Here is a 72,089-nt window from a genome sequence, read left to right as displayed (position 1 = left end):
CAGGGCATGCCTTGTCAAGTCTCACCAAACAATAGCATCAACAGGAACCAAATCCATGCCTGACAAAGTAGCCACCCGAAGCAGCTGATCTAACTACATATTGGCCCTCCTGACACAGCTGTTCAAATGGGGCCAATCATACCACACGAAAGCAGGAACCAAGTCTACACTTGTATTATTCGTTGCAGATGCTATTTTTACCATGTCATAATTGCAACTGCATTTGAACGTATCACACAAGTAAGAAACAGAATAATGTTCTCAGTGTGCAAATTCTGGGACACAAAGACAGCAGTAGATCTCCTAGAATTGAGCGAGCCTAACTCACACCGTGCTTAGACAAAAAACGCTGGAACAAGGCATAGCGCAGATCACCCAGTGAAAATATGTGAACGTGCAAGACCAGGAAAGACTTGTTGAAAACAACTGCAGTGTCTAGTGAATCACGTAACACTGGGTGACAAACTATGGAATAAGCTTTTTGGTTTTGGGTGGTTGGTAGAGACTATCTAAGACTATCTACTACAGGATACACGTTTCACATCACTGGGTCCTCATATACATTAAAAGTAACCTTGGTTTACACTACTCGGTTACAGACCATAGTAAAATATACCTTGAAGGTGTATTTGAAGTAGCTGGTATAATACTGCACAAACTACAAATGTTATTATCTCAGTCTATCGAACTCCCATCACTGATGAGATAGTATGTATAAAAATAATACATTCATATTGTACTTTCTAAACACAAGCAGTATAAAATTAAAGGTGTAGGTGGTATTAACATAGATATAAGGGTAAGGAGAAAACAATGTAATTGACGTAATAAATTTCTGAAGTCAGTGAACTACCACTGTTTTAGTAAAAAGCCTGCTAGACTTCATAACAAGTCTTGATGATGTAATTAGTGATGTACACTGTCTGGAATATGTTATTATAGAATTAGCAGCATCAGATCATACAGAACTGTGTCATAAAATAGAAAGTTCAGCTGTCAATACTACAGAAACAATATGAAAAACTAGTTAAGGAAAACAGATTTGTAACATACAGTGGATGATAATAAAACACTAGATAAATGCTTTGCATTTTCCTAACTGAGATTAAATGCACAGTAGAAATGTGTTGTCCTGTTATACTCAAAAGATGTCATACCAATATTACACAGGAGCAACATCAACAGATGGTATACTCCACAGCAAAGAAAATTTGCGATACTGCTAATCATTGTGAAAAGACAGATCTCAAAAGAGTGATAAGGATATGGAAAAGTACATAAATATGAAAAACCCCCAGCAAATCAAAATCAACACTGCAATGTGCAATTCAAAAGATGACTATATTTTTAATGTTAGAAATAACTGGAAATTAACCTGGAAAGACATCATAAGGGAAATTAATGATTCCCATAGAAAAATCAACGATCCTATTGACTGTGATGCTCTCAATGAACATTTTGTAAACAGTAACTGTCTACCTTGCCATTCAATAATTATACCTTAGAAACAAAAGAGCTACTCACTCATGCAAAACCGAAGAGAAATGAGTAACTTACTAGGTCGCAAATCATTTTAAATGACCAAATCGATGAGCAAACTCTGAAATTCTACAGTAGAAGACTATTTTGGACTCAGTAACGTCATCATAAGATGTATAGCATTTATTCTTCCACTGTAAAACAGAATACTCTACAAAGGTATTTTCCTTAAATGTCACATATTACATTTACATTGCTGTGGTTTAAAAAAGTTGAAAAAACTTCCAAATGACTACAGACCCATTTCAGTCCATGTCATATCCAAATTAATAGAAAAATACACACATAAACAGATACCAGATACGTAGATGCTTCAAAAGCAAGAATATTTTAAACAAAAAACAGTTAAGAGTCTGGACTCTCATATCAAATATAAAAGCAACTGAAGCTTCAATGAGTTATGGTTATCGAGGTTATGAAAGAAAACTGACAGTGTAGCCACTCACTGATTTAAGTAAAGCACTTAACACGATGTCACATGACATAACGATCAAAAAGTCAGAAAACTGTGGCACTGAAGATGAATCACTCCATTTATTCAAATCTTACTGAAGTTGTGCGTTAGAGCTCGTATATGCAATAGGCAGAAATAAGTTATATCTAATAGAAAGAGGATTAACGCCAGGTTATGTTTTGGGACCTCTGCTGTCTATTGTCTGCCTTACTGATTTTCCGAATTATGTACCGTGTAAGAATTTAAAACAAATGATCATATACATCTACACTATACTCCGCAAGCCAAATAACAGCGTGTGTCGGAGGGTACTTATAGTACCTCTGACTGATCCCCTCTTCCCTGTCCCACTCGCGAATGGTATGTGGGAAGAATAATTGTCGTTAAGCTCTAATGTCTCAAATTTTCTTGTCATGATCATTTCACGAGATGTATCTGAGAGGAAGTAATATGTTGTCCGACTCTTCCCGGAAAGCTTCCACTTGTAATTTCAATAGCAAACTTCTCCGTGATGCGCAACCCCTCTCTTGTAATGTCTGCCAGTGGAATCTGTTGATCATTTCGGTAACGCTCTCGCACCGACTAAACGACGTCGTGGGGAAATGCGCCGCTCTTGTTGGATCTTCTATATCTTTTCTATCAGTCCTACCTTGTAAGGATACCGTATGGATGGACAGCACTAAAGAATCTGTCGCACTATCACTTCCTTCGAGGATAACTTACATTTCCTTAAGATTCTTCCTATGATTCTCAGTCTGGCGTCTACTTTTCCTACTGTTTGTCTTACGTCGTCATTCCATTTAATGTCACTCTCTATAGTTACTCCTAGATGTCTGACGGTGTACACTGTTTCCAGCAATTTGTCATCAGTAGTTGTACAGTGGTGAATTTTTTTTCCTGCGTTTGCTCAAAATGTTACATTTATTCACGCTCAGGGTCAACTGCCAGAGCTTGCACCATTCATTAATCCTCTGAAGGTCATCTTGCAAAACGATACTCCCTTCTGGCGTTTCTACTTTCTTATTGACAACCGTATCGTCTGCGAAATGTCTTAAAGTGCTTCCGACGCTTTCTACTACCCCGTTTATATACATTGTAAACGACAACGGTCCTATGACACTTCCTTCCGGCATTACCGAAATTATCTTTACAGCAGTCGATTTTGTTCCGTTAAGGGCGAGGTGTTGACTTCTGTCTGCAACGAAGTCTTCAATCTGGTCGAAAATCTGGTCCGAAACTCGATAAGCTCTTATTTCGTTCACTAACCGGTAGAGCGGGACGGTGTCAAATGTCTACTTGAAGGAACACGCATCAGCCTAAGTGCCGTCGTCTACAGCGCTATGGCTCTCATGGAGGAAGGGAGACAGCTGGGTTTCGCAAGATCTCTGTTTGCAGAATTCATGTTTATTTTTATAGAGAAGATTTTAGTTCTCCTAAAAGTCATAATACTTGACCATAAAACATGTTCCATAAGTCCACAACAGATTTATGTCAATGATAAAGGCCTATAATTATGTGCATCTGCCCTTGAAAACGAGAATAACCTGCGCTTTTTTCCAGTCGCTAGGCACCCCTTGTTGCTCCAGCGATCTACAATAAACTACTGCAAGAAGGGGGAAAGTTCTTTCACATAATCTTTGTAGAATCGTATAGGTATCTCATATGGTCTTGAGGTCTACTAAGCGATTGTAGTTGCTTTTCTACTGCGCGATCGGTTATCTCAATATCTATAATTTCGACGTTCGTACGATGATTGAAAACTGGTACCGTGTTTCGATCTTCTGTGGTGAAACAGTTACGGAAAACTGAATTGAGTAATTCGGCCTTTCTTCTGTTATCTTCCGTTTCTGTGCCATTATGGTCAATGAGTGAATGAACACAGTATTTTGAACCGCTTGCTGATTTTACACAAGACCAAAATCTCTTAGCGTTTTTACTAAGATGGGTTCACAAAATTTTTCTTTCAGACCATTGAAAACTTCTCTCAGCGCTCTCCTTACGCTCATTTTCGCTTCGTTCAGCATTTGTTTATTGACGTCTATTGAATCTGCGATGACGCTTTCTTTGGTTAGATGACACTTTTCGAACACGGATAATAAATCACAGTGGGTCTTTCCCATCCCTCAAGAATTTGATAGGCACATACTTGTCTAAGGCATACGAAGCGAGGTTTTGTATTTTTTCTATTTATGATTTACATATTCGTCCTTAGCTCTGAATATTTGGTGCTGACTACTCAGATGCTCTAAAATTTGTAACCTGTCACTCTTTCTAAGCAAAAATACCTTCCTGCCATTCTTAAATGTCTTTCCGTAGTCATAGTTGCTATTACAGCCTTATGAACAGTGATACCTTCCTCTGCGTTAGCTGATTCGATAAATTCATGCCTGTTTGTTGATAGGAAGTCGAATAGGTTGCATTCACGAGTTGGTTCTGTTCGAAGTAATTTTCGGGCAAGACATTTAGAATAATGTCACACAATGTCTCTGGAACCGGTTTTGATAGCGTGACTCTCCCAATCTACATCCGGCAAGTTGAAGTTAACCTCCATTACAACAACATGACGGGGCAAATTACTAACGATATTCTTCAAGTACCTCTGAAGTGTTCTACACTACAACTCCTGACGCAGGAGGTCTATAAAAGCACGTGATTACCATTTTTGACCGACATTTCATACTTAACTTCAAGCAGATCAGTTCACATTCGAAATCCGTTAGAACCTTACTAGATATTGTCGAGTTGTTTAATGTAATAAATACCCCGGCAGCACTGACGACTAACGTATCTTTACAATAAATATTCCAGTCTCAGCTTAGGATTTCGTGCTACTGATGACATGACCCTAATCGCTCCACAACAAAATTTACAAGGTGTACTAGATATAACACTACACGATGCAATTGGTTATTCATTGGCGTAGGACCAACCAGCTGCGCATTAACCAGACAAAACAGAGAAAATAATTTTCAGTCTACATGAAATAAAAATCAAAATAAAACAGTGAAATTAGTTTGACTGATCTTTGACCAAAAATACTCTTGGAAAGGATACAAGAATTATATAACGATCAAACAAGCTCCAATACTTATTTACTGTATAAATTAAGAAAATGTTCAAATGTGTGGTAAATCTTATGGGGCTTAACTGCTAAGGTCATCAGTCCATAAGCTTATACCCTACTTAACCTAAATTATCCTAAGGACAAACACACACACCCACGCCCGAGGGAGGACTCGAATCTTCGCTGGGACCAGCCGCACAGTCAAATGACTGAACCCCCTCGGCTAATCCCGCGCGTCTATAAATTAAGAGATAGTGTCAGTAAATAGTTGCCTCTACTCATACTCCGTTTTCTTTCACTTCCGCCTGCAGTATGGAATACTGCTATGGGTGATTCCTCAAGATATTATTGTATTTACAGGTAACAGAAGAAATTAATGAAATGTTTATTAGGATTAGCAACCAAAGTGACTGGCAGAAACTCCTTTCAGTGTCTCAGTATAATGACAGCGCCTAGCTTGTTTATATACAGGGTGAGCCAGGAGGAACGGTGCATGCTTTGAGGGGTGTAGTGGTGATTCTGAACAAAAAGCTCCTATAAACATACGCCCTTTTCTTAACCGTTTCCGTGTAAACCAATGAAAACATCTACAAACGGGAAACGTGTATCGACGTCCTTACTAACAGTGTCAGTACGCAGTTCACTTGCGCATGGTGCACTTGTTTACCTCAAACCTCAGTCCGACACTGCTTGTCGTAGTGCGCGGTAGTACAGCGTTGTTACGTGAACAACGAATACAGTTTTGTGTTGTGAAAATGCCACGGATCTTCACACATACAGAGTATGCTGACATGGTGTTTCAAAAATGGCTCTGAGCACTATGGGACTCAACTGCTGTGGTCATCAGTCCCCTAGAACTTAGAACTACTTAAACCTAACTAACCTAAGGACATCACACACATCCATGCCCCAGGCAGGATTCCAAACTGCGACCGTAGCAGTCGCACGGTTCCGGACTGCACGCCTAGAACCGCGAGACCACCGCGGCCGGCTGACATGGTGTTTGTCTATGATTTGTCCAATGGGAATTCCAGAGCCGCTGTGCGAGAATACCAACAACGATTTCCGAGTGGCAGAGTGTCAGATAGCAGGGTGTTTAGCAGGGCGTTTCACGGATTGCGTGAGCGTGGTACGCTTCCCAGCGTAAATGTTGTCTCTGAACGTCCCGTACAACAAACTCTTAATGAAGTTGAGAACATTCTTCAAGTAGTGGAACGCAACCCTACTACTAGCTCTAGAAGAATTGCTACCCACGCGAGTGATACGCACAGTATACGAGCACGGTCTATATCCCTTTCATCGGCAGAGCGTACAACTTCTGCATGGAGATGCTGCCGCCTGGCAAGAATTCTGTCAATGGATCATTGCCAAGGAGAGCTTAATTATACGTATTCTGTTCACTGATGAGTCAACATTTACCCGCAACGGAATCAACAACATGCGCAACTCTTATGCACGGGCAAATAAAATTGTGCACGCCACTGTGGAAACGAATTTTCAACGACGTTTTCTCAGTCAACGTGTGGTGCGGTATTATTGATGATCAACTCATCGGACCAGTTGTTTTAGATAACCGTCTTAAGGGGACTCGGTATCTTGAGATTCTCCCAAATGTGTTACCAGAATACGTGAAGGATATCCCTTTGGCAACACGAGCTCCTATGTACTTTCAGCATGACGGACCTCCTACACATTCCGTTCGGCCAGTGACACAGTATCTCAACACAACGTATTCTGATCGTTTGATCGATCGCCGTGGAATCACTCTAAAGAGCTTGACCATGAAAAATTTAACTATTTCCCTAGAACGGATAAAGCTTTATCCGTCAGATTTATCGCAGAATGTGGAGGTACAGTATTAGACTCCGAGCCATGGAAACGTTCAAATGCCGAGCAGTTACTAAATGAAATTCCCAGTCACACTGAGACCATCAAGCGCCGCCCAGGTAATCCGAAGAAAAAGCTGAAATTTGTGAAGCAGTCATTAAATGAAACCGTATAATTCATTGTAAACAAAATCCAACTGTCGACGAGTGAAATGTATCCTTTAACGAACAGGAGCTAGGCCAGCGCGTTGCTTGATGGGATTGATGAGAGGAGCTAACATGTGTTGGAGGAGACTATCAAGAATCTTAATTTTTATTGTGCTGTTCCCCCTAGGTTCTAATGGACTTCCGAAGGTCCATAAGGAAGGGATGCCTCTTAAGCCAGTAGTGAGTAGGTGCTTCGACATGTACTGTAGCAAAACACCTTGTTACACTGGTGAGCCCACCAGTAGGTCGCTGTAAGCATCGCTTTAAGAACTCGGCGTATTTCATACGTCGATTAGGGGGAACGTGTTTGAATGAGTATGACAGTCTAGTAAATTCTACTGTGACCTCTCTCCTCACAGACGTTCCCCTGACTGGTTGGTTATGGTTAATTGAGGTTAGATTTGGCGTTGAATTAACAAATCTATTTCGACATGCGTTGACCACTACTTATATTTTATTCAGTGACCAGTACTAATTGCAGACAAATGGAGTTGTGGTTGCAAGCCCATTATCAACTATTATTGCTTATCAAAACTTCCACACCAGTATCTTCGCTGATTTTAACCTTCTGGAAGACACTATTGTAATTCCGTGGAAATTCTTTTGCCACTTGATTGACAGAAAATCTCTAAGAATGAAAGGTGACGTAATAGACAAGCACAAAACAGACTCAGAATCGGATAAAGCCAAGCAGCGATCCACGGTTAAACTTCAACAGTAATTACAGAATGTCGTTTATGACCATATTTAGGACGTTACATGCCCATATATGAACAACGGAATTAAAGACGCCTGCCCAGTGGCGTGTGGTATTCTCTATCACTTCCAATGTCTCGTGTCGCGTATTCCGCAGAAAGTCTTGTTGTGAGATCCTGATCAATGACGGATTTACTGTCGCCAACAATTAGAGGAGATTTCTCAATACAGGCTAAAGACTTACGCGTCTCTCTCGAATGGAATGCCAGATGACCTGGGCCACCACACGAGCTCATCATGACCGTGTAGTATTTCTCAAACTATTTCGAGCCAACTTGGGAGCGGTGGTTTGGTGCGTCAGCTCACTGGTGGTTCAGGTGGATACGGTGTTCCAGTGCACCAGTGCTTCCATGGGCGTGGACGTTGACACTTGCGTGTATTAATGTACAGCTTATCAGTCCAGGTAACGTGTTTTCATACTTCTAGTATGCAAACGCGGTGTTTCTGTATCAGCTGTCATTTCTGTGCCGTGTGATGCGGGGTGAGTAAAAGTACTGTGGGCTATGAACTCCATAACAAGAAGCATGTTCCGGGTGGTCTAGTCACTTACCAGTAGCTATACAGCACTGAACTGATGAACGTTTTTTGCATTGCGTCGCATCTGTTCACAATTAAATTCCACGGCAGTCGACGCCAACACCTTTAATAGATGGAAATTGACTCTGGCAGCGGCTATTAAGCCACGAGTTGAGTTAATCACTGTACAGCACTGACATGACCTCAGAGATGGTCTGGCGACAGTCCGTTTTAGTGACACGTTTAACTACTCCATTCGGCGTGGAGACTGTGACGCTGTCTCTAGGAAACAGCTGCTACCTCTAATTCAAAAAACGTAATATTATATTTAACCGTCATTTTAACATTTATTTGCATGACTGGATACCGCACTGGCATTTTTGGTAATGCGACATTATGAATCTAGCAATAGACGTAATTAACTAAAGAGTTACAGTTTTCCTGCAGTTGTATCACAGCTAGGCTAAAACTACTGAATTCGTTCTCCTACTGTATGAGTCTGGTACTCGACCCACAAATAAAAAGGCCGATGTCAGTTAGTTTGAATTCAGCGGTTGGAGATATGCTGATCAGCCAATGCGTGGTTATACGATAATTTCGTTCACCGCTCTAGCTCACTATTTGCTGATTCCCAACCGAAGGGTCTAATTTGCCTTACAGAAACGTTTACATGTCACTCGCTCAGAGGCTGCGGTAATTTGTTATACGAAAGAAAAGACAGTTAGTCTCTAATAACTTCTATCTACATAATGCAAAACTCAACCAGCACAAGACAAAAGAAAGAGTAAACTCAGCTTTCTTGAGCCGATTGTTATCGCAGGGCGTGATTTTGGACTTCCTTGGATTTCATAAACTAAATTGCATGTGAAGGTAGAAATTAATGGAGAGCCAAACAAAGCTAAAATCAGATTCGGTGTATGATGTGACTACTCTATCTACCTCTTTTTTTTTAATTTATCTTGAAATGCAATGAAGAGTGCCAAAATAATAAATATGATATTAAAGTAAATTGAAGCCTCATCCACCATATAAAAAAGCATTCTTGCGTATAGGCAGACCCCCATCTTAATTGTTATTTATCATACAAACACAATAATATGAGGATTTATGTTAGGTCCGATCTTGCGGTATTAGGCCATTTATTACCTATTTCCTTCTACACGTTTTCCTTCATCTGCTGGGATCACTTTTCCTTCCTGGCTAGATTTTTTTTCTAATTTATTGATCGTTGTTCTGGATCCATTCTCTTTACGTGCGCATTCCAACTTCTTCTATTTACTTGTAACATTTTTTTGTGAATTACCTAACTGAAGGTTTTCCCTATTTCCTCATTTATGATTCCGTCCCTAGTTTACAGACTCTTGCAGCTCTTAAAAATTTCATTTTTGATGTATGTCTTTCTTGCTCTTTCATTATAACTTATCACTCACTTCCGTATAGCATTTCGGGAGAGAAAACAACTTAAAACTTTTTAATCCTATTTTAGTTTTTAGTGTCTGTTTATTGTACTTCATATCACGGTAAAGGTTTTCACAATGTCGAATATCGTTATCACAGGTCCATTCCCAGGGGAAACTGCGGTAATCAAGAACAGCGACAGTGTTCGGTACGACGTCTGCAGTCCGTTAGGGCCGCGTCAACCAACCGGCGCCCTCGTTGACCCAGACTCAAGTATTCATCGCCCTCGTGACCTTTTGAAAGGGCGACACCATCCTCAATGCGATGTTGCTAGTTTAGCGCCAACACCTACTTATTCTGATTCTCCATTACTCATGGAACCGAGCTACGTCACTGATCTAAAGTCTTTAGTTGACTCATTTGAACTTTTCTCGCCGTGCCAGCATATATCCTTAAGACGAACTTGCGGCCTATTTCCGTTTTCTTGTGACGGCTAATGAGTTTATGACTTTTGATTATCGTGCTGGTATGCTACATTTCCTTGTGACATACACGTGCCCAATTCGGAATATTACTATTTTTATTTGACTCTTCCAAGGACGGTAGTGGCCTACACTGTGCTGGCGCTACAATCGCTGCCTTGCCTACACAGCATATTGTTTTAGTCAGCGTGAGTTTTGTGCAGCTTTAGAACAACAATATTAACTGCCTGTTGGTTTGGAACGGTCGACTATCATTGCCTTGGTTAGGCATATTATTTTGTCTAAATTGTGTTTTTTGCCGTTTCCGAACAATAATAGAATGAATTTAGATGTGGAATTATTTAATTTGGGACTTCGTTATGCCTTTCACAAAGTGTGGTACAAAGATATAAGTTCTAGCATTGCCAAAAGTAACTTAACCTGTACGTTAGATCATTAGCATCACGTGTATCGTGATAAATAATACAGACATTTTAGACGTGGAAATAAAATTGTGAGACTTTTGTGCATGTCTTTCACAAATGAAGCTTAGATATTTTACACGAAGAATAGACATTTCAGATGTGGAAATACTATACGTTACACCTGTCTTGTCAACAAATAAATTAGGTGATTAATATACTATGAGCATGATGCCAGTTTACACAATTCGGGTGGTTCAAATACTTTAGAACATGTAATTTTTGGACTGTAACATGAGAGGCATTTCAAAGAACAACTGGGATAGTTCCAGTGTCTTGAATTATGACATCAGAGATTGCAAAGCATAGGTTGGTTAGTTCTGCCGTTTGGATTTTTTAATTTCCCACTATCACAACTGTGCTAGTTCAACTATCTTGCGTTTTTTAATTACCAGGCACCGCATGTTGGATTCCGCCACCTTCTACTGTGGCGTCATGATCCTATCCCCTGCGTGAAGGCAACTCCCACATGTTCACAATCTGCACATGTGGTAAAGAGTGGGCCGGGTAGTAGGTAGTTACACTACTTATATTGTATCAATCACGTGCGATGAGATAGAGGAGGCAGTATGCACAATTTTTCGTTCTGCGAGAGGGAATTCAGTCCATATAATGAAGAATATGCTAGAGGCTAATCAGCTGCAGCGAGACATACCAGGGCTCAAGATAAGAAAAATGAATGTAATAGATGTAGAAGGTGCAGTGATGAACAATAACAGCGGGGAAGCACAGCAGCAGATTTGTGTGTTAATACACTCCTGGAAATGGAAAAAAGAACACATTAACACCGGTGTGTCAGACCCACCATACTTGCTCCGGACACTGCGAGAGGGCTGTACAAGCAATGATCACACGCACAGCACAGCGGGCACACCAGGAACCGCGGTGTTGGCCGTCGAATGGCGCTAGCTGCGCAGCATTTGTGCACCGCCGCCGTCAGTGTCAGCCAGTTTGCCGTGGCATACGGAGCTCCATCGCAGTCTTTAACACTGGTAGCATGCCGCGACAGCGTGGACGTGAACCGTATGTGCAGTTGACGGACTTTGAGCGAGGGCGTATAGTGGGCATGAGGGAGGCCGGGTGGACGTACCGCCGAATTGCTCAACACGTGGGGCGTGAGGTCTCCACAGTACATCGATGTTGTCGCCAGTGGTCGGCGGAAGGTGTACGTGCCCGTCGCCCTGGGACCGGACCGCAGTGAGGCACGGATGCACGCCAAGACCGTAGGATCCTACGCAGTGCCGTAGGGGACCGCACCGCCACTTCCCAGCAAATTAGGGACACTGTTGATCCTGGGGTGTCGGCGAGGACCATTCGCAACCGTCTCCATGAAGCTGGGCTACGGTCCCGCACACCGTTAGGCCGTCTTCCGCTCACGCCCCAACATCGTGCAGCCCGCCTCCAGTGGTGTCGCGACAGGCGTGAATGGAGGGACGAATGGAGACGTGTCGTCTTCAGCGATGAGAGTCGCTTCTGCCTTGGTGCCAATGATGGTCGTATGCGTGTTTCGCGCCGTGCAGGTGAGCGCCACAATCAGGACTGCATACGACCGAGGCACACAGGGCCAACACCCGGCATCATGGTGTGGGGAGCGATCTCCTACACTGGCCGTACACCTCTGGTGATCGTCGAGGGGACACTGAATAGTGCACGGTACATCCAAACCGTCATCGAACCCATCGTTCTACCATTCCTAGACCGGCAAGGGAACTTGCTGTTCCAACAGGACAATGCACGTCCGCATGTATCCCGTGCCACCCAACGTGCTCTAGAAGGTGTAAGTCAACTATCCTGGCCAGCAAGATCTCCGGATCTGTCCCCCATTGAGCATGTTTGGGACTGGATGAAGCGTCGTCTCACGCGGTCTGCACGTCCAGCACGAACGCTGGTCCAACTGAGGCGCCAGGTGGAAATGGCATGGCAAGCCGTTCCACAGGACTACATCCAGCATCTCTACGATCGTCTCCATGGGAGAATAGCAGCCTGCATTGCAGCGAAAGGTGGATATACACTGTACTAGTGCCGACATTGTGCATGCTCTGTTGCCTGTGTCTATGTGCCTGTGGTTCTGTCAGTGTGATCATGTGATGTATCTGACCCCAGGAATGTGTCAATAAAGTTTCCCCTTCCTGGGACAATGAATTCAGGGTGTTCGTATTTCAATTTCCAGGAGTGTATGTTTGTTAGACAGAGGTATAACGTTATCTGTGGGAGCGCTGAGCATAAACAAGTCATAGGAGTGTTAAAAGAGAAAAATGTATCAGGGTATTAGCACTCCAGAGGTAAAATTGAATAATAATAATGGGAATGGGCTGACAGAAATCCAAAATTGTGTAAAGCAAGTTAGTAACATGCATCAAGTGCTAAGGCAATGCGAACGTATAGGAACACAGAAAGAAATGATGGGCGGATAAAGAGCAAGGAGGTTAAACATGAGAGAGATCCAAAAACGATGTCACTTAGCCCAGAATAAACTTTGTGTAGAAGAGTCGAAAGCTCAGTGCAAATTATGCTGGCAGCAATTAATGAAGCCGTTAAGTGTAATGGTACAAAGAACGCTGCACAGAGCATGCTAGCAGCCAATGAATATAAAATTATTGGTTACGAAGTGGGGGTGCTGCGGACAATGCATAAGTTGTTGATGATAAGAATACCATTATGAATAATGCAGTCCTGTTCATTAAAGAAAAAGTGGAAGAACTCAAGGCAGAAGAGCACGTGAGGTAAAGAATTTAGTTGAAGGAGACCATTTAGTCTTGACAGAAGCTAAAGAAAATTGTTAAAAGTTCGAAATCAGAGTCCATGTCTTAAGAGACGACTCTAACGGCAACGCGCATAAAAATATTAAAATACCAACAGGAGATAATGTAGTAGAGACACCTGGGTTATTGTCAACACAGAAACCGCAAGCTGTAACTAAACCAAAGCAAAAGAGGCGACTGCATAAAGCAGTTCTAGTTCAGCACCAAATAGAGGTTGCTCAAAGCAGAGAGACCGTAAAATGAAGAAAGTCCTCACACAATCCGAAACTGATGCTCTGTAAGAGTTGTTATAGTGATCTAATTGTTCACTAGGACTTTTTGTGGAACGGTCTTGCGAATATATAGACCCAAAAACTAAAAGACACATACCGATTGAGATATGGAATATAAAATTACAAGAGTTATTGGACGGTGGCTCTCAAATCAATGACCTTCCGCAAATATACACACACCAAAAAAAGTTTTACATCACCTCGGTTCCGAGATTTCCGGAACCTTTACCAGAAAATTCGAATAGAGATGAACATAAACATCATTTCCACCCTTTTTATTGCTCATGAAAACCACACACTGCATGTTGTACCACCACACAGCGAGACCTTCAGAAATGTTGGTCCAGATTGCTGTACATGCATGTACCTCTTATACACAGTAGCACGTCGTCTTGAATTGATGCATGGCTGTATTCGTCGTGGCACACTATCCACAAGTTCATCAAGGCACTGTTGGTCCAGATAGCCCCATTCCTCAAAGGAGATTCGGCGTAGATTCCTCAGAGTGGTTGGTGGGTCACGTCGTCCATAAACAGCCCTTTTCAATCTATCCCAGGCATGTTCGATAAGGTTAATATCTGGAGAACATGCTGGACACTCTAGTCGAATGATGTCTTTATCCTTAAGGAAGTCATTCAGAAGATGTGCGCGATGGAGACGTGAATTGTTGTCCATGAAGACGAATGCCTTGCCAATATGCTGCCGATGTGGTTGCACTATGGGTCTGAGGATGGAATTCACTTACTGTACAGCCATTACGGCACCATCCATGATCACCAGTGGCTTACGTCGGCTCCTCATAATGCCACCCCAAAACAGCAAGGAACCTCCTCCTTGCTGCTCTCGCTGGGTGTCTAAGGCGTTCAGCTCACTGGGTTGCCTCCAAACATGTCTCTTACTATTGTCTGGTTGAAGGCATATGCAACACTCATCGTTGAAGAGAACGTGATGCCCATCCTGACCGGTCCATTCGGCATGTTGTTGGGCCTATCTGTACCGCTCTGCGTTGTGTCGTGGTTGCAAAGATGGACCTCACTATGTACGTCGGGAGTGAAGTTGCGCATCATGCAGCCTATTGCGCACAGTTCGAGTCGTAACACGACGTCCTGTGGCTGGACGAAAAGCATTATTCAACATGGTGGCGGTGCTGTCAGGATTTCTCCGTGTCATAATCCGTAGCTAGCTATCATCCACTGCAGCAGTAGCCGTTTTTGTGGCCTGAGCGAGGCATGTCATCGACAGTTCCAGTATCTCTGTATCTCCTTCATGTCCGAACAACATCGCTTTGGTTCACTCCGAGACGCCTGGACATTTCCCTTGTTGAGAGCCCTTCCTGGCATGAAGTAACAATGCGGACGCAATCAAACTGTGGTATTGACCGTCTAGGCATGGTTGAACTACAGACAACACGAGCCGTGTACGTCTTTCCTGGTGGAATGACTGGAAATGATCGGCTGTTGGACCCCCTACGTCTAATAGGCGCTGCTCATGTATGGTTGTTTATATCTTGGGGCGAGTGTAGTGACATCTCTTAACAGTCAATGAGACTGTGTCTGTGATAAAATATCCACAGTCAACGTCTATCTTCAGGAGGTCTGTGAACTGGGGTGATGCAAATCTTTTGTGATGTGTGTATTTTGAATATTTTAAAGGCAAAACTGGACTATTTACTCCGCTGGTATCACGAATGTCATGAGCGAGTGCAGCAGGAAAACCTAGCACTTTTATAAACAGGAAGTTGTCGAATTCAAAATAAAAGCAAGCGTCTTAGAATATGCCTATTTTTCAGTGCTGCAAATTACTGCAGAGGTTATTCTTGGGATTGATTGGTTAATGAAATAGTAGTTATTACTGATTGTAAGAAGAAAATTTTCAAATCTGAAACAACTCAATGTGGGTTTGAAGCTGCATGTGGAGAATTAAGTAACAAATGTAAATTACAGTATAAGTCTATATAAATTCTATGTGTATGTCTACACCTGTACTGTGCAAACCCCTCACCATTGGGGGCAGAGGGTAATTTATGCACCACTGTCATCTCCATCCTTTCCTGTTTGAACCACGAATGGTTCGCGGGAAAAATGTTTGTTGGTAAGCCTCCATGTAAGCCCAAACGTGTCTAATTTTGACTAAATCGTCGTTTCTAGAGATATAAGTAGGAGGAGGTACTGTATTGGTCGTCTCTTCTAGCAATTTTAATAGTGAACCACGCCACGAAGCACAACACCTCTCTTCCAGCATCTATCACTGGAGTTGGCTGAATGTCACCGTGGTACTTCCGTGCATACTAAATGATCCATTCTCGACACACGCTGCTCTTCTCAATCCTATCTGATACGGAAAGGAGACAAACGAAAAATATTTAAGTATTGGTCAAACGAGGTCGTAAGCTACCTCGTTTTGGATGGAAAGCTCTTCCTGAGGATTCTTCCAATGAATGTAAGTGTAACATATGGTAAGTAGTTTTATGTATCGTTGCACTTTAAACTGCTCTGTAAGCATAGTATTAGATTTTTATGGACGAATCTATTTCTAGTAATTGTTATGCAGTAGTGCAATAATAACGTAATGGGCCTATGTGCTCAACTTTACCATTTTAAATGTTGACGGTCAATTAACAATCACTGCACGAATCGTATACCCTATGCAGTTGTTCCTACATTTCGGAACAATTTTCCAGCTTTGTGACTTCCCCGTATCCAACAGCATCAGCAACAAAATGCCTGGTGGAGCTTTCGACGCTAGCCACTGGAACATGTACAGAAATTGACAAGTGATGGTCCTATGACAATCTATTGTAGTACGCCCAACGCCATTTTTACGTCTGAAGATTTTTCACTGTTGAAAATGACATGTTGTTTTCTGTTAGTCAGAAACTCTTTAGTTCAGTCACATTGTTCGTCTGATACTCTGTATACTCATATTTTGTTCATAAGGTGCCAGTGCTGAATTGTTTAGAAGGCCTTCAGGAAGTCACGTAACGCACCAACCTTGGCACCACTATTTTCTGCTGTCTGGGTGTAGTGAGTTGTATGCGCCCACCATTTCTCAGACATCACAACCAGGCCTAATTTTTTTTGTTTTTAGTCCTCTTTCCATTTTGTCCTATTTTCTCTTGGGACGTCACAAGATGGCGTCGATGCCGAGAATTTTAAATTGGATGGAAATTTTAAAAATTTAATGGATATTCAAAGACACTTGTGCTTTTGGCGTGGCAGGAAATTCAATCTATAACCAACCCACAGATGCATAATATATGTATTTCCCTTTATTGGCTGGCAGCAGCGTAACATGCCACTCTGCAGCCTGCAGAAAAGTTAAAAACATAATTAAGAGATATGACAACAATAAAACACAGGTAACTGTTTAAAACTGGAAAGTGGCGAGAAGTTGCGAAGAAAATATAAAAACAAAGAGTCGATTATGCCGATTAAAACACGTAGTAAATAGAGAGGCACAATTAAAAAAACACGGCGACAGTCTGGTTTCTGTTCGCAACAGTTAACAACACACCTAACGACAGCTTGGGGTCTCTTTGCAACACTTAAAAAGGGGACACACAACACTGAACACTCACGAAACACTGCACTATACAGTAAGAAGGCATATCAGAGGGTGAGGACCTGGACAGATGAGGAGGAAAGAAGGGAAGGAGGAGAGGAGAAGCAAAAAAGGAGGGGAGCCGATGGAGGGTGAGGAACAGAAAAAGGTAGGGCAGTGAAAATGAGAGAAGAAGTGGGGAAGGTAGTGGAGGGGAAAGAAAAAGGGCTCAGGGGAGGGGAAGGATAAAAGAGAGGGTAGGTGGAGAAAAACAGGATGGAAGGGCGGAGAGGGAGCCCAGGAAAAGGACAGAGGGAGGGAGGAGGAGGTGAGGATCAGAGTTGATGGGAGGGATAAATGGAGGGAGAGTGAGCATCCTCTGGGAGGGGGAGTTCAAATTCAAATGGCTCTGAGCACTATGGGACTCAACTGCTGTGGTTATCAGTCCCCTAGAACTTAGAACTACTTAAACCTAACTAACCTAAGGACATCACACACATCCATGCCCGAGGCAGGATTCGAACCTGCGACCGTAGCAGTCGCGCGGTGAGGGGGAGTTGATGGAAGCCACCTTGGGAAAGGAGTTGAAGGGTGTAGAGGATGAGGGTAGGGGGGCCACAATGGTGAAGGCACAGCAGGGGGTTGGAGTGGAGAGAAGCAACCAGGGGATGGGGGTTATCAATTTGGCAGGAGCTGTAGAGGACTCAGATATATTTGAGGAAAAAGAGCACATGGGGGAAAGGAATAAGGTCATAGAGTATCCATGTGGGGGATGGGAGGCATATACAGAAGGCGAGGCAGAGTGCATGGTGCATGAGGATCTGGAGGGACTTATAGAATTTGGGGGGGGGGATTTCCAGGCAGGACTGGCGTAACAGAGGATGGGATGGATTAAGGATTTGTATTTGTGTGGAGGATGGTGGAGGGGTTCAACGTCCATGTCCGGCCAGAGAGGAGTTTAAGGAGCCAGAGGTGGTTGTGGGCTTTGGATTGGATAGACTGAAGATGAGGGGTCCAGGTGAGGTGACAGTCAATGGTGAGTCCAAGGTAGGTGAAGGTGGGGGAGGGGCGTACAGGATGGGTGCAGATGGTAAGGGAAAAATTAAGTAGCCAGAAGGAGCGAGTGGTACAATCTAAGATGATTGCCTGGGTCTTGGAAGGATTAATTCTGAGGAGCCACCGGTTACATCATGTGGCAAAAAGGTCAAGGTGATTCTGGAGAAGGTGTTGGGACCATTGAAGGGTAGGAGTGAGGGCAAGGAAGACGGTGTCGTCAGCATACTGCAGGAGGTGGACTGGAAGGGGGTATTGGGGCATATCTGCTGTGGACAGGAGATAGAGGACAGGGGAGAGGACAGAGCCCTGGGGTACATCTGTGGAGGGGTAGAAGTTGTGGGAATTGGCTTTATAAATTGTAATGTAGGAGGGGCGGCAAGAGAGGAAGGAGGCAATCAGATGGACATAGTTGATAGGAAGGGCGTAGTTCTGGAGTTAAAGCAGGAGACAGGGATACCATACTCGGTCGTAGGCCTTTTCGTGGTCTAGGGAGACAAAAATTGCGAGGCAAAGGGAGTTAAGCTGGAGGGAGATGAGATGAGTGAGGCACAGGAGTTGGTCGTCGTTTTTAATACACACTATGGCAACAATGCACATTAATAATATTTTTTTATTTAACTTAGGCATTTGATTGTGTTTATCACAAAATATGGCTCCAGAAGTTGGACCATTACGGAATACGGGGAGTAGCTCACAATTGGCTCACCTCTTACGTTAGCAACAGACAGCAAAATGTCATTATTCACAATGTTGAGAATGGCTGTGATGTGGGGTCTGAGTGGGTTACGGTCAAGTGGGGGGTGCCCCTGGGATAGTGTTGGGGCCACTCCTGTTACTTATTTATATAAATATACACCCTCTAGTATTAAGGGTAACTCTAAAATATTTCTTTTTGCTGATGACACTAGCTTGGTAGTAAAGGATGTTGTCTGAAACATTGGCTCGGTTTCAAATAGTGCTGTTCATGGCCTAAGTTCATGGTTTGTAGAAAATACACTAATGCTAAATCACAGTAAGACTCAGTTTTTACAGTTTCTAACACACAATTCAACAAAACCTGACGTTTTAGTTTCACAGAATGGGCATATGATTAGTAAAACTGAATAGTTCAGATTTCTAGGTGTTCAGATAGATAGTAGATTGTCGTGGAAAGCTATCGTTCAGGATTTTGTTCAAAGACTTAATGCTGCTATTTTTACTATCCGAACGATATGTGAAGTGAGTGATCGTTCAACACGAAAATTAGTCTACGTTGCAAATTTTTTCCGGTTCATAAATATTTTATTTTCCTCACTTATTACTTTTTTGTTGTAATTTCATGTACGGACACGTTCCATGACCTTGGAGATTTGCTCCTCAATTTAATCCACGGAACTTGATATATAAGTAAAAATAAAATAGTAATTCTCTCTATAGGACAACACGCTCGTCTTTTTAACACACTCTGCGGAGTCTCACACACGCTAATAATGAAGGGGTGATGTAGATAGAGATTTGACAGGGTGTCTCAGATCACGGTAGCTTCCTGTCAGCCATCCATGACACCAGTAAAAAATAATGGAATTGATGTGATCATTCGTCAGTGCATTTGCAGAAGTTAATAGGCAGGGCTGCATCGGTCGTTAAAATTTATCTTACATTCCTGTTGCTGATACAGTATGGTCCATATGTAGCGGGAATATGGCAGTATCGACTATCTAGGATTGCACTGCGGCACTGTTGCTCACGTCTGAAGGAAACTGCCCCGGTGCTTTCTCCAGGCCAGCCTTACCAAGGTGATGGACACAGAAAAGAATTCTGGGAATGTGTTTTCTCATAGTATAGTTTATTTACTGTACGGTCACATAATTAGAGTAGTGGCCATTTTCAACCATTTTGAAAGTAATATTGGCAACCATTTTTAAGAAGGATAGCCCCCTGTCACTCACAGTTCACCCAGAGGAGCGGATAAACTAACAGTTTCCGCCATTTTATACAGTTTAAAATGCAAAAAACCTCTAATTACTAGTATTCTCAAGAGTCAAATTTAGAGACAATGTCATGCTTTGCAACGAATATTTTGGAATCATCCTCCGGAACTGACAAATTTTCCGCTATTTATCAGAATATGCCATGGATACGCAAGCGCGTCTAAATATCGTGGTTTTGTAGGTTAATTGTACTTACGTCTCTTCTAGCTATTTTTTTTTTTAATTTTACTTCAGAGCTGGCTGACTTACTGCATGCAGTGTGATAGGACAATGGTATTGATGTACTTAGCGTTTACTGGTTTACACACAGCTGTAGACGAACCTCAGATTGATGTCCAACTGCAGATTCATATAGACAATTTCTAACCAGTACTTATTCAGTAATCACTGACTCTGTAGAAATGCATGTGTGCTTTGTCTCAGAAAGGACTGAGAGTTGCAGAAATGCCTAGTCTAAAAAATGGCTCTAAGGACTATGGGACTTAACTTCTGAGGTCATCAGTCCCCTAGACTTAGAACTATGTAAACCTAACTAACCTAAGGATATCACACACATCCATGCCCGAGGCAGGATTCGAACCTGCGACCGTAGCAGCAGCACGGTTGCGGACTGAAGCGCCTAGAACCGCTCGGCCACAGCAGTTCATCGTATCTTACCTCGTAAATTTTTGCAGCCATTTTTTAATTAGGACAACTATGAAGGCGATGTTCTCATCACTACAGCCTACAAACCTCGAATGACGAAACACACATAAATAGAATAATAATAAAATTAATTTGTTATGACAAAAATATCCACATATAGGTTTTCTCACTGCAGAAGACAGGACTAGAATGGACAGCAAATTGCCTGAGCGCAGTGGAGCATTGCAGTTATTGGCTAAGAGTAACAGTACATGATTGATAAATAATTCAGATAGTTCAGATACTTTTGAGTTCAGGCTACAGTGTGATTGGCTCTTGCTCGAGACTGGTGGCGTCTCCTCAGCGATTGGTTGAGAGCGTGAAGGTAAGGTCAACGTAATGTGATGTTGCCATAATACGGCTGAAATAAAATGATGTTTACATCGGAATTTCGTTGCCGCAACATGAATTTGACCTCGGAGTGACGTTGATATAACGCGAGCATCATGACGTCGGCTGTGAGAAGACAATGTCATGCAACTAATTATTTACAATGTGCAATTACATCTGCATTGCATGCGTCTTTTTCTGCAAGAATGCACCATGTACACATCATTTAACAGAAGGCAGATACGTAGCAGCATAAGGTGTTCAGTTTTTGCTGAGCCACATCTGCATTTTTGGCATATCTGGCCACTTTTTCAAACAATTTGCAAAATTAATTATGGTTCTATCACTGAAGACCATAGAAATAGAAGGGAGAACAAAACTGCGCAAATTCAGTGAGGACTCGTAATTACTGGTCGAGAATAACTGTGCATGATGACACTGATGTTTCAGAATTGCGCGAGGGAAAAACGGAGTAGTGGAAGAGATGTCTGTGACGTTGAACAGCAAGCACTATTCCCTCAGCACTGGACACATTGACATCGTAATCTTCTGACATCGCCAGTCCCTGAAACTAAAAGACACTGACATCAAATTAATTCCTGGAACGCTGAGACCAGAAAGTGCTGACAACAGCGATTTGCTGCCCAGAATGCCCAGTGCTATGCTGTTCACGTCAGCAGAACAGCAGTCACCAGTACATGTTCGTAATATACACTCCTAATGAGTGGCGATCTACGGCACCTAGCTATTGTATGAGTCCTTCCATACGTGAGCCTATGACTGATCCTTTCAAAACACTGTCCATTCCGTTTAACAGCACTTCCAGATCCTTTGCTGTCTCTAACACAACTACCGTGTCATCGGCAAGCTGCACAGTTTGTATTTCTTCTCTCTGAATGTTAATTCCTTCTCCAAATTTTTCTTTGACTTCCTTCACAGCTTGCTCATTGTACAGATTGAATAAGATGGGATAGGCTACAACCCTGCCTCACTTCCTTCTGAATCACTAATTTTCTTTCATGACCCTCAGTTCTTATAACTGCCATCTGGTTCCTGTAAAAGTTGTAAATAGACTTTCTATATCTGTATTTCACACCTGCCAGCTGCGGAAATTTACAGTGTATTCAATTCAACGTCGTTAAAAGCTTTCCTTTCCTTAACCTATCTTTAACGATAAGCCATAGGATCAGCATTGCCTCACATGTTGGAACATTTCTCCGGAACCCAAAATGATCTTCCACGAGATCGGCTTTTATCAGTTTTTCCGTTCTTTTGTTAACAGCCCGTATCACTATTTTGCAGACATGACTTATTAAACTGATATTTCAGTAATATTCACAATTATCAGCACGGAACTGGAATTATTACGTTCTTTTTGACGTCTGAGGGTATTTCCTTTGTCTCACATCTCCCGCACGCCTTGTGGAATAATTTAGTCATGGCTGCATCTCCCTAGGATATCAGCAGTTCTGAGGGAATGTCGTCTATTACAGAAGGCTCGTTTCTTTCAGTAGCCTGTTCATATTTTCTCGCAGTATCATATTTTCCATCGAATCACCATCTCCTATCTCAAACCTGGCGTAGTGCAGCAACTAACTCGATGTGGCATAGCGTCAATAGGTCGTTAGAAGTGCCCTGCAGCAATATTGAGCCATGCTGCCACTGTAGCCATCAATAACGGCGTACGTTTTGCTGGTGCCGCATTTTGTGCATGAACTGATCTCTCGATTATGTCCCATAAAGTTCAATGGAATACACTTCGTGCGATCTAGGTGGCCAAATCGTTCGCCCGAATTGTCCAGAATATTCTTCAAACCAGTCATGAACAACTGTAGTCTAGTGATATGTTTGAGAATATGAAGTCCATTGATAGCTGCAAATGCTCTCCAAGTGTCCGCACAATTCCAGTCAATGATCGGTCCAGCTGGACCAGAGGAGTCCAGTCCATTCCATGTAAACAAAGCCTACACCTTCATAAGAGCTACCACCAGCTTGCACATTGCCTTGTCGACGACTTAGCTCCATGGCTACATGGGGTCTGCGTCACACTCGAGCCCAACCATCAGCTCTTACCAGCTGAAATCGGGACCAGACCACTGTTTTCCAGTTGTCTAGGGTCCAACCAATATGACCACAAGTCCAGCAGAGGCGCTGCAGGCAATGCCGGGCTGTTGGCAAAGGCACTCGCGTTCGTCGTCTGCTGCCATAACCCACTAACGCCACATTTCGCCACACTGTCCTAACAGATACTTTCGTCGTATGTTCCACATTGATCTCTGCGGTTATTTCAGTCGTTGTTGCTTGTCCGTTACCACTGACAGCTCTACGCAAACGCCACTGTTTTTGGTCGGCAAGTGAAGACCGTCAACCACTGCGTTGTCCGTGGTGAGAGTTAATGCCTGGAATTTGGTCTTCTCGGCACACTCTTGACACCGTGGATCTCGGGATATTGAATTCCCTAACGGTTTCTGAAATGAAATGTCTCATGTATCTAGCTCCAGCTGCCATTCAGCGTTCAGAGTGCGTTAATTCCCTTCCTCGGGCCTTAATCACGTCGGAAACATTTTGACACGAATTACCTGAATACAAATGTACTTCAATGCACTGCACCTTTATTCCCTGTGTACCTGATACTACCGCCATCTGTGTATATGCATATCCCAATTCTGCCTCAAGAGCTGTAGCGTGCGCATCACCGTCGCTGAACACACCGCTACTGTGAGACCGAGCAGAAGAGTTGTCTAGTGGTGCGAGCGTGATAAGTAAATTGTCGTTCTTGCTGGTCTCACAGCGAAACAGCAAAATTGTCATGTATTCGCTGCCCGCACCACTATGGACAGAAGTGGAAATGGAAAGAAGGAGCAGTCAGCGACGCGCCCAGAGTCGGTTCCGCCTTCTGAGCCCCCCGAAAGGGTGGTGGAAGAAACGATCGGCGATCTGTCGGCCGTCGCCCAGCTCTGCTTCCGACGATCTCGAGGTCTTCAGCGACCACGAAGAGGAACGACATAGGACCTGTGATCCTCTGCTCACAGAGCTGGCTTCCCCCGATCTGGAGGACCTGATACCACTAATCTACTTCCAATACACAGGCGGTGACTGGCTGGACCGTCTTGGAGTACTCGAGGACGCCAAAACGGCGCTCTTCTGGAGATGAGGCTAGGATGCTGGTCTTACGACGAGGCCATACAGACTCTACTCAAATAAAATATCCTTCCAGCGCACCAGAAGAAGCCACAAAGGAACAAGCATGCTAAATCCGAACCACTCCTCAGAGGATTACTGTGGGTGTGTAGTGAAGACACAGTTCACAGAGGGCTGTTACTAGCTGGTTTCGGCAATGTGAGAGATGATCGTCGCTCTACATCTTGGTAGCAGATACAGCCGTAAATTTGCTATGAAGAAAGAACACTGACAAAGTCTGTGAGCTTAGCAAGCTCTGGGCTTTGATGTCAAAGTGCAGCCTCTCCCGGCGGAGAAGACGCGAAGACACAATGCTTCAAATATCAAGAGGAGGGACACGTGGCGAAATATTGCTACAATCAGAAGAAGTGCGTCAAGTGCAAAGACGCTCAACCGACATGTGTCTGCTGCGCCGGGCCACACGTCGCCAATTGGCGCGCCTCAAGGGCCTTCACAGGCTGCGGCACCAACAACGAACTGAACCCAGAGCACGAACGAGCCAAGATCAACAAACACCGATCAAGCAAAAATGAGGCGACTAAAAAGGTGTAGAGGCAGTGGCTTCACATTCCGAGCAGACCCGAGGCGGCCCCCAATCCTGCGCGACCCACTGCCCCCACCACCAGTGACAGTGCTGGAAGAGGAGGCCGCCCACGCGCCACAGAACCGATTCTGCCCGCACTGCACCGCAGCGCTGACCAAGAAGCTGCAGTGGCAAAAGGCGGAGCAACATCAGGCTTACAAGAAGACAACTGGAACACTAACGCCATCCTGGAGGGAGCAGAATCGCGCTCTGTGCAGAGATAGAGGACACATGCCTCCTCCTGAGAAAGGTATACCTCCAACAACCTCAAATGGAGCCCAAAGATGTGCAGACCACCTAGCAACGAGTACCTCAATGGCCTCCCAAACAGAAGGCTACACACAGCAACACGACGGGACGCAGACGCCATCGCCAATGGATGGCAAGAAGAAGAAAATTTTGGTGTACCGCAGAACACAAGCAGATACTCTTAGAGAAACCAAAGATCTACCAACACAACCAGAGATTGTAGACCAAGTCGTCATGACTACTGAGGAGGTTCTCTACTTCTCCGGCAGGTTTTTGATGCCGGACGACTATGAATGGCAGGAGCATTCACTCGAAGCAGACAAAAGGACAGGGAAGGTTCACCCTAACCTTGTCTTTCTGGATCCCTACTAGAAGTGTGAAAAATACCGACCATGGTCGTGGAGCCAGGGACCCTCACAGCAGTCGTGGAAGAGAGCAGGATATGAGCAAGAAGCAGAAGACCAACGGGATGGAGCAAGGATAACGAAGTAGTACGTTACCAGAAGTCTGGTGAACCACCACCATCCCTGGCCATGTTTTGCTCATTTTCCTCAGGCCATGAGGTGAATACTGGAGCTGTCCTCGAATTTCCTGCAAATAAATTCCCAATTGGGAGATACAAGTTCCTCCCCATACCCTCTTTTTAAGAGCAGCAAAAATAACATCTGTCCAAACAGCATTCCATAGTCTAAGGTCCCAATGGAGAAATGGCGGCCCGCCCGACTCCTTAGGTATCGAGAATCGAAAAAAGGGTCTTCTTTTCAGTTGGGTCCGCAGTATAGATTAAGTCATAATATAACATTTTGTCCTGGATAATTCCAGCTAAGCTGAATATGTTTTAATTAGTAATCCTCCTTCTTTAATACAAATTTTCTCCCCTTTTACTTTACTTTTCGTTTGAGAACTACTCTACAATGCATACTCTGGCTCCCCTTCAGAACATGGTATTTGATTGTTTTCTGAAAACCGTCTTCAGTTGTTCATTATGTCATTTTATGCGCATTGTTAAAAAAACTAAAATGAAGTTCAAATAGTTAGAAAGCCTCCTAAAACGCTCAATTTGAGTCATGTGATGCTTGTGACGTCACTGGAAAGCACACTTCTCCTAATGTCGTCAAGCTTATTTTTTTCGCAACGACATCCGAAATCTGTAATGGCGATTGGTTGCCCAACCCCAATACGTCTGGACGTGTTTGACGTTGGTTTCATCACGTGTTGAAGACACTCACCACAGCACTCCACCAAAACCCGACAAGTCGTGCAGTTGCCGAATTTCTCGCGCCGGGCTGGGACTAAATGACACAGCAGAAAAGGAGATCCATGCCAAATGTCATCGTAGACGAAACACTTGGGAAGCGAAGCCAGTACTGTAGCGTAAATGATATGTGATGTATATTACGAAGATTGACGCATTGTAATTACGGTACCAGAAATTTGGCCTACCGATTTGCATTTCTTCTGTCAGATGGTCTGAAGTAATCGAGCATGCTTTCTTTTTTCTTTCCTTTAGAAACCTTGTAAAACAGTCCTTGTCTCTATGCTGCCTTGCCGAACTTGAATTAATTGATCTTAAATTTTAGAACATTAATTACCTAACGACTGAATATGACCTCTGGAATGAAGAGATCTATTGAAGCTGAAAAAGGGCAGTTGTGGCCTACATCAAAGTCAATCCTGTCGGAGGAACATCCGCAACTGAGCATTATACCAGAGGTTGAAAATACCGCTACAATTGTAAGGTTCTTTCATTTAGAACACGACCGGTTTCGGGCTCTTATACGCCCATCTTCAGGTGTCGTACTGAGATGGGAGATAATTTGTACACGCAGCAATATACATAAAAAGAAAAACAGATTTCATAAAAAAATTTAAATACCACTGGTCGGGACATGTGCTGTAGAACCTAACCAGTGCCAAAGTGACATCAGACAGTACTACAGACGACTACCTGGGTAAAGAAAAAATACAAAGAGTACCAGGACACTTACACTTGGAGCTGCGACTGCCAGCTCCGCGGTGGTCGAGTGCAAGACGCATTATGCTACAGGCGAGCACAGAGCATGGAGTAGCGAGCGCGAAGGAGGAAGCAAACTTGTAAACCATAGTGGCTAAAGTACTGCCATCTATTGACGGCAAGAAGAAAGCGGGGCCACTAGCCCGGCCGTTCACAATTTGAATTAGTGATTTACATTTAAAATGAAAAAAGGAAACACTGTACTGAAAGTTTCATGAAAAACGTTAAAATACATTATGTGTGGTAAAGGGACATATTGAATAGAGCAGTACAAAACTGTAGTAAAACTGAGTGGAAGCTGGCGACATAAAAATTATCTACAGGGTGTTACAAAAAGGTACGGCCAAACTTTCAGGAAATATTCCTCACACACAAAGAAAGAAAATATGTAATGTGGACATGTGCCCGGAAACGCTTACTTTCCATGTTAGAGCTAATTTTATTACTTCTCTTCAAATAACATTAATCATAGAATGGAAACACACAGCAACAGAACGTACCAGCGTGACTTCAAACACTTTGTAACAGGAAATGTTCAAAATGTCCTCCGTTAGCATCCACCCTCCGTCGCATCGAATCCCTGATGCGCTGATGCAGCCCTGGAGAATGGCGTATTGTATCACAGCCGTCCACAATACGAGCACGAAGAGTCTCTACATTTGGTACCGGGGTTGCGTAGGCAAGAGCTTTCAAATGCGCCCATAAATGAAAGTCAAGAGGGTTGAGGTCAGGAGAGCGTGGAGGCCATGGAATTGGTCCGCCTCTACCAATCCATCGGTCACCGAATCTGTTGTTGAGAAGCGTACGAACACTTCGACTGAAATGTGCAGGAGCTCCATCGTGCGTGAACCATATATTGTGTCGTACTTGTAAAGGCACATATTCTAGCAGCACAGGTAGAGTATCCCGTATGAAATCATGATAACGTGCTCCATTGATCGTAGGTGGTAGAACATGGGGCCCAATGAAGACATCACCAACAATGCCTGCCCAAACGTTCACAGAAAATGTGTTGATGACGTGATTGCACAATTGTGTGCGGATTCTCGTCAGCCCATACATGTTGATTGTGAAAATTTACAATTTGATCACGTTGGAATGAAGCCTCATCTGTAAAGAGAACATTTGCACTGAAATGAGGATTGACACATTGTTGGATGAACCATTCGCAGAAGTGTACCCGTGGAGGCCAATAAGCTGCTGATAGTGCCTACACACGCTGTACATGGTACGGAAACAACTGGTTCTCCCGTAGCACTCTCCATGCAGTGACGCGGTCGACGTTACCTTGTACAGCAGCAACTTCTCTGACGCTGACATTAGAGTTATCGTCAACTGCAGGAAGAATTGCCTCGTCCATTGCAGGTGTCCTCGTCGTTCTAGGTATTCCCCAGTCGCGAGTCATACGCTGTAATGTTCCGTGCTCCCTAAGACGCTGATCAATTGTTTCGAACGTCTTCCTGTCGGGACACCTTCGTTCTGGAAATGTATCTCGATACAAACGTACCGCGCCACGGCTATTGTCCAGTGCTAATCCATACATCAAATGGGTATCTGCCAGCTCCGCGTTTGTAAACATTACACTGATTGCAAAACCACGTTCGTGATGAACACTAATCTGTTGATGCTACGTACTGATGTGCTTGATGCTAGTACTGTAGAGCAATGAGTCGCGTGTCAACATAAGCACCGAAGTCAACATTACCTTCCTTCAATTGGGCCAACTAGCGGTGAATCGAGGACGTACAGTACATATTGACGAAACTGAAATGAGCTCTAACATGGAAATTAAGCGTTTCCGGACACATGTCCGCATAAAATCTTTTCTTTATTTGTGTGTGAGGAATGTTTCCTGAAAGTTTGGCCGTACCTTTTTGTAACACCCTGTATAAACAGTAAAATGCAATGAAGCTTTTCCCTTTACACGAGAGGCATGCAAGTTATTTGTTTGCTGGGGATATAGAGTCCGCCAGGCTCCATCGAGATATCGACATTGTCGTTACGAGTGAGTTGTAGTATGGTCTTTGGCTCAACAGATATTAGTATTGAGAAAACAAGATGGCTGGAGTACGCTTGACATCCGAGCAACCGAAGTATTTTGTGAATTGGTTTTTCAAGTTTGATAATGCCGTTGAAATGTAACGTCGGTGGAGGCGGGAGTTTGAAACAGAGCCGCCAACCTGCCTAACAATTAAACACATCATTAATACGTTTAAATTGCATGGAATGATTTGTGATATTCACAAAGGAAGATTTGGAAGACAGCGTACAGGTACAAGTCCTGCTTCGTCGCTACTCGGGTTGGAAACGTTAGTTAATTCAAAAATGGTTGAAATGGCTCTGAGCACTATGGGACTTAACATCTGTGGTCATCATCTCCCCTAGAACTTAGAATGAATTAGTTTAACCTAACGCACATCCATGCCCGAGGCAGGATTCGAACCTGCGACCGTAGCGGTCACGCGGTTCCAGGCTGAAGCGCCTAGAAACCGCACGGCCACACCGGCCGGCCGTTAGCTAATTCTTCACAGAAGTCTGCTAAGCAATGTGCGCGTGAAATGGGGGTTAGCAGCACAAGTGTACGAAGAATTCTGGAAGCTGCAACGTGGAAAGTTTACATTCCACGATTACTGCACTCGATTAATGATGACGATCCTAATCCCGAATGCAATTTTTGCGAATGGTATCAGCAAATGGTAACTGATGACGAACAATTTGTGACGAATGTAGTGTGGAGTGACGAGGCACAATTTAAACTTAATGGAACCGTGAATCGCCATAACACTGTGTACTGGGGACCGGAAAATCCGCATGTTTATGTCTATAAAGCAGTCAGTCTACCAGGGGTTCATGTGTGGTGTGGACTATAATCTAGGGGCTTAGTAGGGCCCTTTTTCTTTGATGCTACTGTCACTGGAAAAGTGTACCTGGAAACATTATGCACATCAGTTTTGCCACATATACGTGCTCTTCATGGAGCTGATGAAGAGGTCTTCGACCTACAGGATGGGACACCACCACACTACCACCTAGCCGTTCAAGCCTTCCTGGATGACTATTTTACGGCGCACTGGATTGGACGAAGAGCTTCCATTGAGTTCCCTCTACGGTCACCAGATCTAACACATATGGACTTTTACTTGTGGGTAACTGTGAAAGATTACGTCTATCGACGTAAGACACACACGCTGGAGGAACTTCATCAGGCGATTACAGCTACATGGGCAGCGATCTCCACTGTAACATTGACAGACGTAGTTGCGGCGACCGCTCGTCGTTTTGTTGTATGCAAAGCCGCCAGCGGTGAACATTTTGAACATTTAAAGTAACCATGTGCTAAATTGAAGGTTGTACAACATGTGTGATCAGTTATTAAATGTAAAGAAAGCCATAAGTAATACTTTAGGTTCCTTACACTGTGTATAATTTTTTCTGGCGGACGCTGTATATGTGGCGACGTGGAACAACACTCCGCAGTCATCAGTTTAAAAAAATAGACATGTGCCACTCCTATTTACAAGCATCTCGCTACTGACCAAAAGAGAAAGTAGTGAAACCTTTCGTCCACACTGTCAGAAACTATCATGCCAATTAATAGCTAGTAGCAATAGCACTAAAACGACACATTAAAAGCTGGGTCAATTTAAAACCTGATAACTAAAAACCAGCTGATCGAGCCTTACAAAAGATAAGAAGCGAGAACTGAGACAGGTAAATTTTAAATTAGTGAGGACGCAAATAATGACGCAGCGCAATAATGTGCCATGGTCATAGGATAAAAAATGCAAACATGCAAACTTCTATTAAAAGAGCACATTTTGCAGTTACGTAAAATGATGTGGGTGGACTTTGTCGACCTCATTATAGGAAATTGGCATATACTGTACATTCGTTAGGCCTAATTAAGGACCACAAAAGTAATGGCGAAAAACACTGACCCACTTAATAAATACACGTAATGACGTACAATAATCAGAAACCAGAAAAATAAGGGAATGAGGCTGGATGCTGCTTCAAAAAAGAAACGTTACTCAGCAGGACTGCGTACTTAAGCGCAATTTTCTCGTTCAAAATACCCTATGGATCATAGCAAATGCTGCGAATGATTTCTATTTCTTCTAAAATGTTTAAAATCAGGCCCTTACGTTGAATATGTAGAATACTGTAATTTGTGTTTGTATTTGAAATGGTATGGTTATGATCCTTCAGTTGGTTAGTCAGAGCAGATTTGGAACTGCTAATATCCTCATGCTCTGACCAGTATGTTAAAGGAATGGCCACTTCGGCCTATGTATGTGGAAGGACACTCACCACATTAGATGCGGTAGACGCGTGGTACTTCAATAGATGCCCGACCAGCTACACCAAAGTTTTTGCAAAATATTTTGACCAGAAATAGGTTGTTCTCAGGCCTATTTTGCAGTAAATACGGCGTAAGTATGGGGATTAAATGAATATGGTAGTGATGGCAATCGACAGCTGAATGAAATGAATGATTATAATTTCAGTATGATGTGCGTAAGGTAGAAAAACACTGTGAGTAACAAAACTGACATTACAGGAGGGACTGAAAATGTCATTTTTCCACAATGCCACTAAGAATCCGAGAGGCATGTGTCCTGCTGAGTTAGATTTATATTTGAGGCAGACTTTGGTGGTTTTCATTGCTTATTGTTTTCTCTTATGGCGACTTCTAATTCGCGTTTTAGGACGAGCCGCGACAGATTGTGTCACTTGCATTCATTTGATTGTAAGTACTAGGCTGTATACACATATTTGTTTGTATATATGTAAGAGTACAACAAGCCTGGTAACACCTTTTTCTATGAACTAGCAAATTGGAATCATCGCTAATTTCTTCTTTAAAGATTGGAATTAATGTATTTTTCTGTTAGTTTCACTAAATTATTGCTTATGCTTGTGTTGTTATGTATAAAGTCATCACTGTGGATTTGGTTTGGCCAAGGAATCAGCTACGTCTAGTCAAATGTTAGTTATAATGAAATAACTTTTTCTAGAGATGTTGGTGTTCTTTAGATGGTTGGCGCAGAGATGCAGCAGACTTTCTAAGTTGCCTCATTGTCGGGAAAGGACAGTTTCAGGAGCTACTAAGATATTTGTTTCGTTGTTTCCTAATCCAAGCATTAGTGATACTGAGTGCTGAGAATGGCTAGCAGTTGAGTGCCAAAATTTATTCACCTCCAGGCAAGAAACGAAATAAATAATGGCGAATGCACTAACCACTCCCACCAGACTAAACAAAGAGTGAGAATATTTTCAGTAGCTAATGCAAAAAATTGTTATTTGACTGAAGCCAAATTCGTATACGTAAAAATGAATGGTGTACAATGCAACGAGGGAAATTTTTGTTATTACAAGTAATATGACTCTGAAACCACTATCTTCAATCAATGGTGGTATCATAATTGAAGTCAGTAGTGGGTGATTAAATGTACCAAGGCTCGCCACCTTGAGGTGTTACGCCACTTTATACAGTGTGTTTACAGCTGTTTCTGTTTTCTTTGTTTTTAATAATGGGAATTAAATTTCAGCAATTTATTTCCAAGGAAACTATATCGCATAAATATCAGATTTTATACTTGTGGAATTACATCTGTGACATAGTTGCCATTAATGAGAAACTGAAGTTTGGGACAGAGCTGTCATTTGATGGTTTATTGTGGAACTATTAACTAATATGAATAAAGAACTTTACTTACCATGTTTTAAACAATTTCTCTGTTTATCATGGACTATCCCTTACCACTGTTGACAACCGAAGTCTTCAATTTGCAACAGCAACAACTGATAATTTCAACTTACGTTAGAGACATTGTGGACCTAACATGTCTGTGTCAAAATGTAATGTTTTATAATAGTTAACGGTATATTAGTAATACTTGCTGAGAGTTTGACAGTTTTCTCGCAGATAAAGTGCAAAACATAAAACCAAACTATACATTAGAATCAACAGCAGTTGATATAACTGGACCATTAGTTAAAACTCTGGAAAATCATACATTAGTTTTCTGGAAGTTTCCTCGAAATTCATGAAATTGTAGCTTTTGAGAAAATTAGCAGTCATGATGTTATATAATAACATGACTGAATAGTTACTCAAATTCTAGAAAATAAAATCTGTTTTGTCTGATAATAACCCATAGGTTATATCAAAATTGTGTAAGGAGGGAACTGGAAAATATTTGATTGGAATAACGTATATTTCTACCAGTCATCCAGTGAGTAATCTGGGAAAATACTAGCAATGGAAGTACACCAAGATTTTGAAAATATCATAAACTCATTAAAGTTTGGATCTACTGTACCCAAACATGAGGAATTTTCACTGGAACAAAAATCTAAAAGCTTAGTGAAGACCTTCTTGATTTTCCATTGATTATAAATGTAATTAGAAAGAACAATTAAGAAAATGTAGACTAAAAGAGCAGAGGCTAATATCAGGTGATGTGATGAATATCTTAAAATGGTAAAATATAAACTAAGATAACTGAAGAGGACTCTAGTGAAATCATACATGAGTGTTATAAATTTAAGATTTTATGTAGCTGTTCTTTCCAAGTCATTCGTAAATCTTATGCTAAAGCTTAAACCTTGAATTAAGCAAAATAGAAAACAGTTTGCAGTAAGAAATGTTGTAGATTTAAAAGTACACTTACCAACATACATTGAAAATCCCAAATTAAATTTGTATCATAAAATTAAATGACCAACGTTTGTTGCAGATAGAAACACATAGATGGAAATGAAGGATGTTTTATTGGGTTGCTCCTTAATGGGATATACCACTGAAACATGAGGCAAGTGTAATACTGAGACATAGTGCCATACGTACACTACGCTCATAGGACAGCTTCTTAGATCTCTTTTTATAGTTGACATTTGTAAATGGCTCTGCGAATCAAATTTTGTAATTAATGTTGAAGTTTGCCTGAATAAACTGCATGTTTTCGTATTAAGAAAAGAAAAGGACTGATCAATGTATAGAATCGATCAATAGTAGATAAGGCGTGACGAGATGTAGGAAAAAGTAGAGGGTAAGTCCCTCTGTTGTACGGACGACAAGGGCACTACAGGAAAAAGAGTAAGGTATAAGATGTGTGCACACCAAGCCAGTGTAGACATAGTAGGACAGAAATCATCAAATAGTTTACACAGTGTCGGAGTGAGGCAAATTTGCTGCAAGTAGAATGATAGCAAAACCTCATATCATTGTTATTGTTGTGTCAAAGGCATAAGAAATATATAGGCTGGCCTCTGTAGCACGTTATAAGAAGTTGTACTGGAATGAAAAGCTGAAATCCGGTTCTGAAAAGCGCTATGTGTAAGCCATAAACGTAAAGAGGCTTTGTGGAGAACGTATATGACAATACGCAACACAGTGCGTCATCGCACCGCTTAGTAAACGTATAGATTAGCATTTGAGATAATAGACTGAATTTGTTGTGTATATTACTTCTTATATATGTCTCTAGGCAATGATAATTTTGTTTCACACTGACTGAGACGAATTCCTTCTCAATTTCCTTATAAGCATAGACTAAATGACACAAGACTGTTATGAAAAAGACTGTCAGAGATCCAAATTAAATGTTGTTATACTTACTTGCTTTCAGTTTAATGTTTTCAATTTAAAAAGAAGTTTTAGTTAACTGCAGCGTTTTGAATTTTTTGGTAATTTCATAAAACGTATAATTGGATTTTCTGAAACTGTGTTCCATTATTTGTTATGTAAGGCACTTTGCTTGGTGTGCTATTCCTGTGCGATTTAGCCAGTGTTTCTGTTGTGCTACTACTATTTCATATCCAGAGTAATGTTAGAAAGTGGATCATTAAAGTACTGATAGGTCAAAGTAGTGCACGTTACTATCAGGAAGTGGTGTCGTTGGTAAAAAAAAATTATTACCATAGTTTTGTGAGCGAAGTAAGGCATTGTTCATTTCCAGTCATTACCAGTTAATAAGAGTTGTTAAAAAATAGTGGAAGTTTGCACTTACTTAGTAAACGTTAAGTAACCACTCTGTTAAGGAAAATGCGCATCCGGTTTGGACTGGAGTCCGTTTATTAAAACTGCCATAATTTGTGTTCTCGCACTCATTTGCATTTGTAACGGTACAGAAATTTAAATCTCTTTTCTTCAACCATGACAATTGAGAATATTGTGTTGGTACCCATGTATTTCACTCTCTCCCAAATGAAGTTTGGTAACTTATGCAAAATTTAAGTTACTCTCCCCAGTCAAAATTATAGCAACCTAACACATTATGGTTAGTATTAGGATCGTATCCCTCGCGACATAATTTTGTAATAATAGTATTGCAAGCAGTAGTATCACATGCTGTTTCTCACCCTGCGCTGGAGACCAAACGTTGTGCCTGTAATTACGACACTAAGATCAAATATCTTTTGAGGCACCTTCTGCAGAGACAAATGTATCCTGATGAAATAAGCTTCATGTTGTGGTTTTAATTTCTAGAATAATTAATTAAAATAGGATTTTTTATGCTTAATAAGTTGAATTCATTCATCCATCTGGACAGAGACTGGTTATTACAAAGCTGTTAATACCTGCTCCAGTGTGCAGACAATGCTGAAGGAGACGTTAGGCATGTAATGCAGAAATATCGGTTATCAGACAACTGAACATTAAAAAGGCAACTGCATAAATTAAACCATTGACACTAAGCATAAACAGAATAAAATATTTTTTACAATGGGTGACTTCTTGAGGTGAAACATTTACATTTCCTGTCTGCTCAGAGAGTAGGATTCTACATGGGCGTTTTGCCTGGCATGGATGTTTTGCCTAGGTGACACTAAAGACAAATGTACGGATTTATAAGTTTGGTCTCCAGTAAGACGTCGCACAGAAAGTTAATTACCGCCTCCAGTACCGACTGCGACAAGCCATGCAGAGGTAGGTAGAGGTGACCTTGGGGACGACAGGTGGTAACAATGGGTCCAGTGCAGTCTGTGTCTTTTGCAAACTCAGTTGAATGCGGTGACACTCAAACCAGTGGAATGGACAGACCGATGACGCCATCAGTAGCGGACCGTGAACAAGACGGTAGGGGCAGAATTTCGTAAGGCTTCCATCTCGAAACAGCATTATCTCTGACAGAACAGATCGATGTTCAGACGTTGCTCTCCAAGGCTCCAAAATAACGGTACTCTTCCTCAAAGTCTTACACCTTCTCGCGATTCTTTGTCTCATAGTATACTCGCATTACTCCGTTAGTTTACGGTCTCCGGTCACTAGCGTTTTGTCACTGCAAACCCGTGATTTGCAGTTGGCTTGTTTAGTGTCAACTTTGTCCATCTGCCAAATGAATTCCCTCAGAAACACGTTTCTTTCAGAATTTTCATGTTTATTTGCCACGTGCTGCTGGCTATGTGCAAGATTCTTTCGACTGGCTACATCCGTTACATTTCTGCCAACCCTTCTGCACTCACTGTTCAGAGACCAGTTTAGTGTACAAAGCGGTATACCAGGACATCTGGCGAAACACGGCTTACATATCGTTTCCACGAAGACAAATCCATGTCGTAGCGGTATGTCTATCTTCCCCACGAGCAGTCTTTGTGAGCTGTATCACAAAAAGTGTTTACATCAATAATTGGTATCATACCACACAGGAATTGAATTACGTGCATGTTGAGTCACCTAACTCCCCACAAACACATTATTGTTAAATTTAGTTGATGCAGGTGTTTTTAGAGCTATTACTAATGGTTGTCTCCCCAATACTGAAGGCAATAACTCGGCGCGGCTTCCCCCGTCGGAGATTCGAGTCCTCCCTCGGGTATGGGTGTGTGTATTGTCCTTAGCGTAAGTTAGTTTAAGCTAGATAAAATAGTGCATATACCTAGGGACCGGTGACCTCAGCAGTTTGGTCCCATAGGAACTTACCACAAATTTCCAAAATTTCTAAATGCAGTAACTCGCTGTTACTGTAATTTGGGAATATGTGGTTTTCGTTAGTTTTTTGTCGCAGAATTTTAATAAATCATAAGTGAAAGACAAATATTTCGTAGCACTTGACCTGCCAAGCTGCACCTCTGCAGTGCTCATCTTTCACTTACCGTCTTTCGATAGCCATGAACCATTCTGGAAAGTGCATTTCATTGTAATGCCACATTTTTCTATGAATTTTTTATGGTTAAAGGGTTCCCCATATAGAGTGAAGCAGCTTTCGAAGAATGTATATCTCGTTCGTCCTATAGATCGGAGTAAGTTCTGAATAAAAAGCCTGAAAGAAGTATCTTTCGTTACTCAAAAACACTAAGTATTCGAAATGTATTCATCTTGAACTCATCCACTGGCCATAAGATATAAGTGTTTACCCTGTTGTGTTCTCTGCTTATATGAAATAATTATTTGCTTCTTCATTGTAAATCATTTAATTTTGGCTAGTCATGTACGTAATGTGATATTTGCTAAAAGACGAGCAAAATATTAAGCTTAAATATGGGTACTGTATAAGAATATCTTCTGTGTATAATAATGCTCTTCCAAATACGTATTGTTAGAGGGAAAACCGTTGGTTTATAATTATCCTCAAACAGTTTTAAATCTTATGTACATGGACAACCTTCATATGAAAGTGTATCGTATAAATGTTTTAATGTTTTCAGAATATGTTCCAATGATTTTTATTAACTTGAAACCCACTAGTTATAAAGGCTTCACCTAAAAGTAATGCAGGAGCAATCACGCCTCCCATAAGGTGACGTGATACAGTTATGAAACCAGTTGTTGCGTAGTGTAATAATATCTTTATTAACCTTGCACCGAAAGAGTTACGTAGAGCGCCGGGGTCACGTCATGCAGACGTGGGCAAAAATTTACATAGAGTTAGGCTGTAGGCCGCTACGTGGCGCCAGCTCTATCCTGTGCGCAAGCGGTGGGAAGTGGTTTGAGTGCATATTCATGTTTTCGCGGCGCAATGACTGCTCCATTAAACTTCAGGCGTGCAGCCGCATAAATTCCACTTCTTCGTCTAATATTTCGTCCGTATACCATTCGGCCATCTTCAGAGTGAGCCTACAGACTCGCTCAGTGTTTTTAACCCCGCACAGGAGTAATATATATTTGCGGCTTAGAGGGCTACACTACATAAGCTTCGCCAGGCTGTGGTTCTTCCAGCTGATAAAGGTAATGCCACTGTTTTAATGTCTCGTGATAAAATGTGTAGTTTACTGAGTGGTAGCACATATCGCAAGATCAGTAAAGACTACACTAATCAAGTGTACGGAAGACTGCTTCACGTCAGAACGCCTCACCCTATCCGCCAGAAGTTGTGCGAAGACTGAAACCAAATGGTGAGGCTCATCCCAGGCTTTATAGACTTGCAAAGATCCATGACAAAGATATTTCTATGGTTCTTCAAATTACGACTGCATCATACTTAGCATCGTCGTTAAGAACAGTTGTGGGGAAATGTGTTCATCACATATGGAAATCTGCGGGCTTTATCGGCACACATAAATCACAGAAAATGAACAGTTCTGATATGTTAGTCGGCGGTGATGTGGTGTCTTTGCTCACATACGTCCATCTTTCAGAATCTCTATTTATTATTGTCAAAAGTTTTGATAAAGAGGTTTCGGCTCTAGTCAAAGATATTATGACCTCGACTAACTTCTTATTTATTAACGAATTTTTTTAACAGACTGATGATGTTGCCAGGGTAGTCCCTTGTCGCTCTTGGAGACCAGGTTGTTTACGGAGGACTTCGAGAAAAATCTGCTGGTTTGACGCTGACAATATTTTGGAACCATATTGATCTCATACTTATATTGTGGCCCCATGGTGTACATAAATTACTAGTATTTTTAAACCATCTGATTCCATTCATGGAAGAAATCCAGTATACTCTGTAAATCAGAAGGGGGGGATTCCTTCCTTTCATGGGTGTTTTCTTTCGGCGCAAAGATGATGGCACTTTGGAACATCAATATACACGAAGTCAATTCATACGAGTTTACATTTACCTGAAAATAGCTGCTGCCATCCTTCCCAGACGACGGGTGTTCTGACGACAGAGCAAACATCATTGCTGACGAGAGCAGTCTGCATGATGAGGTTCTACACTTATAGGGAGATTCTGAAGTCAACGGGTACTCTCAACAACAGATACACAAGACGCTACAGGTAGAGGTGAACGTTGGAATACGGAATGCAGAAGGATACGTAGTTAGAAGATTTAAAGGCATTGCTTTCCTCCCATATCAGCGAAGTCTATCGTTAAAAATTCTCAACAAGCACAAAGTAAAAGTAATTTTTTAACCTTCATCGAAGACAGTAGCACACCTAAGTTCCGTTAAAGATGATTTGATGCTTCAGTAGGCTGCGGAAAACCGTAGTTACACTCAGTTCTTACATCCAAATAAATAGGCTGTGGCAAATCGCTCCACTGACACCGCTCATTCTGTGCTGAACGAAATTGTCGAAATTCTAGCGTCGACTTCATTGTTTTGGGACTCGGTGGTGAAAGAAGCAGTTGAAACTCGTTTAGCGAAGAATTTAATTCATAGAGATACCGGTACAGCTTGGATAAGTCATGGAATCCGGCGTTAACCCCAATAAACTTGCAAAGACGTCGCCAGAATTCAGCGTAAGCACTGCGGCGGGTGGTCACGTGCGCCGGGGCGCGCTCCGAGACTTTGAAAGCAGTAGCGTCAGTCTTTCCGCCCATTCTGTATATGGGTGAAATATTAGAAGAAGAAGTTGAATTTGTGTGGCCAGTGGTTTGAATGCTCGCTGTGCGGGAAAACTACTTCTACCTCGAATGTTGTAGACGCTTCATGGCACTTGCAGACCTTTCGTAGCGTGAGAGCTGCACAGCCATAGTAAAGTTCCCCGTAAACGTCTGGAGAGACAAGACATTGTAGTTTTGATCACATTATGAAATAGTACACTAGATTAACTGACCATTCAGTTTAATTTTTTTCTTTATTGTTTTTTTTATCACCTTATATAAGGCAGGCTGTCAGCAGCAGATTACGCCGCTCTACAGCCTTGAGTTTGACAAAAAGTAGTACATATAGGAGGCACAGAGAAAAACAATCAAAACGGCGGGCAAAAATAGTAGACACTAAAAAACAAATAACATGGGGCCGTTCTTCCTGGACGAGAAATATCACTAACACTAGTTGACACGGCGCACCTAACATGGATGACGGCGACGGCACACGTGAACAGTGGTGGCGTGATGGCGAAGAACACAAAACACAAATGAAGGCACACACATGAGACACTGATGGCGACGATCTCCGGCGCGCGAATGTTCACTGAGCGTGTGCGAGTCCAGGGACCTGCCAAGAGAGGAGAAGGAGGAGGAAAGGGAACGGGAGAGGGAGAGGGGGGGCAGACGCCATGGGCAGGGGGGATAGGGGGAGGGGTGGAAGGGGGGAGCCTGGGGGAAGAGGGGTGGAGGATGGGGGATGGTGGAAAAGGAAAGAGAAGGGAGGGAGGGTGCCAAAAGGAAAGGACACAGGAAGTGGGGGTGGAAAGGACCAAAGTTGATAGGAGGGATAGATGGTGGGGAGGAAGACAACATCAGGGAGGGGGAGCTGGCGGAAGCCACCTTGGGAGAGGGTAAGGAGGGTGGAGAGATGGAGACCGGGTGGGACGTGGGAATACAGGTGCGGCAGCGGGCGGGGGTGGGAGAGGATGAGCGAGGCAAGCGGGTGAGGAGCGTCGTGTTTGCAGGAGGTGTACAGGATCCGCATCCTTTCAAGGAAAAGGAGGAGGTGGGGGAAAGGAATGAGATCATGCAGGATGCACGTGGCAAACTGTAGAAGGTGGACGGGGGGTGACGGCGGCGGCATGTCCGCCATATACAAAAGGTACAGAATGGGGGAGAGGACGGAGCCTTGGGGCACACCAGCGGAGGGAAAAAAAGGTGTAGGAATCCGTGTTATGGATGGTGACGTAGAAAGGACGGTGGGAGAGAAAGGAGCCGATCAGACAGACATAGTTAATGGGAAGGGCGAAGGTCTGGAGCTTGAAGAGGAGACCGGAATGCCGTATGTGCTCATAAGCTCGTTCGAGGTCCAGGGAGAGGAAGATAGCGGAGCGACGGGAATTAAGCTGGTCGGAAAGGAGATGAGTGAGGTGAAGGTCGTCGGAAGAGAAGGACGGCCGAAAGCCACACTGGGTAACGGGAAGGAGGCGGTGCTGGCGGAGATGCTGGTGGATGCGGCGGGTGAGGATAGATTCCAGGACCTTGCTGAAGACCGAGGTAAGGCTGATGGGATGGTAGGAAGAGACGATGGACGGTGGTTTGCCAGGTTTAAGGAACATCAGGATACGGGAGGTTTTCCACAGGTCGGGGTAGTAACCGGTGGACAGGACTACATTGTAGAGCCTGGCCAAGGTGGAGAGGAAAGAGGCAGGAGCTTCACGAAGGTTATGATAGGTGACACGATCGTGACCAGGAGCGGTGTTGCGTTTTTTGAGGAATGTAGCAATCAGATCCTGTGTAGTGATTGGGGCATAGAGTTCCGTGTGTGCAATGTTGTCCAAGTACTGGAAACCAGGTGCGAGGGGAGGGACAGAGGTGTCAGTTCGATCGCGGACATCCGGGAAGAGGGAGTAATTGAACTGGGGATCATCGGGGATGGAAAAGACATCCCACGGGTAGGAGGCAAAGTTATTGGCCTTACTAAGGGTGTCAGGGAAGCGGTGATCATCATGGAGAAGAGGATAGTAGGGGGAGGGTTTAGTTCCGGTAAGGCGACGGAAGGCTGACCAGAACTTGGACGAGTTGATAGGTAGGGTAGCACTTAAACGGGTGCTCAGTTTAATTACCATTTATTTAATATCACAGAAAAGAGCGGAAATGTAGAAAGCGGTTTCATTATGTCACCTGGAAATAGTGAATTCCGAATATGTTTTACAGGGTGTCCAGAAAAGGGCTCCCTGATTTCAAAATTAAATATCTCGAAAACAAAGATCGGTAGAGAAATGCAGTAAACGGTATGTTTATTGTGAAAGCTGTAAAAAGTTTATACAGCAGTTTGAAATAATAGTTACAAAAGCTGCTAACAGATGGCGCTGTACACTATGCAGCTCATGTCAGCATACATAAGTGAAATAATCGTATGAAAACAATCTTTGCAAACAACCACATCGCAATGTTTTCAAAATGTTCACCATTGGCACTACAGAGGTGGCACAAAAGAAGAATGAAATTCGCCATCACATTTCGTAGTGTCTCAACCGAAATGGATTCACATGCCACAGAGATCGCCGATTAAAGCTCATCCAGCGTGGCAGGTTGCTACGGGTAGACCATGTCTTTCACTGTGCCCCACAAAAAAAAATCGCAGGGAGTCAAATCCAGCGAATATGGAGACCAATCCATGCCTGCACCAGTAAATGTGGGATATTCCATAGCGATGACTCGATTCTCGAAGTATTCCTCAAGAAAGCAAAACACTTGTTCGGTCCGATGTGGTCGGGCTCCATCTTGCATAAACCATTCAGTACCTGGTCGATCCTCTAACGCTTGCTGTGTGGCGACAAATTGTTCCAAAATTGCAACGTAACGTGCACCAATGACCGTTTCTCGAATGAAAAAAAGGGCCAACAATGCCTGTGCTGCATACTGCAGCCCACACAGTAACGTTAGGAGAATACAGGGGTTTCGCTTCACACCAATATGGCTTTTTTGAAAGCCAAAATCGCCAGTTCTGCTTATTAACGTATCCATTCAGGTCAAAGTGTGCTTAATCTATAAACCAGATGCAGCCAACATCAAATCCTTCACTATCAATCATTGTGAGCATATGATTAGCAAAGGCAACCGTATGTTGCACAGCTCTGTGTTTGAATTTTGAATGGAAACACGTGTAGGTTCTTTTGCAGTATTTTCTGCATGCTGGAACGCTTCAAATCAGTCTCAAATGCAATTCTACGGACGGATGACATTGGATTTCGCTGAATAATTCTAGAAACTGTGGCGATATTTTCAGGCGTAACTGCGGTTTGCTTGCGACCAACATGCCCCACTAGATCATTAGTTACGCTGCCTGTTCGTTGAAATTTTGCGAAGATCGTACGAATGGTTTTCGCATCGGGTCCTTTTGGAACATTAAATCGTGCTTGAAAACTTCGCCTTGTTGCCGTAGGACTCTCGTCTAACGTGTGGTACTCTAGCACCAGAAAAACGCGTGGTTCAATGGAGTACATGGTTTTAATCTCTTTCTTCGGTACGCTAACCTCCTTTCACGTTTCAGTAGTGGAACTGATCGCTCTGGGCTTCGAATCACTATTTATACTAGGCATTACGTGTGGCGATTACAGCGCCATCTGTTAGCAGCTTTTGTAACTATTATTTCAAACTGCTGTATAAACTTCTTCCAGTTTTCACAATAAACATACTGTTTACTGCATTTCTCTATCGATCTTTGTTTTCGAGATATTTAATTTTGAAATCAGGGAGTCCTTTTCTGGACACCCTGTATCTTGACACGTGGCAGAAACTCGTGGATTCATACGTATGTGAGAAGAGATATCTCCTAACGCTACTGGCTGTCGCCATTCGAGGACCAGCTTACTAAAAGTAGGCCTGCAGATGTGTTCTTGTATTGCTGATGAAAGGACTACATGCCCTACAAGTAAAAAATATCACCTTCATAATTAGAAACATTATTTCAGTGGCTGTCCACATTTTCCCTTGGTCACCCATTTGCTATATCCGAAACAGGTTCATTATATATGGAGCGAACAAAGAGTTTCCGTTTGAGGGTGTTGCTGCAGCTTATATGCAACGTAGCACGACTCCGATGCGGGTACTGAAGTAACGGCTTGCAGGCAAGGGATTAGTGTGGCATTCGTGTCTGCGGAAACGTGAACTATGGCGGCGTTATTGCCGAATGCGTCCAAACAGGACCATCATGCTGTTATTCTTTTCTTAGCTGCCGAAGGACAAACACTGGTAGTCATTGCATGGGGGCTTAATTAAATATAACGCAAATAATTTTAATTTTTGTCACTGTTTGTGCGGTTACGCAGTATCGTAACCGGTTGGCCCTGAATAATATTAGTACGCAATCTGACTGCACAGAATAACAACAAAGAATGAAAGGAAATTTCCGTTAATACAATTAATTAGTTAAGTCCCCAGCAACTATAAAAGCTACGAAACAACAAAGTGCAAATGTAACTGTTCTGTGTGTGGAAGTGTGATTCAACGTACACATCTGGCACGGTTCTTCCACGATACGATAAGATGCTTTAAACGCCATTTACAATGAAATAATTAAAAAAAAGAAATACTATGATTGCACATGGAAACCAGAATTACACTCTAATACATGAACACAAGACAGATGCTTTGTTGACTGAACCTGTGAGCAAGAGACATTGTTAGTTAGGAAGTTTGAAATAAATAAAAATAATTCGTTACCTTCATATATATTGACGAAAAATACACTCAGGTCATTACAACGTCCCCAATCGAATAGCGAATGGTGTCTTACCCAACAGAACAACTAGTACTCTATCGACGTCTCAAGAAGCACAAATCACGCCTACCTCAGAACTACGACTACTCTCACCAACTTCTCGGCGGCCACTGCCAGTGGAGGCGGCTGAATAATACTCTTTGGCGCAATCTCTGGCGCTGTGACTCAGTGTAGCCACCTTTCATATGCCCCTCCTCCACGGGGTAGAATTTGATGGTATTTTGGCCAGCATTGGTGGTGAAAATACCACCAAATTCGTCCAAAAAAATACAGACAAAAATAAAAGATAATATTAAATAAGTAAATACCACATAACTAAATAAATTTTGGCTTTGCACTGACCCTTCAATAACCTAATATATAAAATACAGTAAGGAATACAAATGCTTGCATAAATATGATTTTACATAATAGTTTACACAAATATCATGTGGTTAAACAATTCAATCAATAGCGTCAGCAATGATGAATAGGTGCAGGTACGAGTCTCATAACATTTCGCAAACACAAAAATCAGTTTATACAAATATTAAAGCAGTCTCATAACATTTCATCAGCAGTGTTTAAACAGCTCCAACAGTAGCACCCAAAATTGGCGAGCAGGTGCAGACACCAACAAGTGACATTATCTCAGTAGAAGCAGTTCCATCAGTGGTACCCAGCAATGTTGAGCAGGTGCAGACACCAACAAGTGACATCATTTCAGAGTGGCACCCAGTAATGTTGAGCAGGTGCAGGTAACAGTCCATAATATTCACTATCACTAACTAGACAGTTCATCAGAGTTTATTAGCAGTAATTAAACATTTCCAAGTGGCACCCATCAATGTTGAACAAGTGGAGGTAACAGTCCATAATATTTACTATTACTAATTAGACAGTTCATCAGAGTTAATTAGCACAAATTAAACATTTTCAAGTGGCACCCATCAATGTTGAACAAGTGCAGGTAACAGTCCATAATATTCACTGTCACGAATCAGACAGTTCATCAGAGTTTATCAGCAGAAATTAATCATTTCCAAATGGCACCCATCAATGTTGAACAGGTACAAGCACGAACAACAGTTTGAATGCACACACAATTGCTTTTACAAAATTATTATCAATGCTCTTACACTAAACATACAAATGATATCAGATAATTGTCATATTAACTATTACAAAAACACAAATGTCAGTAAACCTATAATATTTATGGGTGTCAGTGCAAGCCACAACAAACACGTAAAATAATATTTAGGAGATTGGTCAGTACTAATTATTTGGGATTAGGGAAGGAAAACACACAAAACACACTCACTCATCTTTCATCCACATTTAAGTACTATTGTGTAATTGAATAGTGTTAACTATGTACATGCAATTCTGTCAAAATTTGATGCTCAATATGTGTATCAAGTAGTAGTGGTACAGTGTATAAAAGTCAACAATAGTTAGTCAACGTCATAGTCATCATGTCAAGACCAATGTTTGCCAAGCCAACTTTTTCTGAACAACTGTCAGTGTGTCATGTTATGCAAATACTTTCTTTCTCAAAAAAAGTATATACTGCTTACTGATTTAACAAAGTGTGTGTGTGTGTGTGTAGACAATCTTCCTTCCACTTGAGTGTTCTAGTCTGCCATCTTCATCCTCATAACTGTCAATGGTCTAAACCTAGTGTTGGTATGTCATGTCGTTAGCTTCCTACCTATTAGCATAAATTTGTACAGCTTCCATAAAACCTCCAGCTCATGTGACTTCAACGAAGTTTCTTGTACCAATGTCGTTCGTAGAATTATAGCAGTTCATTTTCTTATCTTAAAATATAAGGCACTGAGCGTAAGCAAAACATGCAATAGCGAGTGAATGTACGAGTAGAGAGCAGAATGTCCACAAATGGATGTAGCACAATCCCTACAACGAGGCTCTGCCAAGAGAACAACCTATAATTAATACCATAGTGTGACCTAAACTCCATGTTCGTACACCGTACATCAGCATTTCTATATACCAAAGTAAAGAGTAGTTATGACAACAAAACAGAAATGTGTAAATATTCAATCCATACGCAAAGCAGCAAGTATATATCTTACATAATAAACAGGTCATTAGCATCTTATCAGCATAAGCAAATAAATGTTCATATGTAATCTTAATAAGTAAACATGAAGGCGCAAGCAGATAAATCACAAAGTATAACTTACATACATAACCACAATCAGCACAATTAATCAGGTGGCAATTATAATTTAAATAAATAAGCACAGTAGGCACATAATTTAAAAAAAAATGTGACATGAGTGAGAAAGCATAGCAGCCAAGCGATGCATTATATACATAATTAACAACCCTGTTCATTAATCAATCATTGTCAAAATCAGTTAACACAAAGTATAAATCACGTAAACGCGAGCAGCAAATTACGTCTAAAGTACGTACCTAAGTGGAAATATGTTGCTTGAAAAATCAACTCAATTAATAGTTACCTTTTTAGTTTATTACTTTCTTCTTCGAAATTACGTTCTTCCTGAAATTTTCTCGATAGCAAGCCCTCTTAACGTCGGACACACACAGAATTTACCTGAAGTTCTTAAATATTTTATACAACCGTATCCTGAAAAATACTGAACATTAATAACATAATTCATCAAGTCACTATAGCTTTATACTGATTTTATTGGGAGAAATTAGACTGTGTATTTGTTTACGGCTGTCAGTGCATTCGCACTGAGCGCTCGATCAGCTGTAGGTACCGTAGGAACTAATTGTTTGCGATCAACGACTGCTTTGTGCGGCGCGCAGACTTGACTGTTGCTTTGAGTATGTGCCGCCCCCGGAACACGTCGCGGTATCCTTGTACTCTCCGTGTGTTTACGTATAACTGTTAGTTTCTCAAAGGTATGTCATTCCACAAAAATTTTAACGTTCGATATATGATGTATTCCCTTAGAGCGCCGTGACTTAAGAGTTTCTACTTCGACAGTGTTATCATGAATAATTTTGCGAACTCTATATGGACCGTTATAAAGCAGAAAAAATTTGCGACACAAGCCTTTACCGTTGTGAGACAAACGGTGAGATTTAATTAACACCTTTTGACCAACTGACAAGGTTTTTAAACGACCAGGACGTTTAGCTGATTTCTCTCTTCTAGCAGCCGCAGATGCAATATTTTGTAGAGCCAGATTGATAACTTCGGAATGTCGCAGTTTCCGTGAAGACGGAAAAGGAACGATTTCAGAAATGCGATTTGTCGGTGCTTTATTTTTTAATATCAGTATAGGCGGTAAAGACGTTGAATCATTAGGGAGTTCATTCAGAATGTTTTGAAAAATATGAAGATACTGATCCCACGTTCTGTGATTCTGATGACAATAAAGTCGACACAATATATTGATTTCCTTCATCCATCTCTCTGAAGTGTTAGATTAAGGGTGAAAAAGTGAAATGAAAATTTGTTTAATCTTACGACGCCCTAGAGTACGAAGCCAAATTTTAGAGCGAAACTGTGATCCGTTATCTGATATAACCTTATCAACATGTACCACTTCTTTAAGGAAATGTTTGATGAAAGTATTAGAGACTGAACGAGCTGTTACTTTGCGTAAAGGTGTAAAACACACACATTTCGATGTCAGTTCGACTGCTACCAAAATGTACGCAAAACCATTAGTAGAACGAAGCACTAGACCGAACAAATCGACTGCAGCCATGTCCTTTATTTCGCTGGAATGATAGGAAACAACGGTGCTCTGTGAGAAATAGTTGGCGGCTTAGCCTTTTGACATAATTTGCATTCGGCAAGAACAGATCGAATACGTTTTTCCATATTACTGAAGTAGCAATTCTCTCGTAATTTATGAAACCATTTTCTGGGACCAAAGTGTGCATAACTGAAATGTGTATACCAAATCAATTTATTAACCCACTCATCAGGAATGCAAACTAACCAAACACAGTTGTCGGTCGACTTTCGTTTAAAAAGAATATCATTGCGAACTAAATAATACTGTCTAATCGCTACGCTTTCCTTTCTCCTCCACTTCTCCTTAATGTCCTTCCAGATTGGATCCTTGTTTTGCTCCTTAGCGATGTCCTGGAGCGAAGACGAAATAAAATTTTCAAACGCAACACCTTGAGTATACATCAAACAATAATTATTTTCTTTGCAGTCCTCTTCAGCACTTTGTTTCAAATCCATAGGTGCACGTGATAAAGCATCAGCAATACTATTTGAAGAACCCTGTATGCAAACAATACTAAAATCAGATACAGCGCCCATGGTGACAATCTTCCATGTGTTAATTTTGCTGACATAAGAAATTCCAGAGCTCGATAATCGGTGTAAACCTTAGTATGTCTGCCATACAAAAAGATGCCAAATTTTGTGAACGCCCAAACAACAGCCAAGGCTTCAAGTTTCGTAATCAAATAATTCTTTTCTGATTTAGAGAGAACACGACTTCCAAATGCAATAGTTTTCTGTACTACAACGCCCTTTTCTTCTATCTCTTGAAATAAGTGTGCACCTAGGCCTTTGTATGATGAGTCCGTCGCCAAACAAAAATCTTTAGATAAATCCGGATGTGAAAGAAGTGGAGCAGCAACTAAAGCATCACGAAGTTGTTCAAATTCTGATTGAGCTTCCTCATCCCAACACCAATTAGAATTTTTCCCAGATAGTTCACACAAGCGAGGTGTGGCCAAATTATCCAATCTAACAAAGCGTCTAAGAAAATTACAGATACCAAGGAAAATACGAACATCACGTTTTGTAGTAGGAACAGCATAATTACGAATAACGTCTAGTTTCTCTGGATCAGGAAGAATACCATCTGTAGAAATAATATGACCAAGAAATTTCACCTGAGAACGACCAAATTCAGATTTTTCCAAATTCACTGTAATGCCAACTCTTGCAAAAATATGTGATAATGAATCCAAAATTTTATTATGCTCACTCCAAGAACGTTTAGCAATAAGAATATCGTCAACATATGAAGTAATATTGTCACGAAGATAAATAGGTAAAATGTCGTTTAAACTACGAATGAATGCTGCTGAAGATACAGTAAGTATAAACGGTAATTTTCGAAATCACTTTTGGGTAAAATAGTCATATCCGGTTATTCTTTACCGACTCTCTAGATAGATTGATAGTTGAAGAGTTGTTTTGATAGATACAAAGAATAGTAAAAGAGTAGGCAGCGGTTTAGGAAACTAAAAGGGAAATAGCACCACTACAGCTCGGGGCCCTTTGCACGCTACGGCACATATTCACTTAGTGTAGCGAATCCCCTGAGGACTTCAATAGCCGCACATAAATTCCAGTTTGTGAGTTAGTGGCCAATTTGGTGGAAGTGCGTGCATAAATTGGTCTAACCATGAACATGGATGTATGTCATTCTTAGAATTGCGAAAGATTTTAAATTTCCGAACAGTTAAAAAGTGTTTATAATCAAAGTTTTCGTCTCGTGGCGACAAAGACCTACCGCGTCTGTCCCCGTCCCAATGTCGATTATTGTCAAGTTCACGCTCCTGGCGCTCTCTTGTTGCTTCTCGTAAATTAAATAAATTATTTCTTCAAAGCCCTCTGCTATCTGTGATTCTAAATTTCTTCTGCTGTCTTTTCTTACGATTTCGCTTTCAATTTATTTGACTGGCTTTCGTAACGCCTCAAATTCCCTTTTAACGCGTTCATTAAATTTTCCCTGATTTTCAACATGTTTATTTATGTTCTGGTACTCTTCTGTTTCTGCAAATGGTAATGGGGCTGTATCGTCTGAATCTCTGTCCCCATTTAAACTAAGACTTGTCAACTTATCTGAAATCTCCTCAACTCTTTCCGATAAGTCACCTATTTGTTCTTTCTGTTTATTTACGTCTTCCGTAAGTGTCGCGACTCGGGTTTCAGTATTAACACATTTAGTAGTTAACTGTTCATACTGTTGTGTTAGATTATTTATTGTGTAATTTGGTACAGATTCCTCGATTCTTTCAAATATTTCTTCCTTATTGTGTGCGCGTTGTAAATTTAACTCTGAAAATTTTTGTACTATCACGCGATCTATTTCTCCCTGTTCTCCATCCTGTTCCTTTTGTCTGATTTCTATTGAAATTAATCTATTATTGTGAGCATTCAAAATCGGTTGTACTTCTACTCTAATTTCTTTCTTTAATTCATCTTTCATGTTTTTGAAACATGTCCCTATTCCTGAGTCTAACCGTGTTTCCATTGTTTCCATATCAGTTTTAGTTGTACTTATTTGTGCTCTCACTATTTGTAATTCAGATCCTAACCGTGTTTCCAGTGATCCCATCTCTGTTTTTAATTCAGATCCTAACTGTGATCCCAAATTTAATATTGCACTCATCAACTGCTCCATATTAACTGGTTCGAAATTCTTTTCGCCCCTAACATTTCCCGTAAAACTAACTTCCTTCGGCATAGCCGTAAAGCTATCTGTGTTCGATACTATTTCAGAATCTTCTGTCATTAATCTCGTATTCTGAAAATATTTTTTATTGTGAAAAATTTTGAACTGGTTCCGGACTATTTTCCCGATTTGTTAAATTGTTTTCTGCTTCATTATTCATTATACCGTTCTCATGTGTTGGCGAGTTCGCTATGTTAACAATTTCGTCATTCTCACTACCGATCATTTTTGCCTTTTTCTTCGATCGCGTAATCATTTACAAAACATACAAAACTCGTCACAATAGGAAAATTACACAGAATATCACACTATCACCAACAATACCATTCACACGAAATGCTTCCCGACAAACACTCCTAAAGAACAATTAAAATCTTCATAGTTGCACGAAATTGTCAAACCTGTATATAAGACATCAAAAATTAAATTCTGCAGAGATACCATTAGAAGAAAGACAAGACAACTACAAATGTTCGTTACCAAATCTACACATGCAATATAGACTATAGTTACTCAACTACAAATTACCACAACAATACTACTGTCTGTTACTTTTACTATCAAAAGAATCCCAAGGGACGATCCGAAGCAGCGGTCGCCACGTGCATGGGGGCTTAATTAAATAAAATGTAAATATTTTTTAGTTTTAGTCGCTGTTTCTGCGGTTACGCAGTCTCGTAACAGGTTGGCCCTGAATGATATTAGTACGCAATCTGACTGCACAGAATAACAACAAAGAATGAAAGGAAATTTCCGTTAATACAATTAATTAGTTAAGTCCCCAGCAACTATAAAATCTACGAAACAACAAAGTGCAAATGTAACTGTTCTGTGTGTGGAAGTGTGATTCAACGTACACATCTGGCACGGTTCTTCCACGATACGATAAGATGCTTTAAACGCCATTTACAATGAAATAATTAAAAAAAAGAAATACTATGATTGCACATGGAAACCAGAATTACACTCTAATACATGAACACAAGACAGATGCTTTGTTGACTGAACCTGTGAGCAAGAGACATTGTTAGTTAGGAAGTTTGAAATAAATAAAAATAATTCGTTACCTTCATATATATTGACGAAAAATACACTCAGGTCATTACAACGTCCCCAATCGAATAGCGAATGGTGTCTTACCCAACAGAACAACTAGTACTCTATCGACGTCTCAAGAAGCACAAATCACGCCTACCTCAGAACTACGACTACTCTCACCAACTTCTCGGCGGCCACTGCCAGTGGAGGCGGCTGAATAATACTCTTTGGCGCAATCTCTGGCGCAGTGCCTCAGTGTAGCCACCTTTCATCATCCATTAAAGAATATGGAGACGCATGTCTGACGAAAACCACTGCTGTGGAATAGAGCGCCAAGTTCCAATCTGGTCGCAATTCGATTCAGGACGTCGGTCGATCTGGGACGCTAGCTTCAACAGGGAGATTCACTTGGGAAAGTCTCGAGCATACGCCCTATAATCCTGATCTCTCTCCATGCAAATATTAAGCCTTCGGTCTCTTAAAAAAGGGCTCGAACTGTCGATGATTCCAGTCGGGCGAGGATGTGCAGCAGTCGGTTACGGACTTCTTCACGCAGCAGGATATGATGTTTTACCAAACGGGTATCTTCGACCTGGTGTGTCGGTAAGATGATTGCCTCAATGCTCACGGCGATTTTGCTTTATCAGCATACTGATTCTGGACGCTACGGCCTTAGAACGGAAACGTTTCGATCGTTCCTTACAACAAGTATCAGCGAGGCTAACTCCCCATCGTATAATTACGGTAAGGGTTGCTCCATCGGTATATGCGGCGCTTGCAGAATCATGATAAGTAGGAATTCTTCTGGCATGCTGCCTACTCTGAGAGATAAGTAGTAAGACATCACTTTGCTGAACTCTGACAACGATACGTATCAAATCTACCTCTTTCGAGTGTAGAAGCAATTAGTAAGAAGCTTCAATCCAGACAACAGCGATAGTTAAAGCAAATTTCAACCATAAAACTGCTAATTTCCAGTTATTGTCTTTGACTGCGGATATCTGTCGTCGTTGTCAAGCAAATGTCTTACTTTTTAGCTTGTTGTAGGTGCTGCTGCATGATACCGCCTGAAAACTGACAAAACGTATCCTTCGGGTTTTATTAAAATACTTGCTCCCAGCAAGAAAACAGAATACTCTCGTAGTCAGCATTATGTTCTACTGCCACCTTAAGTAGATGTTCTTAAAAAATAGGTCACTTTTACAAGCAAATTGTTAGAGAGCTCTACATATATGGTAGGATGCCATTATGTGAATTGTCCCAACAACCACCTAATTGTAATATTGGGGTCCCTGTACTCATTTTGTTCTCTTTCATATGAAGTCACCTATAGAGCCGTCACTACAATCTTGGTGAAGATTGATAATTACAAATTGAAAGGAAATTCATCATAATTAAAGTTATTCAAAAGTGCTTCCAAGCGTAACGGAGAATATGGTCTAATATCCACCTCTCTCTAGTCTCCTGGACACAAGGAAAATTGTACAATTCGCATTTATTAATTAGAAATTGCTCTGTTTATACATATGTGATTTTTAAAAAATCGTGTTGTTTCTGTAATTTTTACTGTGACGTTATGAGCCATAAGCTAAATAAATAAATAAATTAGAAACTTATTCGCTAAACAAAATATCACGCTTCAATCTAATCAAATGGTACTGAATCCTGAATATACAGTTTTTTTGTATCTCCACTTTTGTTCCATTGCGCAAAGAAAGAGTTGTGTGTAATTTTGGCTCAATAGGATGAGCGAATGGCATCCCCTCACTTCGTAAATACGAAAACACAAACAAAAATCACATAAAAAATTTCAATTAAAAATATTATTCAGAAGTATGTGACTAACAGACAACTCTATTAGTTTCCAGATAGCTAATAATGTTTCTGTATTAACTTTGATAATACAGCCTATAAAGGAACAAAGTGCAAAACTTTTGAGAGGAGTGTAACAATAAAATCACACTATCTTTCCGTAATGTTATTCCTTTATAAAATTTCTTCTTATTCCATGAAAACTTATGACCTTACTCAGATACTTCCTGAAGCACAGAATGCATCTCTTTCTCGTCCCTTGTAAATTATTTATTGCGGTCCTTCGTTAGCCTGACTCTTCTGTTAGGTGGATCGTTTATAATTTTTAATTTAATAGCTAGATTTAAACTATTGTGGGAAACTTCATTTTTATGCCACTGCGAAGTATCTGTCTCACCAAACTTTTCGTTCACATCAAATTTGCTAAAATATTCATATTTCATTATAAGCAAACTCTTCAATCCCTTTACTGATAATTTCTTGAATTTTATCAATTCCTAATTGAATCCGGTTAATATTTTCGTCTAATGACACAACGTCATGAGATTAAACATTTTCATCTTCAACTGATATTTATGAAGTTTTGAAAGAATGTTGAAATATAAACACAGTGTTTTGACTTTGCTAGGGACACAGAGTCTCCTGAATGCGCTTCGGCATGCAGAATAAGGAAAATACAAATATAGCACTCTGCATTCTCTTCCTATGGTCACAATCCAAATTTATCACGAACATAAACATTTAACAGAATTAATTAACTTTCGTGATCCTCACAGTATGATGAATAGCCCATGGAGCACAGAAAGATTCTGCACGAAATGGTGCTTCGAGAAGAGAGATCACAGTAAATTCTAAAACTTAAAAACAATACCTGAAATATAGTCCAGTATTTGATCCAAATTTCGTTGACTTTTCCGTGATGAATCAGAATTTGGAATTTATTGACATCGATCCAAGGACGAGGGGTTTGAAATTCTATCAAAGACGTTATGGTTGGGCTTCCGTTTCTACAGCTGTTTTTCTCAAAAACACTTCTGAGAATTATTTCATGCAAGGTAAATACAAGAAATAACAGTTTCAGTTAAAACAAGAACCAGCTTCAAATGTGCTTCTATTTTATTGTGCTGTGTTAAATCTGTTGGTTTCACATAAGGCTATAAAACGCTTCTTAGTGTGTGTTCCCTATACGACATTTGCCTGCACATTTACAAAGAAAGCTAATTAATGGAAATATGTGTAACATTACGAGCACTGGATTAATATTCCAGCTAGCTGTCCTTTATTTTCAAATATATTTATACAGCGGGTATCTCTCCTGAGAGTCGTCAGGCCCATTTTCTCTGGTGTTTCCGCTGATTTCGTTTTTGCAGCATGTACATGGCGTCAGGCCAAACACTGATCATTACGTCATTCTTGCGACACCGAGTGTCAACAGACAGCATTGCGGCGTTTCCCGCTACAATGTAAACGATTTTTAAAGAGGAATGTTGCAAGATCATTCAATAGAGCGGTTAGAGATTATTTTAGTGCGACATTCGTTTTATCGTCATGTATTAACAGGGAAAGTAAAACCCGAGGAATAAATTGTACACCAGCTGCGTATCAATAAAACGAATATCGCATTAGACTAATCTGGAACCGATCTGTCGAATAAGGATGTAACATTCCCTTTTAAAACCACTATGTTTGAAACGGAAAATAAGCCGACGCGTTTAGTTTACAAAAAAAATGGTTCAAATGGCTCTGAGCACTATGGGACTCAACTTCTGAGGTCATTAGCCCCTAGAACTTAGAACTAGTTAAATCTAACCAACCTAAGGACATCACACACATCCATGTCGGAGGCAGGATTCGAACCTGCGACCGTAGCGGCCTCGCGGTTCCAGACTGCAGCGCCTAGAACCGCACGGCCACTTCGGCCGGCTGTTTCGTTTACACTGGGCGTCGCATGAAAGACTTGATGACCAGTATTTGCTTGGGCTGACTCCACCTATACATTGCAAAAATTAAAATGGCAAGTATCTGCCGAAACATCAAAGAAAAGTGCTTAGCGACTCTTAGGTGAGATATCCTGCAAAAAGTTTAAATTGTAAGTATACAAACACGTAAGTTAGTGAGGAGTTTAACTTTATATCGCTTATCTCTAGCCTCTTCACGTCAGCTTCTTCTCGACCCGTACCTCTCTTTCTCAAATAACTGGGTTTCGATTCCATCACTGGTGTGTGATGAAAACTCACTATCTCCTCGAAGAGTAAAGATGTTCACAAGATTAGCATGTGTTCTTTCCACAAAATTTTGAAAAAAAATTCTTAAGAGCGTCCGACAATTATCAGTTTATTTTTGTAGTTGCCTCCATTGTTGATATAATGATTCTAATTGTATTGTGCAATTTCGTATTTATGTTTTGGAATTCAATAATCACTTCCCGCACAGTTAGAATGTCACTTTGGCCCACTGTTAATTCACACTTCCGTATACTTTAAAAGGAAACCATGAACGCTCGTTTCACGGATGTGACTTAGCTGCCAGTAAATTTAAATGTCGTGTGACTCGGGCCTCTCGTCGGGTAGCTTGTTCGACGGGTACAAGTCTTTCGATTTGACGCCACTTCGGCGACTTGCGCGTCCATGTTGCCAGTTATTTCACGCGAGCAATACCCGATAAAATACGTTGTCTCCTATAAAAGAACTGAAGACATGACGCTTGCTGCGACTGTCGGTGTTCCTCGAAATTTGTCTTCTTGATGAAGAAGTAATACACACTAAGATAATAAAAGTTACGACGTGCCCGAAGGAATTACCCAAATGGGACGGATATCAGTAGACGTCCTGTACATGTGGAGACAAACAAATGAATACAATAAAAAAATTGATGGTTTACTCTACAGAAAGAACAGCACAAATTGAGCAAGTCAATAATGCACTGGTCCACCTCCCGCCTTTATGCAAGCAGTTATTCGGCTTTGCATTGATTGACAGTTTTCGGATGTCCTTCTGAGGGATATCATGAAAAATTCTGCCCAACTGTCGCGTTGGAGGGTCCTGCCCATAATGCCCCAAACATTCTCTACTGGGGAGAGATCAGGTGATCTCTCTGGTGAAGGCGTGGTTTGGCAAGCACGGAGACGAGCAGAAGAAACTTTCGCCGCGTGTGGGCGGGCGTTATCTTGCTTAAATATAATCCCAGGATGGCCTGCCCTGAAGGGCAAACAAACGGGGCGTAGAATATCGTCGACGTACCGCTGCGCCGTAAGGGTCCTACAATAAAAAGAAATGGCACCTCAGACTACCTCTCCTGGTTGTCGGGACGTATGGAGGGCGACAATCAGGTTGGTATCCAGCCGCTGTCCGGGGCATCTCCAGACACTTTTCCTGGCTGGAATCTCATTGACTGGAGAAGAATTGTCTCCAGAGATGAGTCCCTCTTCGAATTAGGCCCCGATGACTAGCGAAAACGTGTTTGGAGTCGCCCCAGACAGTCGGACGGTGGTGGGATATCAACCTGACCGATTTCCGTCCCATTAGGATAATTCGTCCTTGGTGTGTCTTTTTTGTGCTTTCTTTGTATTATAGGATATATTTCAGATTTCTGATCTTGAAAGCTCAGAGGCACTCTTTAACCTTACCCCAGTGTTCATAAATTTCATTCAGCTCATTTTCACGTGGAATGTAACTAAGCTGAGGAGCAGCCCTTGTAATGTTGATGCATTAATTTGTTCTGAAAGCGGTGCTGATATTCAAGACAATAAAAGCGGGTTAAAAGCTGTGACCTATCTGGGGAAGTTAACGTTGCATTACTGAGCAACTGTTTAAAAGAAATAAATCAGTTTATATTTGGACATTTATTTTAACATTGATCATTGTTCCATTAAAATTTCAGCATGTTAAACTTGATTCATAACTAAACTGGTGCCTCATTTGGGATTGTGAAAATGTGTGTTTGTAATCTTATGGAACACATCAAATATGGACCAAGATTGGGAGACTGCATACAACACTGCACTCATAAAATAACACACGAAGGACGTTGAAACATATTCAAGAGGAAATTAACCACAACCAACCGATTCAATTTTCACCCAAAGAAGTTACGTTCGTAGCGCAATCCTGTCCGTCATGAAATTACCAGACACTGGTATACTAAATTCATACTAACTCTCTGTGAAATCTTCCCGAAAAGAATAGCTGAGGGCTACTGTGATGATTACACTACATACTTCACGAGGTCAACATGGTTTACACAAAGAGTGTAACTCCACAATAATTTTGATAATTAAAATAAATTACATTGAAACACAAATTACAAAAGGGAAACCTCGAATTGGTTACTATCGTCTTACTATTAACCTGATGGGTCAAACAATTGTAGAAGCACGTGTCACTGGTCTCACAAAGTACACTCCACATGGGTCGAACATAATGCTATATTGAAAAGTATTGTCAAGACGTGACGTTATAATCTGACGCACATCGCATTTAAGATTGATGATGTTAGTTAGAGTTACGGATCATCCACACGTGGTTCCACATTACTCACAAAGTAGTGACAAACAACTACTGGAAGATATTCTGAACTTCACACTCGAATACACTGCGTTGCAATTTAAGATAACATTAGATATTTTAGATCTAAACCTGAAATAAAGGTGATTAAATTTTCAGTTAGGCTGAACTTAAGAAATCCATTGCCCTACGGACTTAGCAGAGACGCGCTTAGCCGGAGATCTTACCTCTTCAGACGCTCGCCGCGGACAGATTGTCCGTGGGCCCCTACCAAGGGTGCTTCCAGATACAAAACGGAAATGACCAGAGAGGCAGCTTCCTATACCAACATGAAAAGGGACGGACAGTACCATACTAAGAATAGAAACCTCTTTGCTTTTATAAAGCGTGGCAACCTGTTCCGACGTTGGTCCTACTGTTCTCTAGCAGACAGGCTTGTCTGCTACCATCAAACACGCAACTAGAAATACATTTGCTCATTCATCCTTTCACACAGAAGGAAGGGGGATGACAGTATCTTATCATATACAGTATAAAAAAGAAAGCGGATATAGGTTCCTTTTGAGACTGTGTGACATGAATTACATATAAACTGTGTTTTAAAGTGTAGTAGTGTGACAGATCGTTCTTGATTATGTGTAAAAGTAACACGTTCCACTGCTCAGTCTCCTCCCAGATAGTCAGAAACACCACAGTAAATTTAGAAGTGGAATGTATGCCGTAAATGACAACAGTTTTAACAAATTAACATGATAGGAATCCAACAGAGACCTTTCATTCTAAGATAATGCGAAGTTTTTAAAGTGCAGTACGTGAGCACACTACAAGAGACAGGAAGAGAAATGTTCAAATGTGTGTGAATTCCTAAGGGGACAAACTGCTCAGGTCATCGGTCTCTAGACTTACACACTACTTAAACTAACTTATGCTAAGAAAAACACACACGCATACCCGAGGGAATACTCGAACAGAAAGAGAACAAAATCAAAGTGCGCACCTGAAGAGTAATTCTGTGGTGAGTGAAAATTCATCAGATATTAACCATATTATGAGGTCAGCACGCTGGCACACCTTTTCCACGACGACCCAGCAGCTTGGTTCACAACAAAGTACTAGGAATGCGCGTAGCTGCAACATTGCTTCTCTACTACGTACTGTTGGCGGTCAAGAAAGTTCTTTTCTTATTCTATCAACTGCTGGATATTATTAGACCCGCTATCACACACGTTCCATCGATAAGCAGGCAAACTACAACTGAAACAAAAGTAATACCAAATACAAAAGTAGATAACTACATACAAAAAATTAGATGTCAGACGACACTGAGCCTAAAAGGAGAAGAAAGAAAACAGTTCTTTCATTGTTAGACAAGAATAGTCCATCTTAAGGAAAACAAAAGGAACAATAACGTTCGTATAAGAATTTTTTTTATATTTTCTTCAGCTTTTCAAATGAGTGTAGCGGCTGCCCTACTTCTTCGGCTGATAGAAGTTACGTAGTTCATGTTACAGGACGAGCGAAGTTCGGTGGCTGAATATATTAAGAAGAAAAAAGTTGTGTGGACAAGTAAAGCGGGGGCTCTGAGATACTGCCTCACTGGGCTCGCTCTGCATTCAGCGGTCGCGCGGGGCACTGCTCAGATGGATACGACGCTAATGAAACTTCTTTGAAATCATTTCAACCTGAAACTCTTAGAGTATTTTTCACAGTTTATAAGGCAGGAGTCGACGTGATCTGCTTACTGTCGTGCTGGCTTCGACGGTTCCATCTGCCGCAGAGTCAGAGTTCACGAAATATTTCACGTGGAGGTTCTCAAAGAACCTAGAATAACTGTCAGCCACTGGCGCAAACTGTAAGATGTAAATTGCAAGAAGTCACGACTCAGTTATTAGTATTGTGACACAAATCCACTTTCCTGATATATTAAACTGTTACGTCTTAAAAATCAGTACCGTTGTTGACTCTAGTTACTGATACTTGAGGTTCCAACATTTATATTAAACCAAAATTTATTACAAAACAACCGTAAAATCCAACATAATACTTTTGTAGCGTGTAGTCTACTTTTTTCTCACAAAATCATTTTAAGTAACTCTGCCCTGTAGTTACATTAAAACACCTTTACTCTCACAACTATTAGAAATCGAACAGTGATGAACTTGAGCGTTGTTTCTTGCCAGTTTTGTTTACACCCAGATTAAATCTGCAAGTATACTACAACCGAAAATTTGCCTGCTTCAGAGATAAATCAATACAACACGCTTTAGTTATTTGCTTCATTAGAGGTGCCTTCGTCGGTTAGTTAAACTTTACTAAATCTCTTCGTCTCCCTCCCTTCCTCGACCCCCTCTATTTCTCTCAAGGCCTCGTCGGTGTCAGGCTTCGATAATTGCTAATGACTAAACTTCTATCGCTTCCTTCATGAATGGTGTAGTCAAACAATATTAACAACGTTTCTTATATTTTGTGGGACGGGCTCTAATCGTGATCAGGCAGTCTCGATACCTGCTGCTGAATGGCAAACATTGTAGTTGAGCGTAGACGACCAATGTCCTTTTTAACAGCTAACTCAGGACATAAATGCAGAACAATAGACACACGATCCATAGCATAGCACTGCAGGTGAACACATTTCTTTCTAGTTTTATGAATCTCTTAGTCTTCTCTGAATTGCTGATAATGTCTTATAATGTGGAGCATGTCTGTTGGAAAACATATCCGCTCACAAGCGTGCGGTATTGGTTCCGACATGCTGCACACGTAGTGTTACTACGCTATCTGCCCAGCGCGAAATGACACCTGGAAGTTCAAAATTTCGAGTTATATTAGCAGCAGTATTGCCTCCCCATCACTTCATTTATTTTCGTATCACACTGGTGCACAGCAACGTCGTTGGAAAGTTGCAACGCGACAGCATTATGGAGAAAAAAATGATGAACACCAACTCAGAGACTTCATTGTACGTGCGCCGTGAGCCGTAAATTTTCTCACCCGCCGGCAATCTAAACGACGCATTAAAGGTGACTCCATGCGCTGAGGAAGGAAGAAGCGTGTTTATAAATAAGGTATTAGGTACACGTCGCACGGCGCCGAAACAATTACATTTTCTAAGAAGCGAGGAAGGTATCTTATACAGCCGGTAGACGATGCTGAACTATATTCATATAAGGAACCAATGGTCGGAAATGAATATTTCAGAGAATTCGTAGTCTTCAATGAGAAATTCAGGTGAGGTACGTGTCTGTAAACTGGTTATGTTTCATAACAAACAAATGCTTGCCCAATAGGAATTTGTAAGGCTGCCTTGAGATAGTATGCACATTGATTGTGATGTATCCACGGTGTTTACCGGTACTTACAATTCATGACTGGTTGTCGATGCCAAGGGATTACTCCTTAAACAAACGTAAGATATTCCTTTTAATGTATTACGCAGCAGGATGCTGTTTCTGGAAAGAGAAACAAATGCACAGGAACTCTACAATAGGCGTAGTCTTAACTTAAAGAAAATTATCGCCATGAGTAGATAATTACGAAGAACTGGGTCTATCAGGTACAGAGAACTGGCCAAAGATCTTGATAAATGTTTGTTCACACAACGGAATTTTTGGATGTCTATATCTACATCTATACTCCACAAGTCATCTTACAGTGTATAGCGGAGGGTACTTTGCGTACCACTGTCACTTTCCTCCTTTCCGGTTCTAGTCGCGAATGGTTCGCGGGAAGAACGTTTGCTGGTATGCATCCCTCTGGGCTCGAAACGCCCTAATTTTATCTTCACGGTCTTTTCGTGAAATATTGGTAGGAGGAACCAACATATTTATTGGTTCATCTAGGAATGTAGGTGCTAAGGACATTAAATGTAAACCACACTGTGACTTGAAAGCCTCTCTTGCTTCGTCTGCCGCTGGAGTTGCTTCATCGTTGTGGTGACGCTTTCGCGATTATGAACCTATAGTACAAAGCACTGATTTTCATTGGATCTTATCTATTTCCTCCATTAGTCCTATCTGGTACGGATCCTATACCGACGAGTAGTATTCAAGTATTGGTCGAACGAACGTTTTGTGAGCTATCTTCTTGGTTGACGGACAAGATTTCCTGTGGATTTTTTCAATGAATCTCAGCCTGGCATCTGCCTTTCCTGTGATGTACGTCTACATCTATGTCATTACTCGGCAGTTCATAATTAAGTGCTTGACAGAGGGTTCATTGAACCACATTCAAGCTGTTGCTCTGCCATTTCACTCTCAAACAGCGGGCCGAAGAAACGAACTTTTTCGGTTGTCCTCCGTCAATCCTATCTGATGGGGATCTCCTAGAAGCAGTAGTATAGAAAAGGATGGACGAGTGTAGCGTAGGCTGTCTCTTTAGTAGACCTGCTGCATATTCTAAGTGTTCTTCCAACAAACCGCAGTCTTTGGATCGTTTTCCCAACCACATCACCTGTATGATCTTTCCGTGCCAGCTCTAATTTCTTTTATTTTATTGTACTGATCATTTCTTCCTATGTAGATGGACGCCAACAAAATATTGTCGGATTAGGAGGAGAAATTTGGTGATTTAAACTTCATGAAGAGATCTTGCGGCAACGATAACAGCCTTCGTTTGAATGATTGCCACCCCAATTGGCCTATTATATCCGTTTCACTTCCATCCTCTATTTCTCGGTAATATAAAACGAGCTACCCTTCTCTGAACTTTTTCGGTTGTCCTCCGTCAATCCTATCTGATGGGGATCCCCGAGAAGCAGTACTATAGAAAAGGACGGACGAGCGTAGTGTAGGCTGTCTCTTTAGTAGACCTGTTGCATATTCTAAATGTTCTTCCAACAAATCTCAGTCTTGGGTTCGTTTTCCCAGCCACATTACCTGTATGATCGTTCAAGTTTAAGCTATTCGTTAATTATAATCCCTAAGTACTTACAGTGAACAGTTTTTGTTAAATTTAGTTGCCAAAAGTATTAAAACGAAACTGGATGAAATTTTCAATTATCCGCTGTAGCTGTATTTGTTCAGATTACTTACAGACCCACACAAATGGTTTCGCATCTTTTAAATTACATCTTCTGGTGAAAATGGAAATGCTATGTCGTAGGTTACAGAATGTCGCAGAGTAACAATTGTTATGGCTATGTTAAGTTTTCAGCCCTCCTCATTTGATAAAACACCACATTCAATTTATAAAAAGAGCATTGTTAATGACGAATGTCATGTCTGTGTTAAGATGCGAACTATACACTTCCCGGTTAAAATATAGCCTGACAAGATCATATTTTAATAGGAAAGTGTACAGTTCACGAGTTAATACAGACATGACAAGTAGTAGGGAAATGTATGTTCTACGCCATATTCGATATCAAATTGATATGCAAAATCATTAAATTATGACAGCTTATTGATTTATGATAACCTGTTGTTCTGCTAAGTGATTTATGACCCTCTTCCACGCCGCAAGCTGTGGATTTCTTCGAAATATTCCCTCACTCTATCAGACTGAGTGACTAACCAATTAAATTGATGCCCTTCATGAGCAGCCACTTTTTCCTTGCATCCTGTTGGTCCATTCGGCAGGATTCGATACTGCAAATGCCTGGTTTCCAAAGCCTACTTTCCCCCTTCTGGATATTTCCCCTGCCTCCTATTGGTGGATACTGGCATAGTTAGGTCATTAGTAGGAAGTCCATTAGGTTGGAGGTAGCTGAAAATTTCAAATTTCAGGTCAGTTGCATGCTACGGCCTTAAACAATTTGCAGGATGAGCTGGACAGATGCATGCCCGTAATACCACTATTGTAAGCAATAAATTGGCCAAGCAGGAATTTGACATTATGGTTCAAATGGCTCTGAGCACTATGGTTCAAATGGTTCAAATGGCTCGGAGCACTATGGGACTCAACATCTGTGGTCATCAGTCCCCTAGAACTTAGAACTACTTAAACCTAACTAACCTAAGGACATCACACACATCCACGCCCAAGGCAGGATTCGAACCTGCGACCGTAGCAGTCGCGCAGTTCCGGCCTGAGCGTCTAGAACCGCTAGACCACCGCGGCCGGCCTGAGCACTATGGGACTTAACATCTGTGGTCATCAGTCCCCTAGAACTTAGAACTACTTAAACCTAAGGACATCACACACATCCATGCCCGAGGCAGGATTCGAATCTGCAACCGTAGCAGTCGCGCGGTTCCGGACTGAGCGCCTAGAACCGCTAGGCAGGCAGTTTGACATTATGATTCGGTTTTTAAAGCACCATAGAATTCCTAAGTTTGCTCTATCAACTACATCAGGGGAGAGAATGGTTAGGAAGAGGAGGAGGAGGAGGTGGAGGGGGAAGGGTGTACCTGATGATAGGATAGTAACAACAACGAATACCACTGCGATGTCTTGAGAAACAGTAAACACGACATACTTAAACCACGATCCAATCCGTAGTAGTAGTCATTGCTAGATGCCGGAAGTCACTGAAACACTTGCACATCCTGTGCGCTCATTTTCTCGTGTCCACACACAGCGCTCCAGGCCAGAAAGTCGTGCTGAGTTAGTTGCCGCTGTGCATCTCAGTGACTGCACCAGATCAGCGGCCAGATTCGGCCCATCAGAGAGCACTGTACAGCCGTGGAGGGTGTCCAGGATGACCAGGGCGGTGGGAATTCAGATTTTATCAATACATCTAGCGCCAAAATTCGTCATATTGAATCGCTCAATTTTCAGTGGAGAATACTTGCAACACACACAGTCGTGGAGAAAGTGCAACACAGACTGAGTATAGTTCACTATCCACCTGCCCAGAGAGCGACACGGCAGTAGTCCCCATGACCGACTCGGGAGGCTCTTGTCTTAAGCCACAAATGATCTCGCTACCGGCTACCTTCGCCGATTACTCAGACAGAGCCATCCTAGGAAACCAGCTGCATGTAGTGGTGACCAAAATTAAAGCAACAAACCAGTATTACTCCATCCTGCATCTAATTCGTGATATAACTGTACAAACTGTCAATTGATGACCGTACGATTGTGTTCTGTATGAAAAATAGAATGCCTAGTCTCACATCCGCAGTCGCTCTGTACACCGTCACAGATGGTGCAGTATGCCACAGAAAAGACGCATAATGGACTCTCTACGGTGCAGGGCGTAGAAAGAATGGAAGCAGGACAGTTGCAAACTGATCTGATTCGATGGCTTAATGTGTATCGTTCTGTTGTTTCCCGGGTGTGCATCAGTTTATACATACCAAAACTGTATCACGATAACCAGGGCAAGGCCGACCCAGCCTGACATCAGAAAGAGGGGACCGTTATTTCGCTGTAAGGGCATGATGATACCGCCTTAGTACTGCAAGGCAATTGGCATCTGACACTGCAGCATCCACTGGACGTGTTGTAACGAGGAAAACGGTGTACAGAAGGCTTCAGAGGAGTTACTTTTATTGTCGGATACCTGCTGTATGTGTACCTCTGACGCGTCTTTACAAAAGTGAACGTCTAGAGTGGAGTCGTCAACATGTCACCGGGACGGTCGAAGAGTGAGCCAAAGTTCTTTGCACAGATGAGTCCTGATTTCATCTGCAGAGTGATTCTCAACTGATTCGAATCTGAAGGGAACGTGGAACACGATTTTTGGAAGCAAGCATTGTGGCAAGAGACTGGTATCGAGAAGTATCCCTAATGGTGTGTGCAGAGATTTTGTTGACCACTAGAACACCTCTTTATGAAACTTTAAGGGTGAATTGGCAAGGCTTAACTGCAATCAGGTATCGAGAAGAGATCTTGGGATTTTGTGTGCGGTTGTTGCGAGGTGCTGTAGAACCAGACCTCATAGTAATGAACGACAATGCTTGACCTCACAGAGCCCAGGTGCTTGACGTTTTCTTGGAAACGGAAGATATTGCATGCATGGCGTGGCCTGCTCCTCTCCCGGTTTGAATCCCATAGAGCATCCCTGGGGTGCACTAGGGAGATGGGCTGCATCACGTGAGCATCCACCAACTACTCTCCATGGCTTGCGAGCACCTCCTCAGGAAGAATGGGGCGTTATTGCCTCAATAAAAGATTCATGACATCATTGACAGCATGCCTCATCGTTGTCAGCCCTGTATTGCTGCCAGAGGTGACTACAACCCCTACTGAGCACATTAACCATCTGTCGGAATGTACGTGCAGATCCATTAATTAAAAAAAAAAACAAAAACGAAAAACTTTTTGTCTAGCATTATGCACATTGCAGTTTTATACATTCTGTATTCTTTACTTTTTTCTATTTGTGGTAAAATAAACACAACCTTGCAAAATGTCTGTCTGTTGCTTCAATTCTGGACACCAGCGTATTTATCAGTTTAATTGTAATTAAATATTACGATTGTAGCGCCAATATGGTGATATTCGACAGTGAACAAAATATCGAAAATATCTCCTGACGTCTGTGGCTTTCGAAATATGAATATCTATATTCTCCTTATGAACGGATATAATTTTCCACGGAAAATCTTTCATACCCTTACGTCTACCAATGCACTAAAGAATGTCGTATCCATACCACCCTTATGACCGGACATAGTCATTTTCTTTACACATGTCGGAACACTGATCACAGTAATTTTACACTCTAACACATGCACATTTCCGATTATCTTTTACGGGACAACAACCTGTCACTGCAGTACAGGGGAATAGCCTCCTGCCGATCTAAAAGTGAACAACTAAAAAATTACGATGTGTCCACACTCACATCGACTATTTGTCTCGATTCTCCTCAGCTCTTCCGAAAGGGGCAGCATCCTGCAGAGAGTCTCTTAAACAAATGTTGTAACGTACAGGCGTCTGGCACTATGCGATAATCAACAGCTCTCCCATGGACAAAGGATAGGAAAGACATCACCGAATATGGGCTGGTGGACTGTAATAGATATCGCAGTCGATAATGCAACAAAGAACATGTGAGGATCTGCTTAGGGGAGCCAATGGGAGTACGTTCTGTATACTCATTTTGTTCCAGCCACATTTCCCATCCTGTTTGTTTACTATAGCCGATAATGCAAATTAATTAATTGATCTAATAATTACCCCACCCTCTGATGATGTCACGTGCTCTAACCAGCTGGCATGTGGGTCCCTTCCCCCATCACCACTTACCCATTCCTTTTCCATCTCTTCAGGACTCTCCGCTCTTCCCCACAAACACTGAGAAATGGTGGGAAACTTGTTCGGTCTGTCTAGAACTACTGCACTGGTAGGATAAATATAGTATTATTTAAACAGTTTCAGCGTTTTGTTTATCTCTTTATTTAGTTATTTAAACAATTAGAAAAGTTACCACCAGAAGACATCCCACCACTCCCAGGAAAAGCCAGAGGGGAATTCAAGTCTGTTGGTGGGAACATAAAATTTTCTGTATTCATCTTGAAGTTCAGACACCAACCGACTTGGTTCACAATACCACTACCAGAGGACCTCCCCACTCCCCACTCCCTGCTGCCTGCTCACCATCTCCCCCTCTCCTCCTCCACATGTGAGGGAGCTGCAGTCTGTGCTGAGTAGCCAGAAAAGGACAGACATAAGTATTTTGTATGCAGTGAGGAATATTATTTATTTAAGCATTTTGAGTTGTCTAAGAGTAGTTGGCATTGATCAAGTTCTGGACAGTAGCTCCATCCAGTCTCACCTATAACTGCTAGATGTAGAGATCATATTTTTGCTATTAGTCTAGCGCTGGTCTTCTCCAGCCACCCTAGCCAATAGCCCTATTACAAGAAAGATGGGTAGTAATAATAACAGGATAACAAGCTGTCACTGCAGTACAGGGGAACAGCTTCCTGCCGATCTAAAAGTGAACAGCTATTGGGCGGAACATAAGGGTGGGCAACAGCATTAAAACAGCGATCCACTGTCCCAGTGTGGATAGTTTCTTTCTTCTTTATAGTAATTGCATTCACTGGGCTCATAAGGGCAGGGGAGGGCTCTCAGAGGCAAAATCCTCCGCTCTTCTGCCGAGAGACAATACAGTGACAAAAGAAGATAAAACAAAACATAGAAAAAGTCGATAAGAAGGGCGCCATAAGTATATAAGAAGGGGGAAGACAATGGAGGTTAAAATATATGCTTACACAGAGATGGTCATCGTGGGACAAACTTAAAGAAGGTCCACATAAAGATAAAAACATAGCTGAGGATGTGCCTAGTATGAAAATACACCAAAGTCGGCCGGCCGGAGTGGCTGTGCCTTTCTAGGCGCTTCCATCCGGAACCACGTGACTGCTACGGTCGCAGGTTCGAATCCTGCCTTGGGCATGGATGTGTGTGATGTGCTTAGGTTAGTTAGGTTTAAATAGTTCTAAGTTCTAGGGGACTGATGACCTAAGATGTTAAGTCCCATAGTGCTCAGAGCCATTTTTACACCAAAGTCATATGCACAAGATAAAAGTTGGCCACACTATTAAAAATTTACACCACGCCAATGGCACCGTAAAGCCACTGCATGAGATGGAGCACTCATGACAAAGAGTAAAAACTGCTGGGAAGGACATGCTGAGGGAGGGGAGACCTGAGAGGGGGGAAGACAGAGGAGTGGAGGGGGTAGTGGGGCAGGGGAGCTGGAGGTTGGAATAAAAAAGTAGGATGGTAGGCACACCAAGGGGCAGGAGATGGCTGGGGTAGGAGAGGTCCTTGTCTATGAAGGACTTCGAAGAGGAAGCACTGGAAACTACAGCGCTGAAGCCTATGTGCTTTTACAGATATGTTGGTGACACATTTGTGATATGGCCACTTGGAAGAGAAAAACTTCAAGAGTTTCGCCAACATCTGAATTCTCTGTATCCTAACATCAAATTGGCCATGGAGGTGGAAGAGAATGGTGAACTCCCGTTTCTGGACGTCCTAGTCAAGCGCAAAGCTTGGGACACAGTGTATACAGGAAAGAAACCCACACTGATCTGTATCTCCACGCCACCAGCTGCCATCATCCATCAGAGCGTGAGGGTGTACTGCGAACACTGGTACACAGGGCCCGCACAATATTGGATGAGGAAAGCCTACAAGGAGAACTTAACCACCTTAGGGACGTTTTCAAGAAGAACGGATATAACGAGAGTCAAATTCGACGTGCTTTCAGGCAGAATGCACAAGGCCAGCAGAGAGAGAACGAAGAGGACGAGAAGACAATGGCGTACCTCCTTACGCCGGCAAAGTATCCAACAAAATCGGCAGAATTCTGGCTCGGTGTAACATCAAATGAGTCTTCCGCCTACCTCCGAAAACGCGTGCCCTGCTGGGTACAGTAAAAGATGACCTGGGGCTCCGCAAACCGGGTGTTTACCGTATTCCGTGTAAATGCGGTAAGGCATACATCAGGCAAACTGTATGGACAATCGAAGAAATATGCCAATAACACAGAAGGCACACTGAACTGAAGCAGCCTACAAAATCTGCGGTTGCGGAACATTACATGGATATTGGCGATACTATGGAGTACGCGAAAACGGAAATTTTAGGACAGGCCTCGTCTTTTTGGGACTGTGTTTTGAAGGAGGCAACTGAAATATGTGTAGGTGATGGGCTGATCAACAGAGACGCAGGGTTCAACCTGAGCAAAGCCAACTAAAAGCACAGCGCCCGCCGAAGGCCACAGGACATCTGATGGTCCACAGTTCGCAGCGAGCAGCCAGCAGCCCACCCCTCCCCACCACCACTCCACGCAGCGCCGCGTGTGACAGGACACGGGGGAAGGGGTAGGGAGCGATCAGAGTATAAATGGGAGGAGATTCAGCGGAGAGTCAAACACTCGGCAGTGTTCCTCGACGTCTCCCGAGCGTTTGACTCGGTGTGGCACGACGGTCTCGAGTTCAAACTCTTTGAACAAGGGATACCGACGTCTCACATGACGTTGCTGCTGTCGTACCTATCCGAACGAACCTTCCACGTGAGGGCTGACGACGGTACGTCCACGGACCGGCAGATACGTGCAGGGGTGCCGCAGGGGTCGGTTCTCGGCCCCTCGCTGTACTCCCTGTACACTGCAGACGCGCCGAAAGTGGCAGGAGTCGAACTGGCGCTGTATGCTGATGATACAGCCCTGTTCACGCGCAGCATGAATGCCCAGGTGCTGAGAAACCGACTCCAACGCGGGTGCGACGCCTTGGGCTCATGGGCAACAAAGTGGCGGTTGAAATTCAACGCCACAAAGAGCCAGGCAGTCGTCTTCACTCGAAGACTTCTGCCGCCAGGGCTTATGCCGCTCGAAATCCTGGGAGAACCCATCCCATGGAGTGGGACGGCGAAAAACCTATGGGTTACCCTAGACCGCAGGCTCACCTGGAAGCATCACATCCGTGATGTGAAAGGGAGAGCAATTGGACGCCTCCGCGCCCTGTATCCACTGCTAAACCCGCAGTCGACATTGCTACCGCAACAAGGCATCACGCTTTACCTAACATTGGTTCGCCCACTGTTAGAGTATGCGGCCGTGGTTTGGGGGAAAGCCGCAGATGCTCACATTGTGACTCTGCAACGGATACAGAACTGCGCCCTGAAGACTGCTATGCATCTTCCGAGGCGCTTTTCGACGCGCCAACTCCACGAGGACACCGTAATCCTGCCTCTTCGAGAAAGGTTCCGCGCCATCGCCAGGAAGTTCTACGAGAGGACGGAACACTCCCGCAACCGGCTCATCCGTGGACTGGGCCAACAACCACATCACAGGCCAACCACGCGTTGGCCTGACCTGCTGAGGGATTAAGTTTTTACTAATCCCTCAACAGAGTGTGTCTTCTCTTTTTCAGGTAAAACCAGACAGGACCATTCGACTAGACTGTTAATTAATATTTCTCTCCCCTACAGGAACTGCAGGAACGACATATGTATGTCTATACTGCATCACCTCGAGCCAAGGAAAGGCTCGTCATTCCAGTGTCAGCGTCAGCGTCAGCGGAGACGCTTAGTCTGCAGGTATCACCTGAAGATGACGGCAAGGAACGCTGTCGAAATCTCGTGGTTTGAAAACGGCTGCACCCGGCTGGAGACCCGAGAAAAGTACAAACAAAAGATAATTTCATTCCCAAACTTTCCACTGCTGCTGAGGACTACCAACTTCAACTTTCTTGCATAAATTTGGTAGCCACGTTGTGGGTATGTCCATAAAAACTATGTATCTTTGGCATGAGGGACAGTAGGTCAAGGACCTGATGAGACAGGATGGTGTCTGTTGAAACACCTAAATTCTAATAATACCATAGAAAATGTTGTAATTTTGTCAGACTTACATGATGGCCAAAATAGAAATTTCTTATCTGTAACAATTTTAATGCGCTTAGATCAAGTTCCTGCCTAGCATGGCACAGAGATCACTCTAAAGTTTTTGATTCCACGCCACAGTTATCTGGCTAATGGTACAGATTTCAGTCACACTGAGAGCAACATGAGCTGTAACCAAATCATTTACCATCTGCAAGAAATCATAAAGTTACACATATTTAGGCGAACTAA

Source organism: Schistocerca gregaria, chromosome X (genome assembly GCF_023897955.1).
Source record: "Schistocerca gregaria isolate iqSchGreg1 chromosome X, iqSchGreg1.2, whole genome shotgun sequence".
In the NCBI taxonomy this organism is placed as follows: Eukaryota; Metazoa; Arthropoda; class Insecta; order Orthoptera; family Acrididae; genus Schistocerca; species Schistocerca gregaria.
The sequence above is the reverse complement of the archived record's forward strand: the minus strand, read 5'-3'. Positions refer to the sequence as shown.